Source organism: Equus przewalskii, chromosome 24 (assembly GCF_037783145.1).
Source record: "Equus przewalskii isolate Varuska chromosome 24, EquPr2, whole genome shotgun sequence".
Taxonomy (NCBI): Eukaryota; Metazoa; Chordata; class Mammalia; order Perissodactyla; family Equidae; genus Equus; species Equus przewalskii.
The window spans coordinates 24,344,058-24,416,146 of NC_091854.1; positions in this window are offsets into that span (position 1 = coordinate 24,344,058).

A 72,089-nucleotide genomic window follows, 5' to 3' on the forward strand; every position below is an offset into this window, starting at 1 on the left:
TTGGTCTTGATCTATTCTATTACTTATCTTTATCTATTGAATTCTCTTTCCTTTCAACGATCATTTTTATACTTATCCAACTGATAATATTCAACTGAAATTATCTAGCTCCATTTTTAAATGGCTGATATCCTTTATCTTCCTAAATATATTTTCCGTTTGTTTTAAAGTTGTATTTTTCTGTTCCAATGTTTCTGCTGCAGCTTGCGTAGTTAGTATCGTTTGTTGTTCTCCTTTGGAGTTGTAGTCTTCATTTGATATTACATTCCCCTAGGGTTTTCAGCCGCCCTCTCTGCAAATGTCCATTAGGGAATGGTCAAGGCCAGGTTCCAGCCTATATCAGTCCTTCAAAGAGCCCCAGTTTTGATAGCTATAGACCACATAGAGCCATATTGATGACTCTCATTTCCTGTCACTCGATGTGGCAGTTTTTCTAGTCAGATGCTGCTGCTAAGTTCTTATATCATTTTAAATCAACAACTCTTTCTATCTCCAGAGAATCTGGATTCTAAGGACCTTACTGTGGCGATAGTCCTTGCTCTTTGAATTTCACACAATGTTCTTATCACTAAACATGATTTTTTGTAATAAACTCCCTTTACTAAACAAATATGAACAGAGTGGGTTCTTTTTTTTTTTTGTCCCCAATAGAACCAGTGTAAAACTACATTGAATAAAATTCCAGGCAATAACAGAGACCTTACAAGAAAATAATTTATATTTAGGAAACATTAAATCATTGAGACTGTTTAGAGCTTTCCCTAATCTGGTCAAGATGCAAGTTCATACTAGAAGCATAACTCACTGACTAACAAAGTTTGATAGTTTCTTCTACTCCTTAAAGAGACGAAGTATTAGCAATGAGAAGATAAATGAGCCATATAGTGTCGTACATTTGCTTTAAGTAGTAAAATCAAATATCAGTGACCTATTTTCCTAAGAAGTCACATTTTTTCCTACTTGTTAATCTAGAATACTTTGGTAACTAATTTTATTTTTAAATGTGTACATTTAAAATCTAATTTTAAATAGAGATTTTCTTAGCAAAAATCAAAGAGAAAAGTGTTATTCTGTGAAATAATGTCAGGTGTCTAATCTGCCCTTTTTGATGATTCAATGTTGAATTGGTAAATATTTTTCTCCAGTTACCAAATGAGACTCTCTCCCCCACACCAATGTGGTCATCATCCATTTTCCACTCATTGCTGAGACAAGAAAAACAGTAGCTTTACGATGAACAGAGAAGGATCTATCAGGCCCCAGTCACTTTTCATGAACTAAGAACTGATGTCAGTGACTGTCAGATACAAGTGAGTTCCTCCATAAATCTCCTTTTCCTCGCAAAAGCGAATCGCTGTTCCCTTACATTGCATGCACTTGTTCGGGTTTTCTATTGCATCAAATTTAATGAGAGCAGCCACAGAAAACATTCAGAAATGAGTATGTGTCAGAGAGAAATCTTCAAGTTTGTTGAGGATACTCTCATATAATTACTTGTGCTTTCTTTTAGCTATCAACTTTTTTTTTTTTAAGATGGGGGAAAAAGACCCTTAAAGATCCAATATCAATATTATCTACCATTCAGTGTGTGTATATTTTGTATATATGAGTGTGTAATATATACACAATTACAGACTCAGTTTAATAATATCATGAGACTTAGATTTTGACTCATGTTGAAAAGATGTAGTGGTGGAACACAGTTCCCACTGTGGCCACGTCCAATTATGAGACTCTCGCTTATTTCCCTTTTTCTTCTGTAACAGCTGTCACTTAGTTGCCTGTCCCTGTTGTCTGTTGCCAGGGTCAAGCACCTTGAAGCCGGCCTCCTTGGTGGAAGATTCCCACCTCCATAATTCACCTAGACCTCTCTAATTCACTCCCACCCATCATCTGCCAGAGGTACAGCTTTACGATTGTTGGAACATATCACAAGATCTATCTGCTTGCTTTGCCCTTTGGGTACACTAATCTTTTTTTCTGGGACTATGTACTTATTGGGGCAGAGGTTATTGCTTCTAGTCAGGGGGTGTGAAGACGTAATGAGAATGTACTTAATTTATGGTTGTAGTTTCTATTAGCCTTATCTGTGTAGTGTCCTTTCCAGATATTTCCCAAAGGAACACTTAATTCATCTGAAATATTTCATATATAAATCTACACTTATGTGGTAACTTCACTGACACATGGTATAAACTCATTTCTTTCTATTTGCCAATTTGGCTTAATATGCTCTGGAAGGGAAAGTGTCCCTGATCAAATGGAGGAAACAAGGATCTCTAATAGAAGGCATATAGGTCCCTTTTCTACTACAATTTCTTCATTCTCTCCAAATGAAACCCATAAAACACTTGTAGTTTTATTTTTGCAAAATAATGGAGCTAAGCTGTTGGATAGAAGGAACTAGTTTAAAGGCTTGCTGATGTTGGAGATTTTGAGTTCTTTATTCTCCGAGTTAAAAGCATTTGGAAGAGCAAAAGATTGTATCTGCGTCGGCATTTTACTATGGTGGGATCAAATGCCACTGATTCACCCTCATTAGGGCTGCTTCTCTCTCACCTGGGAGGCTTAAAGATGTCTTTATGAGAGCTCAGTGAGGATTAACTTCACAGGCAAGAATAATAAGAAAAAATCTGTATGGTTGGTTTTAATTTGTGAGAGAATGAGATCATTTAGTTATTATGCCCTGAGAATCTTTAAAAAATTTAAATGTATCATAGCCAGAAATATACATATTAAATCCTTTAAAATCTGTGGGAGATGGGGTTACTACAATAGTGCTTTATTTTATATCCATTAAGAGAAAAGCTAATGTCGGTTATCCTAAGAGAGAGAGAGAAGAAAAATTTCCCTTGATTGACTTCAGCATATCAAAATGATTGCATGGTATACTTGGCGTGGATGTGTGTATTGGTTATAACCCACAATTTTAAATCAGAAGGTATTAAGCATCTTCATATTTCTATTATGGACATATGATACATTAGAAATATACATAGAGAGGTATTTTTGAATAATAATTTGTCTTGATCTAATTGCTTCTTACTTACAAAATGATTTTGAATGGCCTGAAAAACAAATGACCTCACTGTATTGTTGGAAGAATTGGGGCCCAGAAAATAGGAGGGCGTGTTTAGAGTTACAGTATTAATTAGCGTCTGCTCTTCTAATGTCCAGACTTTACACTCTCCAGGACACCCCATGACTTCTTTTAAAGCTAGTCATTAATATGACGTTAATGTGACCAAATGTATTTTCTAAGAACTTGATTGTGCTCTGCCAATATTTGATATTAAATCTATCTTTATAGATGAAATATTTCTGGGACAAAAAAGTAAACAAAATTTCTCCACACTATGTAGTTACTTACTGTTTTGTTTTCATGGGATTTTGTTCAGTTCAATAAATTAACAAATATTTGTTAAGATCTACTATATACTAGATATGGTGCAAATATTAGAGTAAGAAAAATTAAGACATTGACTCTGATCAAAAAAATATTTCTATGATTTCACTTATTATATTGAGTGAAGATTATGTGTTTGCACATCTGTCTCTTCTACCCTCTTCCCAACAACATTCTAATATTGAGGAATACAGGTTATGTCTTGTGAATATGACTGACTGATAAATGAAGCATTTTCAAATGATAACAGATCCTAAATAGAGGATTTTCAATTAGCGTACCTATAACTGATGCAACTCACTATCAAGTTCTTCTGACCAGAGAGTTTAATGGAAATTTTTAATTTTCTTTCCCTAATTAATACATAGAAATCTCCTCTCTCTTACAGTATAATATAAACACTGGGAATATTACTGATGTTCCAGTCCATCTTCTTCCCTCAACAATAATGTATTTTAGGAGGTTGAAAAAAATGCCTCAGCCTGAATTCCTCAGCTCTGAGGCCTTTACTCAAGCCAAACTCAGAAAAGAATGAAAAGGAGACAAGTTATGACCCAGTAAAAATTGAGACACATGGAGATCTCTCCCATCTCTTATCTCATCCTGTTATCAGCTACTGAAGAATTTTTCTCTTCCCTTCTTGTGAATTTTTCGAGAATCCAATGGTCATATCTAAAAAGGGCATGTCCATCATTCCTATTAGAAGTGCATACAGCCTGTCTTTTATACTGAAAAATAGAATTTCAGCAGAAGGACAGTTAATCTTTATAGATTTTTCTCAGTGTTACTGTTGACTACGGTTGGATTTTGTCTAAGGTCCCCATTTGTAAGCAGGACTAGACCCGCTCTATGACACAGCACATGATCAGCTCTGTAAGTGCTTCATGCACGCTTTGAAAGAATGCATATTCTGTCAAAACCAAATGTTGTGTTCTATAGATGTCAATAGGTTAATTTTATTATATTTGTTGCTCAGATCTTCTATAGGCTTGATGTATGTTGTTTGCTTTTCCGATCAGTTATTGAGAGAGGTGTATTAAAGTTCCCACTATAGGCACGTGTGTGTCTCTCTCTTCTTTTAATAATGTCAAAATTCGTTGTACATATCTGAAGCCATATTATTACATGTGTACAGATTTGATATTATTAAATGCTCCATTTTAATCATAACATAAGGTCCTCTGTATCTCTCAACCCATTTCTTTCTTAAAGTGTATTTTGTCTGATGTTAGTATAGACATACCAGACTTTGTGTGCGCGAGGAGGGAAAGAGGAGTAGGGTGACTGTTTTTAGAATAGATTTCTTCCATACCTTCAACTGGAAAATTTCCATGCACTTATTTGTAAGATTTATTTCTTGTAAAAAGCGTATTGTTTTATTTACCTTTTGTGATTTTTTTAATATAGAATTCAAATACATTTTATACAAATACAGACAAAATTTAGTTTATATCTAACAGAGAACTTTTTGTTTTCTGTTTATTATACCTGTTTTATGTACCTTTTCTCTCTTTTCTTTCAGACCACTTTAGGACTACTCAGAAATATTTAATCATTCCATTTCTCTCTTTCATTGCCTAAAAACTATTTACTCTTAAAAGAACTTTCACTGGTTATCCTAGAAATGAAAACAGGCCCCCACACTTTGTACATTCAAACACGTGTATTAGTGCTTTTATTACTCCCCAGACAAGACTAGAACTCTAGAACTACTTAAGTCCATTTGATCCAACCTAACTTTTGTGTTAGTTTCATGCATTTTAACTTTGCGAATATTTTAAGCCCTGCAATTACATATATTTAAAACTTTTTGCGGCAATCGACATTTGTCACATACAGTTTTCTCTATTCTTCCATCTGTTTTGAACTCTGGACTTCATTCTGGATACTATGTAACTACCTATTTCCAATTCACTATATATCTGTTTCACTGTGTCCAACCTGTTCTTAAACCTACCTATTGACTTCTAAATTTTGGTTATTGAGCTGTTTATTCCTATAGTTTCTTTCACATACGTTCACATACTTTCACGTACTTTCACATACTCCAAATCTCTATGAAAATTCTACATGGTAGTATCAATTTTCTTGAATATATTACTCACAGCTATTTTTAAGGACATCTCTATTAACTCCAAAATCTCTGTCTCTATTTTGTCTGCTATTTTCTTTTGATCTTTTTTTCATCTATTGGCATGTCTCATGATTTTTAAATGCATGCTGATATATATAATAAAATTTAGAGGATCTGTATTACGTTTATTCTTCCAAACATGGAAAAATTTATGGAAAGACCCAGATACCACCTCCTCTACAAGCTAAACATTTTTTTTTAATCCAATAGTAGTGCGTTGTTCATTCAACATTAATTGTTTTCCTACTATATTTGGTACTTTGCTGTTTCTTGATCATAAAAGCAGGAATATAGCAGCAGCTTTCTTTTTAGAGAACACAGAATATGGTGCGGCCAGGTAAACATTTAGGCAATTATTTATGATGAATTATGCCAAGTAATGATAAAGCAATGCAAATAGCTATTAATAAGCATAAAGTGAGGAGGTCAGTCCACTGCAAAGCAGGGAGGGAGTGTGCAGAAAATCACTGGAGACTTCCATGAGATTAAAGAATTTTAATATATCTTAAATATCTAAATATGAGTTAGCCAGGCAGATTGAGTGTGTGAAGCTGAATAGAATGGGAGACTCATTCCAAGCAGAAATGGCAGCTTGCATAATGGGGAAGAACTGTGTGGTATAGATGAGAAACCACCAAAGGATAAGCTAGGTAGTAGCAAAGATGGAGCTTGAGAGAGAACACAGACAAAATCATACAAGACCTTGTAATTGTAATCATTTCTCATTTTCTGGAGTACATAAACATGTTGATGGGAAGCCACTGATGCGATTTAGACCAGGAAGTGAAAGGATCAAATGTATGTATTAGAAAAATATCTGCAAAGTCAAGGCAGAAGATGAATTATCAGGGGACAGTCGTGGAGTCAGGGATGCCTGCTAGGAAGCTGCTGCAGTGGCATAGTAAAATAGCACGATAGATAAATTTTAGGACTTGAGTCAAGGGTAAATGGTTGTAGAAAATGAGAAAATTGGCAGTTTGTTGGAGAATTGAATGAGTGTGCATTTCCTCCCAAATATATGTTCAGTTACATCACTCTGATGGCTTGAAATCTGCCATGGTGGATGTTATCTATGCAAAGACAACGGCAAATGCCAAAATCAAGCTTTAATCTTTTTCCCAGAGAACTAATTGTTAAACAGTTACACCATACTGCTTGGATGGGTAAAATGTTCAGAAGCAAGCTGTAAGATTAGCTGATTCCACGTATTTGGAGGCTGAAGAAATGGATGAGTCAAATATATTAGGATTTTCACTTGGGTAAAAAGATGGATACTGCTTCTATCAACTGAGCTGCAACCTAAGAATAAGATTTAGAGCAGGATCCTGAATTTCAGATACATGTGGTCAAGTCAAGGTGACCAGCAGGTAATAGGATATATGAAGTTCTGAGTCACCAGCGTGTATGTGCAGTTAAAATAATTTCACTACAGGAGATTGTCCAGGGAAAGTGTACATGTAAGAATTTGAGAGGGAAATTCAGAGGAATTCTAAAAGTTGATGGGTGAGATAAAGAAGTAGAACCCATAGGAGGCAAAGATGAATGGTCACACTGGTCCGAGGAGAACCAACAAAGTATGCTGTTGCGGTAGAAAGCCAAAAACAGGAGTTTTTCCAGAGGGCGTGATCAGCAATGCTAAATCCTGCAGAGAAGCCTGCTAAGATCCTAGGCCCAAAAATTTTGTACTGAGTTTGATAAATAAGAAGTCATTGTTGACCCAAATAAATGAAATTTTAGATTTTGAAGGAGTGAATGGTTAGTGATGGAGTGAATGTGGTAATTGTGATCAAAAGTTTGAGTTTTTCTGGATGGACACAATAGAAAGATGGAATAAAAGAAAACTGAGATTCAGTCTAATAATGAAACGACTCATCCAGAGAAATGTAGAGGAGTGATTGCCTTACCAGCCTTTTGTGAAAGGGGCTTATGGAGTGCATGCTGGCTGAAAAGCAGAGAACTCGGTACCATCGATCTGAGACACTGAGCCTCAGTTGGCTCTCTGTACCCATTATGAGGCTGTTTTTTGACAGTTACCTGAGAAAATATGTGGTAAATTACCAGTACAGTCCATGGGAAAAGACTACTTACACTAGTTTCTTTTACCACCTTTGGCAGCACAATTAGTGACATTGAATCACAAAAGGATCAATGTTTGCAGGTTAAATAAGGCCGCTGAGTGAGGATGTCAAAGATATACACGCTGGCCATACAACGTTAATAATTTTCCTTATTTTTGCTCACAACTTGTACCAAGGTTTCAACAATGGGACTTCTGCTTGGCCTTAAAAGTGAGTCTCAATCTTGTTTCAGAGTTCTATTATGTGGGTTGCTACTTTTTTGCTCCGTGCAAAAGTTCTGATCATCGCAATCTGCAGGCCCCAGACTTCCTAGAATCTCTGTATTTCTTCCCAAAAGATGATATATGCTCTGTTTTATTTAGCTTTTCCAAATTTTACCTCTTCGTTAAGATCTGATTCAAGCTCCATCTCCTCCTGAAAACCTTTTTTTCTCTCACCAATTCTAAGAAATTCTTTTTCCTTGCACTCAACCCTAATCATCTTCATCACTCCTTGAATAACTCACATTTTTATGACCTCTCTTGAATCATGTATGGTTTTCATTTAATTCTCAGTTCAAATTTTAATTGTGTGATACGTCATCTCTTCAACTGGAATGTATGTTGCTTGTGGGGTTATTTTACTTTGTATCTATCCAAGGGAGCTTGCAATAATCTCATACTTATGATAAAATTTTAATAGATGCTTCTGGAAACTGATCATCTGTTGAATCCTGTATGGTTATCCTCAGCACAGAATGTATTTATGCTGCTAGTAAATCCTTTTGAGAAGGTTCAGACACCCTGGTCACATAGAGACTGCATGAAGGATTTTGAAATATTATACGTAAGAGCAACTTGTATCTCAGTCAAATTCTCACCATGGCAACAGCTGCTTATTTCACAAAGAATGAGACAGATTTCTGTTGTAGGTAATGTAAAGCTTGATACTCAGAGTGTTTTGCTTTGTTTTGTTCTGAAAATTGGAGTTACACACACACACAACAATAGTCATATTTAAATAGATTAAAAGTGTGAAGTTCTTTAGGAATCAGTTATGTTTAGGACTCATTTTAGAAACATATTTTACCCCAAAAGAAGATTACTGTCATGATCTAACTTCACCTTAAAAATAATATTCTCTATATTAAGCTAAGGACAGAAGACGTTGAGTTTCCCACTCAACAAAATTGTTTAACTAGGGATTTGCCTGATTCATGGGGTAAAATGAGAGGAGAATTTTGGCGGGAGAGCTAAAAATTTAGCACTTTTAATAGGTATCAATGCTCCCAAAACTATTAATCCACAGGAATGATGCCTTCTGTAATGTTAAACTTTTGAGAAGATCACATTTTTAGGCTTCCCATGATGATATTTCATTTTAATTATTATTGTTTTATTTTACTAGATAGTTTTGTTATGATGAGTAATTTACCCCCAACTTAGAATCTACATGTACGGCCACCTCTAAAAATGATAACATCGATCTCATATGCACAGCATACTTATTTATATTTTTATTTCTTTTCCCTGAGATACAATGTAGCCCTAACCACCATTATCATTCTGGTGACTTCTTTTCAAACTTTTATGCAGCTGAACTCAGTTGAAGTCCATTTCTAAGAATATCAAAGAGACTGGAGAGAAAGAAAAAGAGCTCTTAGTAGGAAAACTCTGAATGTATGGCAATTTTTGCAGGAAGTATAGTGTTTGAATAAGAAATACTATTATTTGTAAAATGCCACCTGAAATAGAGGTGCTTGTTCTCTTCAGTGCTGTAAAATTATATTCGAAAGTGTGAAAAAGGTTTTGGTCCCCTGATGTCTTATGTCATTCTAAATTCATATTTAATGTTACAATATTACAATACATTTTTTAACCCTAAGGTATCTTACTAATAATCTGAGTTTTGGATGCCTTTCTCCAGAAAATAAGATGTCCATTTATGGTAAAATTAATATGTAGGAAATAATTTCCTTGACTTGGGCACAGCAGAGATCTACAAGTATTTTGTGTTTTTGTTTATTGTGGTAATATTGGTTTATAACATTATATACATTTCAGGAGTACATCATTATATTTTGATTTCTCTGTAGACTACACCATGTTCACCACCCCAAGACTAATTATCCTCTATCACTGTACATGTGTGCCCAGTCACCACTTTCACCACTCTCCCTCCTCCTTCCCCGTCAACCACCAATCTAATCTCTGTCGCCATGTGTTTGAGTGTTGCTGTTGTCTTTATCTTCTATGAGTGAGAACATATGGTGTTTGACTATCTCCATCTGACTTATTTCGCTTAGGATAATACCCTCAAGGTTCATCTATATTGTTGCAAATGGCAAGATTTCATCTTTTTTACAGCTGAGTGGTATTCCCTTGTGTATATATACCACATTCTCATTCAGTGCAATGAACATAGGGGTGCATATATCTTTATGCATTCGTGTTTTCATGTTCTTTGGATAAATACCCCGTAGTGGAATAGCTGGATCATATGGTAGTTTTATTCTTAATTTTTTTCAGGAATCCCCATTCTATTTTTCATAGTGGCTGCACCAGTTTACATTCCCACTAGCAGTGTATGAGAGTTTTCTTTTCTCCACATCCTCTCCAACACTTGATATTTCTTGTCTTGTTAATTATAGCCATTCTGACAGGCTCTGCTGGTATTTTGGATACCAAAAGGTTTTGCTGTTGTTGTTTTAGTCAATTCTGCTTCTGAATTACTATTTTATTTTTGGAAAAAAAAGCCATATGTTTGAAAGTGGATAAATGTATACTAATTAGTCATTCTAAAATGGGGTTTATTTGTAACAGAGATTAGAGGATTCAATTCTTTCCAATAAACTCTTATTACTTTTTTTGATTCCATGTCTTTGCTCTAGATATTCTGGATACAAAAATGAATTAGAAATGGCCACTTCTCCATAACCTGCTTAGGAATACAGCAACATGAAGAAAGAACAATAATATAGTATGGTGATGAGTGTTATAATAGAGATACGCCTCAAGTAGTAGTAAAAGACTGATGATGGAGATTACCATCCTGGGAGGAGAAGGAGTGACAGAAAGGAAATCTGAAAAGAGAAAGCAACATCTCAGCTAAATTTAGAATGATTAAAATTGCCAGGGGAAGAAACAATGCTTCTTTCTTTTTCTATATTAGCAATTTTAAAATTTCTTGCCTATTAATTTTCGCAGGGTCATAAAACTTTTATTTATTATAACCCAAGTTCTTAGTATAAAACCCTTCCCAGTTCTTATTTATATTCCACAAAAAGCTGAAAAAGAATCCATGAAAAGTATTCTTCCAATGATTTTGAGTTTAGTTAGCATGTCTACACAAAGAAACAATTCTAAGACAGTCACTACTATTCTGGGAGTTTCTGATCTACTTTCTGCAGTATCATCAACAAATAGGTAAAACACAGAATCCATCAAAAATACTAAATTAGGGTCACTACTGAATTTTCTTTCACCTCGTATTAAATCCAGCCACTGTTGCCTTGGAAGTACATCTTCAGTTTGTCCCATCTTTTCTTTCTCCTCAAAACTCTAATACTTGCTTCTCTATCTGAATGATAAAATAGAAACAATCAGAAAATAACTTCAGTAAATTCCCATCAGCACGACAATTTACTCCTCTGCATCTGTGCTTTCTCTCTAATTATCACATATATACAACCTCTTTCCTTATTTGAGGCCCACCCATGCCAAGTACACTGGATCCCATTCACTCTTGGTTACTCATGAGTACTGTTACTGCATTTTTGGCTGTCTTCCTGCATCTTCATTACTTATTTCTTTATTGGTCATTTTCATCAGCACACAAACTTGCTGTTATTTCTCTCATCTTAAAATACAATTATAAAGAAATCCTTTGTGATTTCATATAACTCATCAATTTCTGGTTTTCTACTCTCATCAAAAAGAAACCTCCTCAAAAGTAGAGTCTATATTTGTTGACTTTTACTTTACTCCTCTTACTACTTTTACAAATTGAGGTCTAATTGATAAAAAATAAAATCTTCATTTCTTAAGTATAGGGTTTTGATGAGCTTGACAATTGGATACATCCGCGTAACAACCATTCACAAGATCTAGAACAATTCCATTACGCTGAAAAAGTCTCTCAAGTTCCAATTAAGTCAACCTCGTGCCCTCAGGCAAAAATGATGTAACACATTCTACAAAGGAGACAAGTAATAATTCTTACACTGAAAGATGCAATCAAGAATTGGTTAGATGCTAAAAAGCCAAAAGTGCCCAGGCAGAACATGAGACTCCAGCGCATACGAGAGGACTTGAAGAGTGAATGTCCAGATTTGCATTCTTGAGATAGAAAAATAAAAGCTACTCACATATAGGGAAAATGCTGATGTGAAGACGGATTTTTAAATTCAAGTCAAAACCCAATCCTGTGAGTATGGGTAAAAGCCAGGAAGCTGAAATGAATGTGAGGTTAGTCTGCAGTAAATCGTACAGGCAATGGTTCTTCGTCTTGCTGTCCTCATTAAGGACCTAGACTTTGTCTCCACAGGTGTACTTTCACATGTCTGAAAGGTGTACTTCCCTGAACTTTATTAAAGGCACTTAAATGCAGTTTCTGAGGAAAAGATATACGAATTTGTTAAAGGGGGCTCTAGTCAAAAGCAAACAACCTTGTTCTTCAATTAAAATTAGAATCTTTTCTAATTAAATTTCTATTGCTGTAGGCATGCATGGATATTCATCAGTCATATGCAAAAATGTACTTTTAGGTGACAGTATGTTCTTCTTACAAAGCAAAAAAAAAGTCGTAAATCTGTCCCACAAGTCAAAATTCAGATGTCTTCTCTTTGATTGATTCATTACTGTATATTAGAGTCCTTGGGCACATTTGAAATGACACAAGCCATGTGATATAGACAAGACAGTTGTTTTTAATCTCTGCAGATGTGCTTCTGTATTTAAAATCGATGAACTATTGCAATTCACTTGCTTTCCTGTTTTATAGGCTACTGTAGACAATTCCAGTGCCATTTGTCTGAAATGCAAATTATGGTTTTCCTTTGAACAAAATAGGTCAGGATCTGATATCTGAGAGCGGGTGAACATTAATATTCTTGTAGATCAACTTAATCTTTTATATGTGCATAACTTTTAACTAATATTTTCTGGAAATAATATAAAGTTCCATAAAGCGATATTATTGAAAATGGGTCATTCAAAACCATATGTGCCAAACAATAGTAAATTTAATTCTGCAATGTGAGATGTAACAAAATTAAAAACTCAAGATTTCAGAAGACAGCTACAAAATTATGACAATAAACATAAATCAATGACATATAGAGTGAAATAGATTGTTACTATTTGACAAATAGCTTAATAAGAAAACAGCGTATCATATTTCTTGAGAAAATAAAAAATAGACTGAGAAAATTCATAGATGTAATGATTCAATTATTTAAAATCAGCAAAAAAGAGATTAAAATTATTTGAGTTAAGAAGCCGGTAAATAACAAAAAATGTCCAAGAAAACTATAAAAGATCAAAATAATGACAGATGGAGGAGCTTTTCAATAAATTGAAAAAACACAATTTATATATCAACACAATTATATATTGTGCAAAGTGAATAAAATAGTTATAGATTTCAAGGCTTATCATAATCCTGAAGTAATCAGGACATCATGATATGGGCGTGAGGGTAGACATATAGATCAATAGACCAGAGTAAAGAACTTTGAAATAAACCCATACATATATGGCCAATTTATTTTCAATGCAGGTGCAACACAATTCATTGGGGGGGAAATACAGCCTTTACAAAGTCTGGAACCATGGCTTCTCTGTAGGCCCATTTCTTTATAGTATCAGCATCAGTGAAGAAAAGACATCTTCCTCAGGTACCTTTCAACAGAAAACTAATCAACAGAGTCTGATATAACAACACTGGGTAGCACGCCTGTCCCTAAACCAATGCCTAGAACTAAGCGTATGACTTCTCTGATCTTCCCCGTGTATGTTGTTTGCTGATTACTGTACTCAGGAGGAAGTGGGTTCTTTCATCAGTAGAAAGATAAAGCCATACATGGTGATCATTCCACTGGTCTAAACAGCTTTTATAGATAATTTTTTTAAATAAGCAGGGAAAGTTCCTTCCTCTTGGCTTCCTAGTAACTGAGCTCTTTCCATACATTACATATCTTAGAGGAAGATAGAACATACCTTTCACTCAATAAAGAAAATGTTAAAACATTTTCCCCATCCTTTCTTTCTTTTTCTTTTTCTTGAGGAAGATCTGCCAATCCTCCTCTTTTTGCTGAGGAAGACTTGTCCTGAGCTAACATCCATGCCCTTCTTCCTCTACTTTATATATGGGAGGCCTACCACAGCATGGCTTGCCAAGCGGTGGCATGTCCAAACCCAGGATCCGAACTAGTGAACCCTAGGCCACCAAGAAGCAGAACTTGTGCACTTAACCACTGTGCTACTGGGCCGGGCCCTGCCCATCCTTTCTTGATTCATATGCTCAGACATGTGAAATAGTCCACCAGTCAGATCTTCCCACCAGACTTGAACTGGGACTTGTTTCCTGGGAGTTGTTCCTGGGCGTAGGAGGAAATCCCTCGGCAGCCATTTCAGTTATAGGAAGATAGGGTCCTGGAGACTCTAGAGAAAAAGGGGCCAGTGTCAAAATCCACTGTCCATCTTTCTCATACAACTATGATATAAAACTATGCACGAGGGCTTTGGGGAGGAAATAAAAAAAGAGGAAGACCGGCAACAGATGGTAAGTCAGGGTGAATCTTTCCAAGCAAAAAGAAAAAAAAAAAGAAAAGGAAGATATAGTAGGGAAAAAAAGTTCTTAGAGAAATATGTGAAAAAAGGCATTTTTTTTTTTTTTAAAGATTTTTTTTATTTTTTCCTTTTTCTCCCCAAAGCCCCCCGGTACATAGTTGTATATTCTTCGTTGTGGGTCCTTCTAGTTGCGGCATGTGGGACGCTGCCTCAGCCAAGGCATGTCTGCGCCGAGGATTCGAACCAACGAAACACTGGGCCGCCTGCAGCGGAGCGCGCGAACTTAACCACTCGGCCACGGGGCCAGCCCCAAGGCATTTTTTAATGTAATAAAAAAGCATCTGTCTCAAACAAAGAGCCATCATTATGGATTACCGACAAAAGAATGCAATTCTAATAACCAAGGAAAAGTCAAGGATGTCTGCTGTAATCATAATTAACTTACATTCTTCTTTGAATTGAAACCAATATGATATTATAAGAAATGGGAAGCATTATTGTAATAAAGCAAATAAATTATTAGTAATAAGAGACTTTATTGACTTTTTGGAAAATTCTGGAGAAGGAATCATAACATTTCAGACAATTAGAAAATTCCATGGTCAGTTAAAAATATACTAAAATCAATAATAATTTCAAAGAAAAATATGTAAAACAGACTTCTGGCAGATAGACTGAGCTGAAAAGGATGAGCTTCTATGCCTTTCTAAGCTTTAGAAATTCTAGATAAAATATATAGGACATATTTTTAAATTCACCGGTAAAATTGTAAAGAAAAGAAAATGGACCATCGTATGCTAAAATCTCAGAAATAAATTAAAACGAGAACAAGAGTGGCAAGGGAAATCTGATGCTTTCGTTTCCTAAACTAGATTCAGATCAGCCGGAGAGGGCTATGGGCCAGGAGATATTTACACATTGCACACGGCAACCAGAGTCAGGAGTATTAGAGTTCTTTACCCTCTCAGCAGCTTAGAACAAAATAAATGCCACCCAGGAGCCTTCAGAGGCAGTAAGGAACCTTTGTAATTGATTTTGAATAGACGACAAAAAATATGTAAAACAAAAAGAAAGAAAGAAAGAAAAATGCTTGCCCACAAAAAGAAAACAAATTGCAGAAAAAGTTTGAAAATACCTTCATGACATGAAATCCATAAGCTGTTCAATTATGTAAAAAGAATCTAGAGCTATTAAAACCCTTGGGTGTCAGCTGATACAAGATGGAAGCATTTTCACAATTTAGGGCATATAGGACTCACATAGAGTAAGCCATCTCTGCTCACAACTCAAGAAAACTAAACCATGCATGAAAACAAATAACCACGAAGAAGTGTCGGTTAATAAAATAAATAAAATAATCAGTGCCTCCAAAAAATAGAGTAATAGAACATTGTGAAAGATACTCCTAAAATAATGAAGCTTAGAATAATTAAAGTGAAAAAAAGACATAGTAAATGAAGAGGATTGTTTAATATAAGAAAAAGACAAATTTAAAAAGACCCAAATAGGACTTCTCACAATGGAAAATAATAGATGCTGAAATAAAATATCTAAGGAAGGCATACAGACTATACACAATAAAGATCAAGTGAGCAATGTGGAAACCAGAGATGGGGAATGATCCAGCATGCGTCACAATGAGATAAAGATATTTATAGCATGAAGAAGTGTTCGAGAGACATAGGGGACAGGACAAGAATTTCCAAAGTCATTCTAATAGGAGATAAAGGATGAAAGAATAAATAATATTCCAAACAAGAATCACTGAGAAATGTCCAGAATTTATTAAAGATTTGTATCTTCAGATTCAGGAGGCATTACAAATCAAAAGTGGAATAAAGACAAATGAACATGGAGAAAGAAAGTGTATATTCTAGAAAAACAAAGAATGTATATATATATGTAATATATGTGCATATTTAAACATACAGTCCATGGCTTTACATATATATGTTATATAGTTACTTATATAGTTATAACTACATACATATGTTATATAGTTACATATATAGTTATAATTATATATATGTAGTTTTATATTTCTGAACTGTAAGCTTGTGTTCTCCCATAATTCATTTGCTGAAATTCTAACACCCAATGGGATGGTAGCAGGAGGTAAGACTTTGAAGAAGTACTTTGATCATGAAGGTGGAGCCCTCAAGATGGGATTAATGCCCTCACAAGAGGAGACAGTAGAGAACTCACTTCCTCTCTCTCTGCTCTCTTCTATATGAGGATGCAAGGAGAAGATGGTCATATGCAATCGAGGAGGTAGGTTCTCATAAGACACTGGATCTGCTGTCACCTAGATCTTGGACACTCCAGCCCCTAGACTGTGAGAAATAAATGTTTGCTGTTTAAATCACTCCATCTATGGTAATTTGTTATAGCTGACTGAACAAAGACATATATATATATAGTCTAAAGGAATAAATATTCAATTGACAACATACTACCAAAAGGCAACAATAAATGAGCAAAGATACGACATTGATAAGGAAAAAATGACTCTCAATCTTGATGTCTTCACTCCCATCAATTGTCATTCAAGAATAAAAATAAAATATTCTCAAATACTGATTGACTTTATAGTTCATGGATCCTCATGAAAAGAACTATCTAAAACGCTTTAGTAAGAAGGAAGACAAACTCAAAAGAGTGAGGTGCAAGATACATGTTAACAAAAGAAATCAGACTAAATATGGATAAAGTTAATTGTTACTATTTTCTAAGTCATGCCAATCCTGAATCTTTATGCAACTGATTATATAGAATACATGCATATATAAACCTGACAGAATTACAAAGATAAGTTAATGAATCTATAATTGTATTTGGCAAATGATAAAAAGTCAGCTAGATTCCAATAGATCAAGCACTCAAAATGTTTGAAAAATATATAAGATTTAAACAATTTTATAAACAATTTTAATCCAGTGGACAAATAGAGACATCTGAGCGCAACAAATTGTGGTTATGAATATGGACTCAAGAATGAGAGTTTTCAGTTTCAAACTCAAGCTCTGCCTATTGCTAGCTGGTTGACCTGGTTACCATAATTTCCTCACCTCTAAAATAGTCATAATAATATCCAACTCATAGGGTTATTGGGGAATTAAATGTATTAATACGATTAAATGTGTGAACACTTTAAACATGTTAAGAACAGAATCCAATTTGTAGTAAGTCTTCAGTAAATATTAGCTATTATTCTAGTTATGGACTCATAGATTTGCCCAATATTAGATTTCCTTTCTACTCCTCTGTGCTTATTAGCTTTCATCATGTTTCTTTACAAACTGGCTTTCTCCAGTTTCTTCCTTATGTGCATACTTGCCTCTCAACTCTTAAATTTATGTGGATTTAGTTCCAGCTACAAAAGAAGACTAACTACAACTTGGTCCAGAATCCAAATTCCTAGGAAAAATAATTTAACAGTCCAAACTTGGGTCAGGAATCTGACTCCATGCAATCCACTACCAGAGGGTACAGGTTAGAAATTATAAACAACCAATGGTAGATTCTCATAATGGGAGTCACTGTGGCGTAGGAGGAAATGGCAATACTGTCCGCTCCGATCACTACCCAGCTTACCAACCTTAGAACGTATACTATAACGTTTTACTTGACAACACCATAGAATAATTACTAAAACATTTTAGCTGGGGAGAAGCCATTCTGTTTTACAAAATTACAGCTGCAAAAACAGCTGAGTCCAAGGTCTCGCCACTATTCTTGCCAATGAAACCAGCATGATGGTGAAGCAGTCTTTTTTATTTGAATCATCATTATGTACCCTCTATATATTAAGATAACATAATCTTAAATTTAATCATTTTTATGTCCTTCCATTGCCTGTCCAAGTGAAAATGCATCATTATTTTACTTCCAGTTATCTAGATTAAAGGGAAACCAGCTGCAACATCTATAAATTCCCTGAACACCAGGCTAGGTTATGCTAACTTGGCTTTCAACAAAGGTCCTAGCTACTCATTATTGTACACGTTTCCCAATGCTTCAATCATTGACGGAGGAGAATGCGTGTTAACGTTATCCAATTTTAATTTTATTCATATGTAAAAATGTTTGTTTTGGAAAAACAAAACACCTTTTTGTGGACCTTACTGCACTTCAGGCACTGATCTAAGTGTCTTACAGACATTAACTCATTCGAATCTTATTACCATTATGTGAGGTAGGTTTTATCATCATTTCTGTTTTGAAGGTGTGAAAACTGATAGTGTCATGAAGTAATTTGCTCGAAGTCATACGTCTAGTAACAACCAGAGCTATTGTTCAAAGGCAAGCAGTGTTGCTCCAAATCTGCTTTTAATCTCTATACTGTGTGTGTTTCTGTGTGCACATGTGTGTGCAAATGCTTACACATGTGCAAATCAGAAGAGAAGGGGAGGTTCATTTACAAGGTGAAAGAAAAGAGAAGAAAAGGATGAGACAGGAAAAGGGGAAGAAGAGAGAGGGAAAAGGAGAGAAAATATTTTTTGTTGGCACACAGAAAACTAGAAAACTTGCTAGCTGATAGGTGCTATCTGATAGGTACCATGTAGATTTTTCAATGTTCCTATGAAAGGCATATACTGTGGCATATTGCTTGACTTTTAAAATTAATCCTTCCAAATGGTTCTTTAAAATATTTCATTAAGGGCAATTATATATGCATTAATATGCAAACAAATAAACAATGACATTAGCTTTTAAATACATGAAAGGAAATATTACTTACCCTAATTTTCATACTAGGTTCTTCATTCTAGGTTTTATAATAACTTTTTAAAAATGAATTTATTAAGCATTTATCTCTTTGGTTATTGTTAGAGACATGATTCTGAATTAATAAAAACAGAAAGGGTTATGGCTACAATTTGAGAGTAACATTAAAATATATTGCTTGTCAACAGCTTTTAAATTTTTCTTTCCAGTCTATTATGATGTTAATTAAATTTTAACTTAACTAGAGGAACTGGTATGTGTCAGTACTAAATTAATAATGCTGTTTAGTACTCATTAAATCAACATGGCTGGATTATAACAATTTCGCAATGAAAAGAGCAATTCATTGTAGAATATGCAATGTTAAGTAGTATATTAGACTCATTCAGTTATGGTATTTTATGATATAAATTATAATTACAATTCAGACATTTTCATTAATTGGATTGTTCTTGGTAAATTAAATCCGATATTTCTATTATCTCTGTTCACATTGGAATGCTATAGGTATACAGAATTTATTAGAATTCATATATATGAATCACAGTTCTTTTGCCAATAACAAACCAATTCAGCACCTGACCTGTGTAAATACAAAACAAATGCAATAATTTTAATGTAACTTTGCACTAGGCTATATATTATGCTTCCTGACTTTGCCCAAAGCCATGCACATTTGGCCACGCCAATATTTAGGTAGCAGTTTACAGAAGGAATTCAGAAAATACTACTGGCAGTATGGTTGTTTTCTACAAACAAAAAATGAAGTGTGAATTTATAAAGAATTGTGTCTTCCAAAGGGAAAGTAAAACTGTAAATAATGCAAATTGGCAGGATTATAGAATATAATGATTCCAAAGAATATTCTGAGTTATAATTGGAAATCATATTGAAGGAAACAGGTTACTCTATTTTATGAGCTGTTAAGTGTTGAATATGTAGCTTAGTAAGGAATTCAACTATACCAGAGAAAATGAAAAATATATTGCAATATTATACTCAGTTAAGAACCATTATTATATCACAAAATACACAATGTGGAGTTTGAGGAATAACGTTTTCTGATGTTTGCAAATTCTTAACAAAATATAAAAAGTCTCTAACATCAAGAACCATTTGACTTCCTGGTTGTACCGAATTTAAGAACATATTTGGTGTGTTTAGGTATGAAGATATCCAAACAGAACTTATAACTTTAATATTCCAGCAACCTATAGGATGAATAACAATTAAAAGAAACTAAAACAAATGGAAGTCTTCAGTTGTTTAGAAAACAACAGAAACAGTTCAGGGGTGGGAATAACTTAAGAGGCTAAAAGTATAAGGTTTCCCTAACTACACGTAGTCATTAAACAAAAAAAAATGGAGACTACTCTTCACTTCTATAAGGAAATTTGCTGCACTGGGAAACATTCTTAATTTACAAAAAGTGGTTTTCAGTGTCCCATTATGATTGGGCACAGCAAAATACCATTCCCAAAGCAAAACATAGGCATTTGTGATGGATATGCAGAAACGAGAATGAGTGGCCTTAAACCTAATCAAGTTAACAGAATAGTCTGGAAAAAAGAAAAAGAATACCATCAAGTTTTGAAAGTGAGGAAAAGGGGCTAAAAAGGCATCAGCTTTCAAATGGAAAACCTAAGGAACAGATATAGTCTCTCCAGGGAAGTCACCCTCAGAGTGTTTTCCAGGGCTGTTGAGATGGAGATTTTTCTAATGGAGAGTTCCCTACAAGATCCCCTGGGACTTTCTGCTCAGTTTCAGAATCCTTTTTCTTTATGTGGTGCTTCATTCAACAGAAATGGCTTTGCTCTGAAGGGTCTTCACCAGGTATAGATTACTCTAATGTTCTATGTCAAAAAGTCATGAAAGAAACTAAAACAAGCATGATGAAAACAACAGGAACTAAAACACAACGTGCAACGAAGCAGAGAGCGAGAGGGCTGCTCTCTCCTATGTTTGGAAACTCCAAAATAAATGAAAAGGAGCTTAAGAGTTTCCTTTGTTTAGTCTTCATCTTTTTAATCACAGCCTCACTTTATTTGCGAAAATTTATTTGTGTAAAACTTAGTTATATATAAAAGACAGGAAAGTCAAACTTTCTCACCAGCTCTTGCTGAAGTGATTTCAGAATATATTGCCTTAGAAATAGAAAAACAATAAAGCCAATTTCAATATTGACCAAACTCACAATGTTGACCAATGTCTCCACAACATGGATTATTTCATGCTATTGGTAGAATGATGAATACCATAGAATGGCTTTAAGAGTAGAGAAGGGAAATTTTTGCAAAATATTGGCGCTAGAATTAAGTAACTACAATACATCTATATTTTAGATAGACAAAAGCAGTAATTTCAGGTGAAACAGTCAAGAGCTTAACAGAGAATATGCATTTTCCATTTTCAAATGGTTTCAAATGCTGTTATATAAATACATTACTTTGAATACTTGTAATGATCAAATCACAATATTTAATTTTTGAAGTAAACTAAAAATCAAAACTGAAATGTGTCTTCATATTGATTTTATCTTTTAAAAGTTAAAACAAAGATCCATTTTACCAAACTCTAAATAATTGAGTGCATTTACAGAAATTGATCATTTAATTATTTTATATTGATTAACGAGCATTAGAGATGTGACTTTTTTATCTGATGTTTGCTGGATTTTGCATTAGTTAGAAGTTAGCATCATATATCCATCTATTTGAAAAGTAAAACAATGTGTACCTTCTATCCAGTAGATACTGCCCAACGTCCTTTGTGTGAGTTACATGATTTTGTTCTTCCAAAAATCCTTGGGGGGCCTGGAGCGGTGCTATCAATGTCCCAGACCTCAGCTTGCTTTATCTTAGTCTCCTGACTTATTGCATCCTGGAAATCACCAGTAAAACTAGATACTGTGTAAAATCTCTAATTCACTGAGTCGGATTTGAGAATTCAGTTCTTTGTGTGTGCAAACTACCATGTGCAATGCTTCTTTGAGCATTCTGCCGCATTCTTATCCATATGCAAGATATTCTCTAGTATCTACACTGTAGCAGAAGCTGCCAGTGCTCCCCCTGAATGCCTCAGCCTTCACTTTCTTTAGCCAAGGGGATCTAACTACCTCAGGAGAGCTGATGCATCCATTTGCCTGAGGACTCTCTCTAGCTTTTGAAGAATGCCCTTCCTCTCAGCAGGTCACAAGTCCTGGGCAACTAATGACAATGGGGAGCAGAACTCAATGACTGGTGGAAGTTGGTGCATAAATATATCCTGGCACTTCACCCTCATCTGACCCTACGCATGACACCCCTGGAGCATGTTGTGCCTCACAGAGATTACTGCATGATAATGCTCCAGTTGCCCACTGTGGTGACCTGCTTTATAACCTACTTTTTGCTGACTTTCTTTCCTTCTTTGTCTCAGTTTCCCACTCCTTTACAGGTGTCTCCTGAAATCCTTGACTGAGTTGGCTTCTAGGGGAAGCTAAACTAAGACCTATCCAGGACTCTAATAGCAGTGCTGTAGATGACACAGATGTGCAATTTTACAAGCAAGAGCCAAATAGCTTCTGAAAATATTTGTATTAATTTACACTCCCAATATCAGTGTGTAGAGGTCTCACTGATTCACATCTTCAAGCAAAATTTCTTAATTTCTTTCATCCCTGTTTATGAAAAATAATATCTCATTGTGGAATTAATTTGATTTCTTGTATTGTTGATGAGGATAAATATCTTTCCATGTATTTACACGTTAATCTTGTCTCCTTATCAGAACAAATGCCTGTTTGTGCCTTTGCCTGGTTTATGCTAAGATGCATGTCTTCTTCTTGTATATTGTGATAAGTTCTTTATATATTCAGCATACTAATTCTTGGTTGTTTTATATGTGCTATGAATTTCTTCTACCTTTTTTTCCTCCAACTTGTCCTTCTGCTGCAGTTTTATAACCTAAGTTCTTATTTTTAATATAGTCAGTTGTGTGAATAGTTTCTTTTATGGTTAGCACTTTTTGCTTTTGATTAAGAAATTCTTTTGTACTCTGAAGTAATAAATATATTTTCCTACATTCTCTACTAGTTTGACCTATCACATTTTAGTATTTAAACAATTAGAAATTGGCTTCTCTGTATGGTGTGAGCTATGGACCCAATATCATTACACTTTCCCTAGGTGATTTTTCAGGTACCATTCATAAATAATGAATTTGTTTATTTATTCTTCCTTTTACCAAAATGCTTTTGCTCTAGACCAAGGTCATCAAACATTTTTTTTAAAGAACCAGATAGTAAATATTTTAGGTTTCCCAGACCATGTATGGACTCTGTCATATATTCTTCTTTGTTTATTTTCTACGACTCTTAAAAAAAAGAAAAAATAATAATAATTAGCTCCCAGTCCATACAAAAGAATGTCACAGGCCCTGTTGGGCCCCTGGTGGTAGTTTGCAGAACCCCCGCTCTATGCAGTCTTGTATCTTGCTCCCTCGCTTTAACCTCTTTTCAAATCTTTGGTGAAATGTCATCATTTTTAAGGATTTTCCTGAGCTACCTGTTTATAGTTGCATTTCTTCTCTCTGTAAGTACTGTCTACTATTCCTCCTAAATCTATTTTTCACCACAGAATTTACTACATTTCAATATTATATCTATATATTTATTTGATCTATATCTATATGTATATATATATCATCTACATATTTTGTTTTGCTTATTTTTGCTCCCCTTTCCCAAACACACACACACACACACACACACACACACACAGAATGTAGTCAACAAATGAATGCTGTTTTTGTCTATTTGGTTCACAGCTGTCTTCACGACCTAGAAAAATATAAGGCATATGTTAAGATTTTTCAGAATTTGGGAATGAGTGAATGAATTATTACATTTTACATTCTTGGAAGTTGTATTTGTTATTTTTTAAATCTACTGGACCTTTTAAAAGACCATGTTTCCTTTATCTTTGCTGATGAAGATCTTCCCTGAGCTAACATCTGCTGGAGATCTTCCTCTCTTTGTATGTGAGCTGCTGCCACAGCATGGCCACTGACAGACTAGTAGTATAGGGCCATGCCTGGTAACGGAACTCAGGACGCTGAACTGGAGCACACCGAACTTAACCACTAGACCACTGGGGCTGGACCTTCTTCTTTATTTCTTGAATAAAATATTTATTTTAGTTTACTTTTGATAATTCATACATTTTAAATGTTGGGAAAAATAACTATGCTGGATAATTTTTTCTGTTGATTCTCATTCACGATGCCTTGTTTCTTTGTGGTCGTCTAAGGATTTGTGTGTGTGTTCACACATGCACACACTTTCATATGGGACATTTTGACCATGAGTGCATACTTCTTCCAGTTTTTATAAGATGGAATTTTGTAAGTCTGTATTGGAAAATTCATTTGTCTGGAGTATTTGTGTTTGCACCTGTAAAGCTACTGGGGCAAAACTAACCAATATTAAAATAAATTCTGCTATGAAATTTACCAGATAACACATGTCTTGTGATTTTGGACCACAAATCCACATAATGGAGGTTACGAATTATAGGGGAAATTTATTTTTTGTTCCATGCATAGTCATTTTGTGTTCTGCAAATGGTCTTTGAAAATGTGAAGGCTTTGGAAGTGTAAATCTGTTATTTATTGTTTTTATCTCATGGTGGCGTGTTCCTTCTTGCATTTGACAATTTATTATTATGAGCTCATATTTGGTGAAACTTAATACTGAAGAATCTTGAGAGTCCTGGAATGAGCATTCTTCACTCTAGAAAGTATTGCAGGTTAGATATTCTCTTTTTGGTAAACTTTCAGTGCTCCCTTTTCCATTTCCCTTTCTCCTCTTTAGGTTGGTGAAGTCTTGGGTGTTGGTGTAAGCATTTCTGTAGCAGCAGTGAAGAAGGAGCATCTGGTGTTCACATTGTCTTATGGATCAACACGGGCATCTTTTTGGTCTACGGACTAGTGACAGGTCAGAGTGACATGTCATAAGTGGTGTTTGGTAATGCTGTGTTGGCACCCACATCTGGAAACTGTCATCCTCAACATCTATTTCCAGTTGTAGGCCATCAAATAATATATTCTGTTTATTGTAACCACAATTCTTTGCTGGTCCCTCTGCTCTCTCATTACCTTCCTATTTCCTCACCTGGGCATAGGACCATCTCTGGATCCCTTGAATACAGCAGGCAGAAAGGAGAGAGTATACCTCAGGCTCATCCACAGATACTTGGCTCTGTGATTGTTGTGTTATTCACACCCATATTGACATGTGGCCACTCTCCATTAAAGTCTATTCTCTGGTCACCAAAACAACAGATGGACAGATGGATGGATGGATAGACAGAGAGAGGTAGATCATAGATGATAGATAAATAGATAGATAGATGATAGATAAATTCATGCTTTAAGGTTATTTTTCAATCTAAATGTCATGCTTTCCTACTCCAGGACTTTCACCTAGAGAGTGGAAGTCAGGACACATATTTGGAGCTTCTTCCTCCTTTATCTGATTCATTCTCACTCCACAATTCATAGATCAAAGGGAGGGGGTTTTCCTCCATATCCTATGGATAGTATTTCCTCTACATCATATTCTGAATTGTCTCTACAGTTGGTTTTTAGTTACTGACTGGTCAAGTTGATCCATCCTTGCTTTTGTCACAGGGAAATTAGGGGCTGAATGTTCTTGTAAATAGAAACGTTAGCTTCTCATTCCAAAATATGATTCTCACTAGATGAAGATTTATTTAAAAAAATGTTTAGTAACAGTCTACTGTATTCCAAAATTACATTATTTCCAAAAACTCTACTAAAGCGAGCAGAAGAACCAGGGTAATGATGCCATTATTTGTGTCCCTTGATAGAGTTACCAGATTTATCAAATAAAACATATAGCATCTTCTCAACTGGAGAAATAAAGACTTCTATCTTAATTTTGCCCACACTTTTAAATATATTATGTAAACCTTTAAAGTATTGTTATTTTAAAAGATAGCTGGGTCCAAGAAAAAAAGAAGTCCCTGGTTCTACTCTGGCCCAGCTATCATCCAACCGTATAATAGTTTGCTAGGTTCCTTTCTTCTCTTTGATTCAGAATCTTCACCCCTAATTAGAAGGGGTGGTAATCAGATGGTTTATAAATTCCTTTATATTTTTAAAATACTATGACTCAGCTGATCACTAGAAATTGCATAGCACGTTGAATATAAAGAAGTTTTGAGAAGTTATATAAAAAAACAGACTTTAGGCCAAGGTTAACAGAAAGCAAAGAGAATTCACCATTAACCTTTCAAACTCTCCCTTTCATTGCCATGCAAATAGCACAATTCCTTTCCAATCATCCCTTTGGACCAATCCAGACTTTTGAATAGCCTTGACCAGAATTACTTCTTATATCTTTCATTGGATGCTCTCATTTACATTTTCTAAAATGGCCCCGAAAGAATGTGTCAAAGAGTATATTTAATATCACACTAAAATGCCTTATCAGGCACATTAGGAAATTGATACTAATGGCACTTCTTCTCCAGAGAGCTGGAGCGGTGTTAATGGTCCAGCACTTGTCACCATATGGGCAAAGTCTAAAATAGTCTCTAAAGGTCTTTTTTAAAACAAAATATGTTCTTGGAATTTTTCACAAGACTTTGCATTGCTTTTTTAATGTTACATTTTTTTCTTTTTTGTAAAATATTCATCAAGCAAAAGTTGCATAAAAATAAAAAATTTATACAGTATCAAGTCTGTAAAAAAAATAATAGCTTGTCAGAAAATTAATTTGTCTTAAGTGACAACACCTGAACTGATTAAAAAAAATCTGAGTCATATCACATAATAAATGCCGAAAAGAGCTGTCGAATTATAATGTCACATGAAGTCCCTGTGCCCTAATAAAGTGTCTGCTTTATAAAATCATGCACTGGTGAATTGGGGATCTAATGTTTGGAAGTGAAAAAAGAAAAAAAGTAGTCTCTTGCAGCTTTTCCTTTGTCATCAATTATCCTTGCATGAATCTGCTGGCATTCCAGAATGTGATGCATCAGGGCCACACTTGTCAGGTGAGCAAAGTGCTCCCCCAGTGCAAATTAGACTTTTGGAAACAGGTCTTCTCTTTCAGTCCATTGGGGCACTGTTTAGCACATTGAAGTGGCAGTTTATGAAATAGTACCCCTGTGGCCTGCAAGAGAGAGCATTCCTCCCAAATTTCATAAACTCTTTCCTGGGACAAGAGAGATTACATGCTAAGACTTGCTTCATTTTAGTTACTTCTACTGACTAGATCAAGATGGTATAAAATATCAAAGTAATTATTGTCTATAAATTGTAATCAATTATGTAAATGCTTTGCATGGTAATTACCTTAAGGTCCTTTAAATTATTTATTGTACAGTTAATTAGTATAGTAAGTCAATACTGAGTAGTTAATCAACTTTTTAAAAAGATGACTCAGAAATTCATGAAAAATTTGGATTTAGATTGAATTAAGATAGCATCACTCTAATTGGAAAGTACTAAATCATTTCTCAATTTCATTTTAAATATGACAGATGTAGTCCTCATTAAGATATATACTTGGAAGAAGGCATCATAAGTTGAAAGAAATTTTCTAATTACGTTATAAATAAAAGATTGACTGCCTGACAAAGTGTCCAGTGTCTAATATTTTAGATAGAATTAACTGAGCCATATTTAATTGATTAGCATAACTTTATACTATATATTCGTAACTTACAAAGGTTTGTAAAAGTCATTTGAGCAGACCAAAATCACACAAACTATTACCAATAACAGAGCATAATGTTGAGTGGACAGAGAGTAATTCAGGAAAGGAATCCTGTGTATAGCAGAAGGAAAAGAAATCAAATTTGTTCATGGAAGCAAAGAGCAGATTCTCTTCTTCTTTCTCTGAGAGACAGAGAGAGAAAGAGAAAATCTCTCTTATACTTTCCCCTAAAAACTCTGTGGTCTTTTTTCTAAGTAAGTTTAAAAATCAACAGATACCACATGGTGCAACCACCAATCCTGAGTGCCCTGGATATAGTTTGCTTTGAAGTTTATTTGAATTTCATAGAGGAAATACAAAGTGAAGATGGACTAAATATGGAAAATAAACAAAGACGTGTCTACCACAAATGTTAATACTTCCTAAATAAAGAGTGATTCAATTTGAACCCAGATCTTGTTGAGGTTTTTTTTACTTTAATGTTTTGTATTTGCTATTTTTGTTGTTGATTTCAAATTTTATTGCATTATGATACAAAAACGTGATTTGTGTGATATAGATACTGAAATGTGTTGAGATTTTTGAGGGCTGCAAAGTAAATCGGAAAAGAACATTTAATCATTATGATAAATTAGCACGTATATGTGGAGGGGAGCAGGGGGCTAATTTTAGAGAACCATGAGTTTCTTGACGATTAGAGATGGGCACGGTTTAGGGATCATTGGGTGTAAACCCCTTGTTTTGCAGATGAGATGACTAAGCCTGAAAGTGACTCAGTTGAGGGCTCATGAGTTTTAGAGAGAAGACTGATCTACAAGCCACCTGAAGTCCAGTCTAGCGTCTTCAGTACATCCCCCTGGGTCATGAACTCTAAGTGAAGGAATGTTTGCAGACCACAAGAGCTCATAAAACATCTTTATAAAATTTTTATCATGCATACACAGTGTAACTTAATTGGCTATTGATACTTATTTAGAATGTTCTTTAGTTGTTCATCACTTACAAAAGAAGTGATTCAACCAGTTGATTGTTTAGTTGGCATAGTAAAATTGAAAAAATAATCAGAGAGAATGTATTGGTGTAATTGTTCAGTCATGGCCCATGATGTAATGAGTTCTTTTTTGTATTATTGATTTCAAAGTGTTTGTCAAATCCTTCAGGAAATTTAGGATTATTTCAAGAGGTCCTGGAACCCATATATGTGTATTCATTTACTCAAGAAGGGATATCGGATGTATAAGTACTGTAATGAGTCTCTGTATAAACAGTGCAATTATTTTCATGAGGTAACACAATGAGTTATGTTAACATATATATTCATATACATGTCCATGCATGCACATATATGTAAACACATATACATATGTGCACACACATAGATAGTCTTGAAATGGTTGAGAAATACTGATATCTATTACCGTCATTTACTTTCTCTGGGTGAGAATTAGCTCTGCTATTTTACTTTTAATAAGATTGTCTTAGTTCCACTTTTTAACACTCATTCTGCTTTGTATCTATTTTTTTTTAGTCACTGATTTCTGGCTTGTATCTTAATTACCTGTAAATACGGTTTAAAAGGCAGTGGTAGTCATGGGAAGAATTTTGGATTGTGAGGCAGAAGATCTGAATTAAAATTCTGGATCTTTGGATTTTTGACCACGAGTAATCACTTAACTGTTTTGAACTTATTTTTCACATCTGAAATTAGTTGTAGTAATACCAGTCTATTCTTCACGCACTTTGTTACATCTTTACCACCCTCCCACATCTAAACCCTTTGGAAATTCCATATCTCCAATTAGACTGTAAATTTTTCAAAGTCAAGGAGAATTTGTCAGTGTTTCCGGGCCAACCAGAGTGTTTAACCCATAATTAGAATCAACCATTTATAAACCAGATCTAAATAACTAAATATTGTTTTGAAAAGTATAAAAGACTACCTAAGTCATTTCCATTTTGTCCTAACTACTCTTTTAGAACATACATGTCTCCAAGGCAGAGACACTCCATTTTGCATTTTCTATATCTCTTTCAATTTTCCACATGGACTTGGCAGTAGGTGTTTAACAAAGCATTTTTTTTCATAAGTGAATGAGTTTTTATACCTCAAGCACTGTGTCTCTAGATGATTCCAAGTATTTAATATAAAATAAACCTATTAACTTAATCTTTTCAACAGTTCTTTTTTAAGTAATATAGCTTTTATTAATATTATTTTACTAAAGAAAATCTGCCAAGAGGTCCAAGATACACCTAAGGTAATGAGCTGAGCTGAAAATACACGTGACCTAAATTTGAAGCCAGGTTTTATGCCTCCTACTTTAGATTCATTTGAAGGCTGCAACCCTGTGTTTCCCCCCACAGAAAATATACACTGGCCATATTTGATTCTCTGAAATTCCAGCCTTAGGAGATGCAATATTTAGACTTATAGGTCAAAAATAACTTTATTGTTAAAATTTTTAATGTTCAATCTGAGGGTCAACTCATTTTGCTTCTACAAATAACTAAATGTGAGTCAAGACAATTTTTGCTTCAATTTACATTATTCCTCCCACTCCTCTCCCTTGGTTCCCGTGACACCTGTAAATTCATTTCATGCAATATAACTAGGAAATACATTTTAGTATCCGATTGCTACCCTTTGTTTCAATTCAGCATTTGTATAGTTGGGTATTCAGGCAGCAACTGTGTCCCTTGGTACTTCCAGGTACTAAACACAAAAAGAATAGACACAATTTTACATGATTGTGTATTCAAGGATTCATGTTATTTACATATGTCACAAATATTGTATTTTAAAATCCCTATGTTAGTACAAGTCTTGTGTTCTAATGCATTTGGCTTTTTGATATCTAAGTAATTTCAAATTCAGTTCTGACTCAAAAGGAGTGCAGAAACTCATCTACTTCCCCCAATACCCCTCCTAAACACATTTACTTCACTGAATATGCTAAACCGGACCTTAAATTTGCTGCCTATGTATATGAGAATGAAAACCAGATGTCCATTGATAATGATACTGCTGATGCTGACACTTTGCTAAACGAAAATTCTTGCAGTGTTGCTGAAGAAGCAGAAAATTTAATGTCTCTTATTTGAATGAGTTTTACCTTTTTGTCTGGAAATTCTGTATAGCTGAGTAGACTCCCAGAGATGTAAGTATTCTAAGGCTCAGGAAGACTATAAATAGTCACCTAACAGTATCAAAAATTATTCTTCTGACATGGAATTATATAAATTCTAATTCCCTAAGATGACCACAAGGCAAAGGCTATGTAACAAGTTAGGCCAACTTTTTAGGGAGAGCAGTAATCAGGCATGCTCTCATTTTTTTTTTTTTTTTGAACCACTGGTTTGGATTTTATTTTAAAAAAGTAAAGACACGCATTCAAAATGCTCTATAAACACTGTGAAATATATGATGTGCTGAACCATTTTGACCTTTTTAAAATTCTTCATCTCAGTTGGCCAGTCATTTTAGTCTCTGCAACAGGTTACTGTACTTTTTAATAGGAAGAAAAGGGAATGGTCAACCGTTTCAAAATCTTGCCTAGAATACTGAAAAGGTCAACAAAATACAGTGGAGGAATGTAAAAAAGAGACAATTGAAATCTGATACCTCGTTTTTGTGACGAAAGTTTTTGCAGGAATTGAAAATGTCACAACATGAAGTCAATTTTCAGGAAGAGACGGGGACACGACACAGGCAGAATCCATCCTCACCACACCATTAGCCTGTGATCTCAACTTTCTGATTAAAGAACTCCCTGCCTAAGAAGAAATACAGCTTTTGTTTTTTTTTTGGCTTTTGTTATTTTCATCAAAGATATATTCTGAGAGAACATAGAAGAGAAACAGAATTCCTCTTATTCTCAACCAGCACAGATTTCGCTCCCTCAGGGGACATTTGGCATCTGGTAATGTCTGCAGACATTTTTGATTGTCATGACTGGGGTCGGGGATGCTACTGGCATCTAGTGGGTAGAGGCCAGGTATGCTGCAAAATATCCTACAATGCACAAGACAGCCCCTATAACAGAGTATTATCTGACCCAAAATGCCAATGGTGCTGCTATTGAAAAACCTGGAGCTGGAATAATGTGCAGTTTAACAATATTTTGATCAATTACATTGCCCTTCATCATGAAGAACTCCCATATGTTAAGTTCATACCTAGCAAAGTCCTTATGTACAGTGAAGGCACAATAAATGTCTATTGCTGCTGCTGCTGATTTTATATAAAAATAGAAAATGTATATAACCAAGATTAGATATCCAGGTTTTATAAACCATGTATCATGCATTACTTTTGAAACAGCTCTTGTCAAACTACTGTTTTCCCCCTAAATCTATAAAGTAAAATATTTAGCAATTAATATAATGGGCAGGAGGTCAATGTAGCAGGTAGCATCCATGCAAATGCAGTTTAAATTGAAAAGAAAAAAGAAAAAGCAAGGGAACAGACGAAATACAACAGATATAAAGCACTTATTACGTGCCAGGCTGTACACTTTACGACACCTCCAATCTATTTTCTCACTGCTACCGAACCTAACTTCCTAAAAGGGAAAACCAATCAGGCTACCTCTTGGCTCAAATCTTTCAGCAACTCGATACTGCCCAGAGAAGAGGTCAGAAAACTTTTCCTGTATAGACTTGGACAGTAAATACTTTAAGCTTTGCAGGATACGTGATCTCTGCGGCAACTACTGAACTCTGCAGTTGTAGCGTAAAAGCAGACATAGACAATACGTAAACAAATGGTATGGCTGTGCCTCAGTAAATTTTTCTTTTCCAAAAGAGGTGAGGCTAGATTTGACATGAGGGTCATAGTTTGACGCAACCCTGAGTTAAAATTTAAAATCTTTTCTATGACATATATTTTGCCCTTCTCAGTTCTTCAGCTTCATCTCAAATGTCTTTCTTCTCCAACCTTCACTGTATCCTCTGCTCCAGGAATGCAAAATTGTTAATAGTTCTTTGAACATATCAGGTTGTTTTGTGCTTTGTCAGCTCACACGGCTCCATCGTCTGGTAATGGCTTACAAGTGTTTGGAAAAAGCTCTTCCTGTTGAACACTCAGATGAAGCATCACCTTAAAAGCCTTTCGCTTCCCTCTCTTCTTGCTCCATGCTCATTGGTTTGATCTCTCTGTGCTGTGCCTTAGTGTACCCTGTATGGACTGCCATTATCCAATTTTAAATACATAACTGAAATTTATTTACATATCTCCCCCACACTAGATGTGGATGAGAAGCATATCTAACTAGAATATTACACGTTGCTAAACATTATAGACATCTAATAACTGTTTTTTGAACAAAATACATTTAGTCCAACTTAAATGGAAAAACAATTCTCTGCCAAGATAGGTTCTATTGGACTTTGCAGTATGTAGCCATATATAAAATATGGCACTTCTTAAGCTATATCATAAAACTAATACATGTAAAGCATTAGTCACAATATAAGAATTTCAGCCTTAAGATAATCAAAATGTTATTTAAAAAATAGAAATCCCAGAGACACAGCAAACAAAGACCATGGAAACACATTTTAGAAATCTTATATAAACAATAAAAAATGGGAAAAATGAAACTCACATGGAATTAGAGTTTAAGGAAGGGGAAGAAAACTAACCATCAGTCTGTCTATTCTCAAGGCTCCAGGTATATCATTTGAAAGAAAAGTAGCAATCCTTTATTTCCCCTTATGATCACAATTCCTCTGTCCCATTATCACCTCACAAGCCAGTATTTTCATCTTGGCAGTAAACTGCCACTTTTGTAGCCACGGAAATACTCTCAGCCTCTTACCATAAAAGAATGGATCCTTTTGAATATGTCTTACCTTAATATTCTGGGACTTTGAGATTTTTATTACACAGCTTCTGCATCAGGTTCCCAAGAAATGATCTATCAGGTCTCAAATTAAAGCAGCCTAAAAGGTGGGAATCTTACTTCTTCATTTATTTTAATTTTGGGGCAATGTGCATTCTCGTTTCTTCCGTGTGTTTGTTTGAATTGAAAAGCATAAGTATTGGTAGTGTTTTAAATGATATGTTTAGAATATAGCTTTGTTGAGAACAGCCATAATCCTCCTAGGCCCCACTTCAAACCATTCAGCAAACAAATGTAGAGGCTGGTAAAGAAGAGCTTAAAACTGATGAAGGCGGTAGAGGGACTGACTGAAGAAAGAAGTTTGTTGGAGGTAAATTTCTAACTCTTGGGAAAGTGAAAAATAAAAGAAGAAAACCTTAGGCGGTCAAATGTTTAAAAGTGTAACCCTCACTGGGAGTGAGACCTCATTTAGTGATGTGCTCAGATCTAGTGTAACTATGAGAAATGGAAGGAAATTAGAGAAATGACTATTTGGGTGGAATACATGCAAACCTTCCTGACATGAAAACTGCTGGATTATGGAATTTTCCCTCAAGGGAAGTGGTAGAAGTCACATCACTTGAATGGTCGAAATGAAGACAGACAAAACACCCCGGAAAGTTATTTATTTGTTGATTCTGCATAGCAATTGTAAAGCTTCCCAAGGGAAGAGTTCTATCAAATAGATGAGATTTCTAAGGCTCTCTTCAGTTGTTCTGAGTTTCTGTTTTCCAAAGTTTATATACAAATAAAAAATCCAAGGTGTTTTATATACCATTTCCTCTGTAGTTATATTTTAAAAATAATATAAAGTTTTCCTAGACAAAATGTATTTGGGTATTCTGTAAATTTTACACTCTTTATTTTGTTCCACTTTATATGGGAAAAAATAAAAAAGGAATTTGATATAATAGTACCTGGGGTTTGTATTCTTGCTTCAATGCATGATGGTGTTGAAGCCACTAAATCTCTCTGAAACTTAGGTTCTGCATTCATAATATGGTGCTCAAAAATGACATAATTTTATAAGGGTTGGTTGAACCACAAAACAATATAAAAACATCTTTTGGTAAAGGTTAATTGCATATTGTGGTTAAGACTGTTTTTTATCTTCACTGTTGAGATTACTATCTCATTCTAAATTGATTATATGTTTAAGGTTCTCTTTTCTGGTAGTGGTAATGACTTGTACTAATATAACACACATGATCTCATAGTTATTCTTGTGCTTTAGTAAGAAAAGAAGGTATCAGCAATAAAACTTAGTGAAACTCATCCAGAATTGAACACAGCTTTAGTGCCTACAGTCTCAGAGTTCTCTGAGTTGGGTAACTGTAGATGATGTGTGTGCAGATATGTGTGTATGTGTGCAAATACATGTATACTCACAGCTTCTGTGGTCTCACAGATCACAAATAACTAGATCTCACTGAAAATTTTGGACTATGTTTGGCAAGTCTTCTCAATTTAAAGATGGGGAAACCTACTTGGAGATTGTTCTGAACATTCTCTTCTTATCATGTTCTACCTGGAACAGCAGCCAATCTTCAACAGAGATAGCACTGACTGTTTCTCAAACAAAGTGGCAGGGGGAAAAGCATGCCTAAGTTCATACATATTATTGAGTGCCTCATAATGCAACTATAAAACTCTGCAAACCTATTTGGGGTAATTCTAAAGCGAGAGCCAAGTGCAGACCAACAGGAACTGTGATAACAACATCATTTGGCTAATGTGCTGTTTATGTATACAAAATGCTTTGCAAATGGTAAGGGGAAAATCACCAGCAGAATAGTTTCTAAAAGCATCTTAGTTTTCTAAAGCCATACTTATCTAAAATTGTAACAAAGAACAGCAGGAGGTGTGCGACAATGAAGCCAATACAAAATGAACGAAGTTTCAGCCAAATGTCAAAATATAAGGAAGGAATTTCTGAGGCAAAAGAAAAAAAAATTGTATTGGGAAATGGGAATACAGTAGTTTTATAGAGATTTGGAACTTTAAATTATTCAGAACTGGTACAATCAAAACTAAAACACGTGCATGTGTACCATCTGCTTGCCTCCAAAGAGAAGTCTTTGGAGAATTAATTTCAGCTGCCAGAGTTGCAGGAAAGGAAACTGGTCTCTAGTTTATCTGAATCATTACTTGAAAACAGGAACTCAAGAACAGAGAAGAGACTGGGGCTGTCTGGCTCTGTCTCCATGGAGAGAGATTCCCTAGAGATTTCAGCAGCTGCAGAAAAATATGAACATAGGTACAGAGAAACGAGGAACAGCCTGCAAAGTCAAATTTAGGCTAAGAGAAGTGTTTTTGGTTCAAAACATGTTTTAGAGTAGTTATTAGTACTTGGAGATTTAAACTGTCTCATGAATATTTTTTCCTAGAGATAAACTAGCTAAAATTTCTGGTAATGTTAAATCACGCATTGTTACCTCGTGCTTAGGTCAGACATTTATTTTTGTTCCTCCTCTACTAATAAGAACATAGAATCTGACATTTTCTGGCCAAATTGGAAAATGAAGAATCAATACTCCTGGGAGTCATTAAGTCCCAGTTTCTAGAGAGTCGTAATTTAATAGCACTAGTGCTTCAGGTCTGACACTAATGGACAAGTTTACCTACATAGCCTTTACTTACAGATTAAATTAGTCGACAAATACTTATTGTGTTTCTACAAGTAAAAGAATATAAAGAAGCATAATTTATACCTGTGATTTTAAAGATTTTACAATTTAAATTGTAGAAATTGAACACATATTTGAAAAAATAACCATACAAGAAATTAATAGCAATTCAAAGTATATCAAGACAACACATTAATTAACTACCGGGAATATTTACGTATTATACGAATTGCATGTCAAAGAAAGATGAAATCACATCAGTTATAATAGACGAGAAAGAATTCCTAGAGATAGAATTTGAACTGAGTTTGTGAAGAAGCTAACAACAATGAAAATAAGCTATGGAGAATCCGAGGATGGGAAAGAGATTAGTTTTATTCACTAAGGAATATGGCAGAGAAATTGAAAATAAATAGATGGATGGATGAATAAACAGAAAGATAGATGTTACTTCTTCAAGTCCATCAGCTCCTTTAGGTAAGATATGTAAATATTGAATAAAATTTATCTTTGAAAGTCCAGAATATTCAAAATTTTTGAGCCATATTATTGAGAAATATCAATAACACACATACACACACACCCATACACTCATATAGAAAACCTTATTAAAGAATAATACTGAGAAGTAAATGCACTCATAAATGAACATATTTACTAAAACATCAGTACAAGTAAATTGAGATATTAAACATTAAGTTATCTGTAAAACTATACCCAGCTTAAGAAGCAGAGACTCAAAGAATATAAACTTAGGTGCACGAAATCTGGCTTCTGCACCCAGTAAATAATATAATTAGTGTATCAGATTTTTTTCCTAGTCTCTTCCAATTGAAAAATTTTTGTTTGAGGAGATAGATTAAAATGATGAGCTTGGTAGTAAAAATGATGCTCACATATTAATGTTCATTTATTGATCAACATGTGCTTTCGGCATTTTACAATATCCCTAGTAGGCATTATCTCATTTCACAACTGCACTATGAATTATATACATTTACCCCATTTTTACATGAGAAAATGAGGCTTAAAGGGATATAAGTGAAAAGGTAAAATATCAACACCAAGTCTTTATGGATCACTTGGCTAAACAGGATGAGAGTAGACGTTGATCAATGTTTTCCAGTACTTTGACAGCACTACACCATAAATCATTGACAAACTAACTTTCAACAATAGAGAATCTCCTCAGAAATTCAATAATCAATTAATTAGTCTCAAAACTGTATTCGATGAACTGATAAAAGAGGTAAATTTATTTTAGCCTCTGACACAGAAAAAAGAAATCCAATGGGATGAGGGAAACCAAAAGCATAGCAATCATGGATTTCATGCTCATGATAATAGGAAGGAGATGTGGTCTGGGATCTTTGTGTATAAAGTCACTTAAAAACCATCTCGTGCAATGCACTAATTTACAGAAGAGAAAATGAAAGCCTGGAGAATTATAGACCTATAGAATTTCCAAGTTCATAACTGTGATCTGTCTCAAAATCTATTTGAACCGTATAGTTTTTGCATAACATCTCCAAAAGGGACTTAGAGGAGCATTAGTTACAGGCAATTTTAGGCAAAAACTATTTTAGAAAAATCTTAAATACATATAGCTGAAATTGGTTCACTAACAGTTTTCATGCAAAGTTATAGAATTTGAACTAGAGAGTTTTTTGATGGATTTTTTATTTTACTTAGATACTGTATCCATGAAAACGAATGCTCTAGAAATTGAAGAGCCAACCCTCCTCCCTACAGTCATAGGTGAGTTCTATATCAACACGAACGTGAAGATTCAATGTTCATAAAAGTTACGTCTAGCTGTAACTATCCTGAAAATCATCACGGTACTGAACATGATCTTTAAGAAAAAATCAGGGTCCTTGAATGTTATTTTACCTATCCTGAAAATTCTAAATTATATGACTAATATAAAGCATTGTAGAAAGCAATTGTAGATGAAAGAAATCTGATTTTATTTCTAGCCTACAGCTACCCACCTCTTCTATATCCTAAGATTACTAAACAAAATTTTTATTTTTGGTAGTACAAATGAGGTTTTCCATTGGTGAATGTCCAATTCCTTCCACCACCTGTATGTGAAAATCGTACCATAGGGGCTTTAAGCCCAGCAAAGTCATAGGATTGTAATATAGGCTTGATGTAAAAGAAAATTAGTTGGCTACAGGCTGGAATTTAGACCAGATGGGACAATGGCCTCTTACAATATGGCAACTCCCCTCTGCCTTTGTGCTATCAAAATGATGGTTATTTCTACAGAAGCCACCACAATGGTAAAACAGAGGCAGTAAGTCTGAATCATCTTAAAGCTTTGTGGAAACCTTCAGAACAATTGTTTTCCTTCAAAGTAAAATAAAAAGTGCCTTTGATTTTCTTAAGCTCCTTCCAGTGTTACAGAAACATTAACATGTAACACTTGCCTTCATTACAGTCATTAGATAAATGCCAACTTAGTGTTAGAAGAAATGCATTTTCAGCTGAAATGGAGCCAAGTTGTCCTAGTTAGTTATGTTAAAGAGAATCAGAAATTAATCAGTCTACTATTGGGGCACAGCTGTTTTTTGAAATGTTTCTTTGATTTTCAAGAGTTTATGTTTTAAATAGTTATTATCAAACATACTGGTTAAGTCTGGAAGTTGAGAGCAAAGCACACTTTAAGCAAGCTGGCATTCACAGGAGAACAAAACCAGCTCCTTCCTTCCGGTTACGACCTTTGAGCAAGTCCTCTCCAATTCCCAGATCTACCAAATGGATATTATATTATGACAAAGTGTAAAACCAAGAGGAATCAGGATACATGGAGGGAACTCAAAAGTCCGATACGTTGCTTTTCTAAAGTCCAGAACCTGCAGGAAAGAATTCTGCACTCCCAATTATCGTTACAATAACAAAATTCATTAACTGAATGTAATGACACAGTAATAGGCTTCAAATCAACAATAAATACCTTTTTATAAGCACTGTGTTTAACTTAATAGCCCTTTTAGCTCAAAGGCAAAGGTTTGTGTCATCCTTAACTGAAGCACATTTATATTGTCTCTTACTGAGCAGCTGAGAGCAGGTTAATGCACTGCCACAATAGTATATTTTTTTAACTTTTTTTTCCCTCTCAAATGGTTGAGGATAGCATTTGCATCAGTGTCATGACACATGGTATAATTGGAGGTTTCAGGGCCATGAATGCATATCAAGCTGTTAGACCCTTGATATTTGCTTAAACAGTACGGGTACTAGAAGCAGAACAGATGCTCTAGTTTCAATGCCAATGCATCACTCCATCCCCTCAAGCTGCCTTTTGTAATTGTCAGTTCAATATCAGTATCAGGGTCAGAAACTGCAGAGTTCATTACAGATTCCCTTCCTTCTAATAACCTATGAGTGCAAAGAGGCATGTCTGAAATTTATTAATTGTTCCACTGTTTAATCTCCCATTTAAAACTAGATCATGCTCAGTTTTCAAAAGCTACACCTATGTCTTTAATATTTATGGTTCAGCATTCAAGCCTGCTTGTTATACATTCCAGGAATGGAGCATTTAAAAAGATTTTATAGCACGTGACAAAGGTACAAAAAGAATTATGTATTGCCCAAAGGAAATGTAAATTGTTCTTTTAATCTACAAGCAGGTGTATATAAAAATATAATAATGATGCTTATGTTTTATAATTAAATCAATAAATAACTATGCACTTTTATCTTCTTAAATAAACACACCTTTGTCTGCCCTTCATGTTTCTGGATATGGATACTGACAACTAGAATAAGTAAAGATAAAATATTTATTGAACAAATAAAACCCTTAAGGTTCACTAAAGTAACAAACATTCCCTGAGTGTTTACACTTGTCTGTCACTGTTTCAAGAATTTACATGCATTATCTCATCTGTGTCTCACAATCACTAGGATAGTTTTAGCACACATTTTACAGATTAATAAACTGAGGCTTAGAAGTTAGGTTTCTGATTGCCAGAGGTCCAGTAAGCGTTCAGAGCCAGAATGTGAACCTAACTCAGCTTCAGGCAATGTACATGTTGTTGACTAACCAATACTACTTCATGACAAGGACATATGCCTAGACTAGGCATCATGTCACACACACTATTAGACTAGACTCAGATGAGTTCTGGGTGTTAGTAAAATAACTTCCGTTAGTGTTTTTCAGAATTTACATCTGTAAAATAATGAGGTTGGGCTGAATGATCCCTTGGGTACCCTCAGTTCCGAAATTCCATAATACTGTTATAAACTAAACCAATCTTGAGAGGTCTAATTCACCTATTTTCCTTTCATTCTAAACTATGATTTGCATAAAGTCCTGTATTCAATTATAGAACATTGTACTCCAAAGTAAGGTATTTCCAGGGTCTACTCCGTGCGATTTGAACACTTCATAAGAAGTCATAAGCAAACATTTCTGGGTCAGCAGCAGTAGTTGCAAGACCAAATAAGGTGCTGAAGTCCAGAGAATTCAAAGTGTAAGCATCCAAATGTCACTTAACAGCTGACTGAGCAAGAATTTCTGAGATTATACTGAAGACTTTAGAAAATGAATTTTGCTATATAAAAGTGCGTTTGTGTTTTCTTCCCCATGAGAAAAAGGTGCTCGTACCCATACCCAGCTAATACTATTCACATGAAGTGAAATACATTTGTGTGTTTTTGTGTGTGTGTGCATGTATACCTTATCCAAATATATGTATTTAATATTTTGGCTCACTGTTTCCTGGAGAGAAAGGAAGAAACAAGGCAGGATATTGTGAATATTAAATTCTCTATTTCTTCCCATATTATATTAATGTTCCATAAATTTTCCACATACATAGAGCTATATGTTAAAACTTGCATTTAAAGCTCAAATTTTTATGTAGCATTTTAAAATGAAAAGTCACAAAGTCTGCAGTGTGTAAGAAGTACAAAATAAAGGAAAAGCCTACAGGTCTGAAATTTGGGGAAGCAATTTCAAATTTCTGCTGATTCTTCCTACAATTTTATGGATTATCAGTTAATGTTAATCTTCATATATCGTTATTAATTTTTAGGAAAATTTCACCCGTATATGCCCTTCATTACCCATCCTATGAATCACAATTCAAAAGAATGAAATGTTATTTTCATTCACTGAATATATTTTTATACACTTCATCCCGTTGACTTTTCCGTTTATTCACTCATCCATTAATGGACACTTGGGTTGCTTCTCCTTTTTGGATATTGTAGATAATGTTGCTATGGAACATGGTTGTGCAATTATCTCTTCAAGTCTCTTGCTTTAATTCTTTGAAATATATACAGAGCAGTAGAAATGCTGGATATTATAGTAATTCTGTTTTTAATGTTTTTGAGGAAGTGACGTATTGCTTTCCAAGTGGCTGCACCATTTCATACTTCCATTAAAAATGCATACCTAATTTCCTTCTCTGATACAGAATTTGCAAATATTTTACCCAATTTCATGAGTTACCTTTTCACTTTGTCAATGGTGTCTTTCTATGCACGAAGTTTTAAATTTTGATGTAGACCAAACTGTCTATTTTTTATTTTGTTATCTGTGTTTTGGTATCATATCCAAAACATCATTGCTAAATCCAACATCATGAAGATTTCTCCCCATGTTTTATTCTAAAAGTTTTATAATTGTATCTTATACATTTATCTCTTCCATTTTTTAGTTAATTTTTATATATAGTCTAACAAAATGGTCCAAATTCATTGTTTGCATGTGGATATCCAATTTTCCCAACACTTTTGTTGAAAAGTCCTACCATGCTCCGATAGTCTTGGTAACCTTGTCATAAATAATTGAAACATATATGTTAGGGTTTATTTCTGGTCTATCCTATTCCATTGCTCTGTATGTCTGTTTTATACCGGTATCACACTCTTTAAATTATTGTGGTTTTATTGTACATTTTGATATCACAAAGCATGAGATCTTCAAATTTGTTCTTTTTCAAGATTGTTTTGGCTATTCAGGGTCCCTTGAGATTCCATATGAATCTTAAGATGGTTCTTTTTATTTCTGGAAAAAAAAATCGTCAGGATTTTGATAAGGATTGCATTGAATTGGTAGACCACTTTTGGTAGTATTGACATCTTAGCAATATTATGTCTCCTAATCCATGCTCATGGGATGTTTTCCATTTATTGGTATCTTTTTTCTTTCTTTCAGCAATATTTTTTAAGTTATATCACACAGGTCTTTGGCTTCCTTGGTCAAATTTATTCCTAAGTAATTTATTTTTTTTTGATGGTTTAGTGAATAAAATTGTTAATTTTCTTTTCAGATTATTTGTTGCCAGCATATGGAAATGCTACTAATTTTTGAGCATTGATTTTGTATCCTGAAGCGTCACTGGAATTCCTTTTTCAGTTCTGTTTTTCTGTGTGTATGGAATCTTTAGGGTTTCGTACATATAAAATATATCTGTGAACAGAGGTTATTTGGCTTCCTCTTCTCCAATTTGGATGCTTTTACTTCTTTTCCTGCCCTAATAGTTCTGGCTAGGATTTCCAGTACTATAATGAATAGAAGTGGGGAAAATTGACATTTTTGTCTTGTTCCTAATTTCAGTGGAAAGTTTTTCAGTCTTTTACCATTGAGTGTAATGTTAACTGTGGGTTTTATATATATGGCTTTTATTATGCTGAGGTGGTTTTCCTCTATTCCTAGTTCTTTGCCCAAATTTTCCTTTAGCTCTCTGAGCATATTCAAGACAGATGTTTTAAAGTCTTTGTCTAGTATTTTCAATTCCTCTGTGTTTCAGGAATGGTTCTGGAAATCCATTTGTTCTTTTGATCATACACGTTTTCCTGTTTCCTTGTATGCCTTGTGAGCTTTTGTTTAAAGTTGAGAATTTAAAAAATCAGCTACCTCTCTCAGTCTTTGAAGACCAGATCTGTGCAGGAGATTCTCACTAATTAGCAGAACATCTCTGAGCCTTGGAATCAGCTTGGCATCAAGGCTTATGGTCCCCTTAGCACTTTTCTGGGCATGTGTCTTCTCTAGGCCTGTGGATGCCCTTGTTTCCCATTGGCTGGTATAGATGGCTGCTTTTCAAAGTGTTACTTTCCCTAAGAGTCTCGTCCTTGCTTCTTCTTGTGGCCTTAGCGGTTATACTGTATTCCTTATTCAGCAAGTGCTCACCCCAGGCACCTGCTGGTCTGGAGACCCCTTGTGGGTTTCATGAAAGTTTTCCTAGCCTGTGATCTGAGCTGTGCTGTTTTTGGCTGTCTCAGGTCCCCCCTAGGTCACACAGAAGCCAATCCCTCAGGCAGCCACCAGGTAAGTTATAATGTTGCAAATTAGGTCTGTTCTGCTTTCTCTGGTTCACAGAAACTAACTGGGGACAGAGTTGCCACTTCCTCCAGACCACACCAAGGCCACACTGCACGAAGGAGGCCATGGAGTCTGGTGAGCAAAAACACCCCCAAGTTTCCTTTTGAATGTGTTTTTTTCTTGATGGGGCATTCACCTGGTTGCTGGAGATATTCAACTGATTTCCAGAGCTCCTAGAAAGTTATTTGAGTCAGTCTCTAGTTGTTTATTTCCTGTTTCCATGAAGGAACAAGGTCCTGGAGCGTCCTAGTCTTCCGTCTTGCTGATGTCACTCTCCCAGTAAATAAATATCTGTTGCACCCATTTCTTTTACGTTGGGAGTTGTCTTAATTTCTTTACAGTCTGTCTTATTTTTCATCCAGTCATTCGATGATTTTATATATATATTTTACATGAATATATACCACTTAGTATTTCAGCATTTATCAGGTACCATTACAGCTTACAGCTACTGGGGGACAACATTGAATACGATAGACAAAATTCCCTGATTTCATAAAACTTGTCTTTTACTTAAGTTAAAATTATCTACAGTAGTACAGTAGGTCAGAAAGTGGTAACTATTAAGAAGAAAAATAAAGCAAGAAAGTGGGTAGAGGATATCAGGAAATCGTGCAATTTTAAATAGGGCTTTAGAGACAGGTTCACAACAAAGCTGCTCTTTGAATTAAACCTGGAGGAAGTGAGGGACAACTGTGAAGATGTATGAAAAGAATACATCTCAGGCAGAGAGAGGACCTTGTGTAAAATCCCGCAGGTAAGTGTGCATCTGGCGTATTTCAAGAAAAGCAAGGTAGCCAGTGATGTAGAGGCCAAGTGAGCAAGGGGCACAAAGCAAGAGATAAGAGAGGGCTAGAAATTGTAGAGCCTTTTAAACACTATCTAAGGGCTGTGGCTTCACTTCAGCTGGAAAGCCATTGTAGAGCTTTGAAGCAGGGGCATGGAATGATCTGAGTTGTGCTTTAAAAGAATCAAAGAGGCTGCTCTGATAAGATTAGCTTCCAAGGTGGTAAATGCATTAGCAGGGGGATCAATTGGAAGGTCAGGTAAATAATACTGCATAGATAGAAGAGAAATATGGATCACCATGGTTGCAGTGCGGGAAATCAGAAGTGGACAGATTTCTTGATCAATATTGAAGAAATAACTAACCCAATTTGCTGAAGAACTGGTTATGGGAGCAAGGAAAAGGAAGAATTCAAGAGTAACTCTATGGTTTTGCCCCAAGCAATTTGAAGAATGGAATTGACGTTAACTGCAATGGGAAAAGCTCCATGATAGACAGGTTTGAAAGGGGGAAAAGGAAAGATCAGAAGTTCAGTTTTGGACTTGCTAAGATAAAAATGCTTATTGAAAATTCAAGAGAAGATAGAGAGGAGGGAGTTGGATTGGCAAATTTAGAGTTCAAAAAAGAGGTCAAGTCTTGAAAGATAAGTACGGGAGGCATTAGAATTGAGATGATGTTTAATCCATAAGACTATTTGAAACTACCAAAGGTCATTTAGACAGAGAAAAGACAAAAGGTTAATTTGATGAGTAGAAAACAGGAGAGAAGCTTAGAGATGGAGTGATAAAGAGATGGGAGGAAAACAGCAGAATGTGGTGTGCTGGAATCTAGCTGTAGAAAGTGTTTCCAGGAGGAAAATTGACTGTGTCAAATGTTGATAGAAGTTAAGTACCCTAAAGTTTGAACATTGACCATTGTATAGAGAAATATGGAGGGCACTGGTGATTTTTCAAAAGCAGAATAGTGGAGCAGTGGGGGCAAATTCTTCCTAGAGAAGAGTTGGAAACAGCAAGGATAGACAAATTTCCTAAGGAGCTTCATTATAAAGAAAGGAGAGACTCTATACAGTATCTGGTTGAAGTGGTAGGTTAATTTTTCTTTTTCAAAATGGGAGAATTATGTGTTTTGTGAATACTGATGAAAACTATCTTCTAGAGACTGAAAAACTGATTTTGCTGGAGATGGTAGGTGCTGCCAGTTTGATGTTCTTGAAGAAGCCAGGAAAGATGATATCCACTACATAGTTGGAAGTGTTCACCTTCAATTTGAGTGTAGAGAGTTTATCCACATAACAGAAGAAATGGCATAGGTTTGCATGGAGGGCAAAAATACAGGAGTGTTGGTGTTTAAAATTGTGGGGGCTTGTGGCAGTTCTCTTCTTAGAGCTTCTATTTTTTTTAACGGAATTTGAAAGTAAGAAATTGCAGTGAGAGTGAAAAGAAAAAATAAGAGTTGGGGTATTTCAAGAAAGCAAAAGCCAAAAAAAGGAAAATGACAAGAAGAAAGAAGAGTGAATGGAATAGAGAAATGTGGTATGACTGCCAGACAGAATCAAGGGGCTGAGAAAGGACGGTGGTCCTAAATTTGAAGTGAAACAACTCAACATGTTTGTTTGTTTCATTCCATCAACATTTAGCTACTATGTACAGTCACTGAGCAGTTAGAGTGTAAGACTTAACCATAGTTAGGATTTTGCTAAAGCGTGAAGAGAGGAACTAGAGACTTAAAGGCATATGAGTAGAGAGGTATCTATACAAAGACCTTTTTCAATCTTTAAATATTCAATAGACGATTATGGAACATCAACTATGTTCTAGGCAGTATTTCAGGAACTTGGGAAACATGGGTGGAAAATAAATCCCAGTCTTAATAAAGCTTACATTCTAATGTGAGAAGATAGCATATGAATAAAAATAAGAAATAAATACATAAGTAATAAAATGTGCTAATAGATGATTAAGTGCCGTTAGAAAAAAGTAGAACAAAGCAGACAGGATCAAATGTGCTGAGTGGGAGGGTGCAGTATCTAATTTAGAGTGGTCCAGGTTTGCCTCATTGGGAAAGTAAGATTTGAACAAAGATTTGAAGGAGATGAGGGAGTAAGCAAGGCGGATCCCTGGAAGAAGAGCATTCTAAAAATGTGACTGCTAGAGAAAAGGTCCAACATCTGAAGTGGGCCTAGCATATTGAAGAAACACCAAGAAGGATAGTATGCCTATGGTATGGTATAAATGTGATAGCATAGCAAGAGACGAGGCCAACGAAGTAAGACTGGTGGAAAAAGAAAATTATGCTTGCCATTGCAAGGACATTGGCTTTTCGTTTGAGTAAAATGAGCAGTCGTTGCATAGTTTTGGAGAGAGCAATGATATGCTTTAACCTCATTGTTAAAACAATCAGTTTCACTGCTGTGTTGAGAATACACTGTAGGGACACAAAGGGATGAAGCAGGGAAAACTGTGCATTAGTCAGCTTTCATGAGCTTACCTGAAGATAGCAAAACTCCCAAATCTCAGTGCCCATACAAGAAATATGTATTGCTCATTCAGGTTAGATGTTGGCTAGGATCAGCTATGGTTCTGTTCCCTGAGTCTTGTTCATTTTAGGATCCAGGATAAAAGAGCAGCCCATATCCAAGGCATTTCATTCTCATTGCAGAGGGAAAAACAGAAATGGTGGCACCACAAGACAGTTCTTTAAGCTTCTCCTAGGAGCGCCACCTGACAACGCATGCATTTCATTAGCCAATGCTTCCCTACAAAGAGGGGCGCTGCAAACAGTATTGGCTACATAATTTGAAGACCCCAATGAGAAATTAAAATGTGGGATCTCTTGTTGAAAAATCATTACACATTTCAAGATGGCAATAATAGAGCATTAAACCAAATGAAGGTCACACACCCATGAAGCTGGCTCTGACTGCAAGTTACGTGGAAGTGGGCAGCTCTGAATAATACTCTCAAAGGAAACGGCAAGCAATATGTGGATAATTAGGAATAATAATACCGTCTCCCACAATGTAATAGATGGCTACTGAAACAATTTAAGTGAGTGATTATGCTGGCTCAAGGCAGGTGTTAGTAGTATTGGAGGTTGAAAGATTGGTTTCTAGAAAGATTTTGAGAGTAGCGCTTGATATATTAGAAAGAGGAATGTTAAGGGTGATTCCAGGTCTATCCAGAATAACTGCAAGAACAGAGATGCCAATAACTGAAATGGGGAATACTGTCAATGCTGTGGTAAAAAGTCGAGAGTTTGGTTTTGGACATGATAACTTCAAGAAATGTATTATATGTTCAAACCGAGATGCTAAGAAAGAAATTGCATACACACATCTGGAATTTTTAAGAGAGCTCTGTGGTAGAGGAATGCATTTGGGACTTACAGGCCAACAGCTGAAATTAAAATTCGCATTTGAGATCACCAAGATAGTGAGTATAGATAGAAAAGAGAAAAAAACAGTAAGTGGTAAGCCCTGGTATACTTTAATATTTAAGTTTCAAGAAAATGAGAAATAGTCTTCAAAGGAGGCTGACAGAGAGCAACCAATGATGTAGGAGAAAAATATCTAGTGAATTTGATATAATGGAAACCATGTGAAGAAAATGTATCACAAGGATCGACTGTGCCCCATACTGCTAATTTGTTGTGATAAGAAGAGGACTGACAGATGAATTTAGCAAAGTGGATGTCACCAGTGACCATAACAAAAGCAGCTAAAGGGGATTGGTGGGAGCAAAAGCCAGATTATACTGAGTCTAAGAAAGAAGACAAATTATACACAGTGAGTATAGACAAGGCTTCAGAAGTTTTGTTTTTTAAGAAAGGAAATCTGACATCTTTTCTTTAGCCTCAGACACTTTGATTAAGTTGGCATACCATGTATCATGGAAAGGTTTAGCATCCTGAAAAGTTCAGCATTCCAAGATGGCCCTGAACAATGGGGACAGCTGAAATTCTTTCAGACTGAGACAAGGCATGTAAAATAAAAACAATTTGTTTTTTTCTTATTAAACACAGGAAAACCTATTTTTTACATCAAAATTGACCCAAATATTCTCCAAACAGAATTATGATATAAATTTTGAACAGTCAGCTTTGCACTTTTGTTTTTTTGTGATGCAATTCTCCTGTAAAGTTGAACTGTTTTACACATTCTTTACTATGAGTTTGCCTAAGAGTTTCTTCTTTTTCTTTGATAGCTATAAAGTGAAGCAAAACTAATAAAAATAGAGAAATAGATGGAGAGGAAATTTGGATTATGAGAATATTTTCTTTTCTTCCTTATTTTTCCTTTCAAATGGGAAAAATAAGCACACGTTTGTATGTTTACAAAAATGAGAATGAAAAATAGCTGATATAGGAGAAAGAAGAGAAAATTAAACTTTAGGAGTCATGGCCTTAACTAAATGAAAAGTGATGAGAGTAAAAGGGAAGAAATAGGAGCAGGATCTACCTGGTCCTGCCAGAGAACGCTTGGCCATGCCTGGAGACGTTTTTGATGGTCATGACTCAGAGGGGCATTCCTACTGGCATTTAATGCACAGGATAGCTCCCACAACAAAGTATTAGCCAGTCCAAAATGTCAGGAGTGCCAAGAATGAGAAGCCTTGACCAATAGAAAGAGAAGGGAGGCAGAGTGTGTAAGTGCAGAGGCAGGGGTAGGTCATATGTGGGAGTGAGACTCTCGTGAATTCAGTGTCTCAATGCAGTAGAGACCAAGGTCATCAGCTAAAAAAGGAGGCAGAGAATTGAATTGAACTACATCCATGATTCTTTGTTATCAAACAAGTTCAGAAAATGAGAGAAAGGTATGAGAAAACTGAGAGACAATGAATGCAAGTGATTATAATGCTTATCTACAGAATTTAATCTGGGCAAGGAAGAGAGCAGAGACATTAAGGGAGTGAGGAACAAGGAAAACATGGTATGGCCAACGGATTGGAGGTTGAGCAGGTTGGATCAGGTATGAGGTGAAAGGAGGCTGGTATGAAGGAAGTGGTCATCAGGGGGCTAGCCTCGTGGCATAGTGGTTAAGTTCACGCACCCCACTTCAGCAGCCCAGTGGTTCACATGTTCAGATTCCAGGCAGAGACCTAACATGGCTTGTCAGGCCAAGCTGTGGCAGCATCGCACATAAAATAGAGGAAGACTGGTACAGATTTTAGCTCAGCAACAATCTTCCTCAATCAAAAAGAGGAAAACTGGCAGCAGATGTCAGCTCATCCTCACAAAAAAAAAAAAAAGAAGTGGTCATCAGAAAGGGAATGTATTAAATTAAGCTACCCGAGATAGGGTAGATAGTAAGGATAGTAAGATTGCTAATAGAAGAAGGAGTGAAAGGCTAAGGTGTTGAAGGATCATTTGTGTGTATGTTGAAATTGCTAAGAATTCAGATGGGGTAGTATTAGAAAAAGTGACTGTTAATAAGTAGGTAACATTATTGAGAAGAGAGGGGCAATGGACCTGGGGTCAATGTATGACAGCTAATGTGAGTGGGTGATATAATATGATGACATGAGATATAAGCCTAGAGGGTGTTGAGAAGAATAGTCTGAAAGTCAAAATGGGGACCAAAGACACAACCTGCTTGCAGCCTAGAAGTCAAAGGCTGAGGGAGAGGGAGAAGCTGCCCCCTGAGAGGGTGCAGGGAGCATGTTGTTCCCGTTGCAGAGTTACTTTTCCTCAAGAGCAAAGCAGAGATGGGAATTTTCAGACAAAATTTGAGGACAGGGCAGATTTTACTCTGGACCATGAATTGTGGCATTCCTAGTGGAAGGATTTCATGCTCTTTGGAAGGATGAGATAAAATAGAATATTGGGGATGAGTGGTAGGTGACCTGGGAAGCTGGGGCTTCTTGCTGCGCCAATACAAGCAACAGTAAAGCACATATGTGGTTAGTCCCAAAGGATCCAAAGGGGATAGTCATGACCAGACTACAAATATTGGTGGCCAGGGAACGGTGGTTCCTAGGGGCCCTCCTTTTCCTCCTGAAGAGTGGGAAGAGGTTTCGGAGAAGTGTGTTCATGGGTCCCATGCTTAGGTTTCTTATTGACCCATGTAGAGAAAGATGCTTTTATTCTCAATGTACATAGCCCTTGTTGATCTCAGTTGATGGATTTACTGACTGCTGGGGAAACTCTTCCTAACTAAAATTCCCTTCCCCAACTCTCCCTTATTGAATAAACAAACAAACTCCTTATGTACTGATAAGTAAAGGACAAATGGTCCCACAAGAAAATGGGTAATAAATATCAAGACATATGGTTAGAGCTTTGGAAGTGGAGTTATTTATGTAGCTGGGATATAAATACGGGTTTGAGTCTGGCTTCAACCCTTGCTGGTTGTGTGGCTTGGAGGATGCTATGCAAGCTTTTTATAGATCATTAGTAAAGTAAGAATAAAAATCCTACATACCATACAGGATTTTTTTGAGGACTAACTAAGATAATCCATAAAATATTCTTTGCACAGAGCCAGGCACATGACAAGCATGCAGACATGTAGCTCATACTTGTTAATTATATACATTAACTTAGAAAATAGAAAATGTCCAGTAAACTTAAGCTGCTTAAACTCATTGCAAACTACAAATAATAAGATACAAATTTTCAACCTATCCAGTTGAAAAAGAAATTTTAAAACATCGATAGCATCCAATTCTTTTGTTATTATATGGTGAAATAGGCACTCTCAAATATTACTAGTGGTTGTAGGATTTGGCATTGCCTTTTTGGAAAATAACCTGTCAGCATTCCTTCGTATTCAAAATGTGTATATTCTGGAATCCATCAACCCAAAATTGAGGAATCTGACCAATGGAAATAAAGGCAAGAGGATGTCAGGATTTATACATGGTGCTTATCTTTGCTAACACCCATGAGATGAAAATTTACTTTGCTTCAAGGTGAAATAAGCTGGCTTTCTTCAGAGCAGCTGGAGGCTGGAAGCAGCAGGGAAGAGGACCACAGGTTTATCAGCCACAGTGTCGGTGAAAGGGAGCAGATGCCAGGGCGACAGCAGGTCAGGTGCTGGCAACACCATCAGCAGCTCTGGAGGGAAGTGGGGCCAGCAGCAGCCTCTTTAAAATCCAGTGCTCTAGAGCCATGTAACGGAGAAGCAGATTGCGTAGTTTTTAAAACCAGGGACTGCCTGGATTAAAATCCCCACTCTGCCACCTTCTGCTACTAACTGACCGCAGGCACGTTGTATAACTTCACTGGGCCGCAGGTGTTCATCTGTACCAGGAGGTGAGCAGAGGGCCCAACTCGTAGGGTCTCTATGAGCACTAGATGATGTAATGTTTGAAGTGCCTATTATGATACCTGGTACCTATTAGCCACTGTATACATGTTTGTTAAATAAAAATAAAATAAGTTCCAGAAATTTAACGGAAGATAGTGTTTCTCCTGTTTTTGGCTGTAAGCAACTTCTCAGAATGAAAAAGTGGGACTTGAGAATTTACCAATTGGCAGAAAAAGCACGGCAGAAATTATAGCAAGCAAACTGCAGTCTAAGAGATTACAGTGGGTGTCCTCAAATGGTTTGCTGTTATTCTCCCTATCATTAACAATAAAATACATTACCAATTAAAATAATCATAATACCTACCAGCTATGGAGTACTTGGTCAAATATTTTACCAATATCATCCAATCTACACAACAACCATATGAGGTAGGTATTATTATCCACATTTGATAAATGAGAAAACTGTGACTAAGCAAGATAAGTCAATGAAGTGTTGCAAGTCAATCACTTGATAGATTGGTAGCCAAGATTCGGAAGGCATTCAGCCTGATTCCGAAGTTTTAACCATTCACTACTCTGTACTTCCTCTATCACACGGTTCAGTCTGGGACAACTGGAAGTTTTATAAGGCCATTTTGTTATTGTGCAATATGGCCAGTGTTCCATTAGGGTTTTGCAGACAGAAAACACAAGGATGGGTATACCGTGAAGATTTTTAGCTATAGGAGAATCAGTCCTGATTTTAAAAGTTAAATACACAAAATTAGCCAAACTGGAAAAAAAAAAAAGCAGTAGAAAGATGTGGTCTTTTGGAAAACAGCATCATTAACAAGATACTGGGGACCTATTAAATGGTCAAGATTCATAATATCAGAAGGACTAAACTTGTCCCTATTTCATGGATCACTAATCCTTATCAGATTTAATTAAAGGAAAGAGTCAAAAGATTTCCAGTTGCCTTTCTACATCATTTTAAATACTTTTAAATGTCCAGATTTTAGTAAAATCAGTTTTGAACCAATGCTGTATCCATTCTTATGTGCTCTCTGCTTATTTCCCAGGAAAGTATGAGTGATCTCATTAACTTTTCCTAAGGTGACAGATCAATATCAGACAAACATTTAAACTTTACACTTCTAAATTCTCAGCCCCGTTAGTTGCAGAGATAATACATTATTAAACTTCATTTTCACTAATTGTCTTTTTAACATTAAAGTATTAAATATATTTAAGTATACTAGTTTAATACTACTTGGTGGCTAATATTTCAAAAGCTATTTAACATCTTTATATTTACCTAAGAAACAAGTAAATAAGTCATCAAGATTAATCTCTAGATGCAGGAAAAAACCCTGTGTTACCAATTGGATCCCCAAAATAATTGTGGTTACAATACACACTTAAAATCCTAGTATTACTCCACTAAAAAATCTGTAGACTTTAAAACCTGTGTTCACTATCCTTACCTTACTCTTTTACTCCAAGTTTCTTAAATGTCTAGTATGCCATTTTCTTAAAACTTTTATGAAGATTTTTTTAACTCTTTATTGGGAAAATGTGAGTATTTGTTTTTGTTTTTGTTTTTTTTGAAGGATTGGCACCTGGGCTAACAACTGTTGCCAATCTCTCTCTCTTTTTTTTTTTTGCTTTATCTCCCCAACCTCCCCATACACAGTTGTATATCTTAGTTGCCGGTCCTTCTACTTGTGATGTATTTGTTTTTAATACAGTTTATAATTCAGTATTTACACTCAGCTACCAAGTTAAGGCAATTGAAAAACATGTTTTTTACTTGGCTTCTTTTTCTTTACTAATTCCTTATAACTCTCAACTACTTCTTTTGGTGTCACTTTATACCATGGACCATGCCTAGAACTTTTCGTTGAAAGTTATGTTCTACTCTTCATATTTGTTTATGTGTATAGTTTGACCGATATTTACTAGATTGTTATGTCTTTCTTTTACTTAAGGGGTATCAAATGTTAGCTTGTTGGTTGTGATCTGAAGACAAAATTATATGAATTATTTTCCATATTTCATTCTGCTTAAATGAGAGAATGGAGGGCAGGGCAGGGAGAGAAAAAGAGAGAAAGAGAACAAAATACTCCTTTCTGAATATAATTTAAAAGAGAATAAGCCCTTCTTTTGTGTTACTATGTGCCATACATCATAATATATTAAACACTGGAGAATCCAAGAAGTAAAATATGTGCTTCCTTTTTCTGAAGGAGTTCTAATCCAGAAGGAATAGGACAACGTAACCTATATGAATAAAAGTTTTAAGAAGCTTACATTTGAAAGAGCAAGTATTTCCTATCTGGGTTGTTGTGGTTGTTGGTTTTTAGTTCTCTTAATTTTAACAAGACAATAAAAGTACTTTTAAAATGTAGCTGTGTGTGTTTTAGCAATGGAAGTTGAGAAAACAAATATTTTCTGGGGAAGGAAGAGGAAATAAAAATGAATATAGAATATTTGTTGACATAGTTCTACAAAGAGGCATGCAGGCTGATAATGTGTTGCTAAAATTCATATTAAATTAGATCTCCATTGCCACTTTATTTAGAATAAACTAGAAAGTGTGTTTCTTTTTATTTTAAATAAGATTTCTGAGAAAAAATATTTACTTCCTCTTTTATTACACTACTAGATTGGTTTTGCAGTCTGAAATATCTTTTTTTTTTTTTAAAGATTGGCACCTGAGCTAACAACTGTTGCCAATCTTTTTTTTTTTCCCCCTGCTTTTTCTCCCCGAATCCCTCAAGTACATACTTGTATATTCTAGCTCTGGGTCCTTCTGGTAGTGTTATCTGGGACACTGTCTCAACGTGGCCTAATGAGCAGTGCCATGTCCACACCCAGGATCCGAACTGGCAGAACCCTGGGTGGCAGAAGCGGAGTGCACGAGCTTAACCACTCAGCCACGGGGCCGGCCCCCAAATATCTTGACATGTATGTGGTAGTCTCCTCTTAGAAAAAGAAAATTAACATTTATTTCTCCACTAGCATGGCAAAAATTGGATTACAGCTTTATTAATGTTTTTGCTTGTTTTCGAAAAGAAACTTATTTCCATCCAAATTTCATGTGAGATAAGAGATAGATAAAAGCAACTTCTCACCCCACCCATATTGTGTTTGGAATCTGTGATATCAGAAATACAGTGGGATGCCTTAAACAATCAAGCTGAATATTCCAGGGGACTTTTTAATATGCTACACTGATGAAGCAACAGTATTAAATTTTTTCAACCGTGAACAATTCTTTGATTATCATACGCCTCAACTGCTCTGTTACATGTTGACCACAAGAAGAATAAAAAATAGAAAATGAAATGTGATTAGCTCCTGATGAAGTGAAATTCCTTTAATAGGCATTGAATGGAGAAAATTTATTTTAATACTTATAATCAAGCTTTTAGTTTTTTCTCGTTAAGAGTAGTATTCAATAAATATGCCTGAGGTATGATATTCTTAGAGATATATGAATAGCAACATATGGAAAGTGGAATTATTGCCTCCGTATTGCTTGTTCCATTAAGGGAAGTGTGAATTATGTAGCAGGAAAATTCATAAATAACCATGCCAATTATGCTTTTTTTGAAAACGTGTCTACAGTTGCATACCTAGTATTTGTCAATAAATTGAGTGTAAAGGTGTAGAAAGTGATAAATTATAAGATTTTAAAATTATTTTGCAGGTGAAGCTTAACAAAGGATTGCTAAAAAAGCTTAGTTAAAGGGGAAAAACCCATAATTCAACTAGATAAGACATGATTATATTATGCTTAAGCCATTGTCAGCACATGGAAAAATATAGGGAAGTTTAAAAAGGCCTGATTATTACAGAGTCACCTCATTTTGGCAGCCCTATAATATTCATTTCCTGTTTCTTAGACAGATGCAGAATTCTATAGTGTTGGAATTGAATGTCAAATAAAAAAAGTCCTGTCAGTGCTCATACCCTATACAGATTTTTTTTACAGATGAATTATTACAACTTCCTGTTTTGCCTCTCTGCCTTCACAGTTATTTCACACATACTTTTTGTCAGTAGCTGTAAATGATGAAGCATGGCAAATTCACAGAACTCGCTCAGAAGTGTGAAATCAAGTTTGAGATGTTGAACATTGTTAATTTATTTGTATCATTGGTAAAGGTAGGACAACACAATTAGGATAAAGCCACATGTCAAGCAAGGGGAGGAGGAACAGATATCCATCAAGCCTTACTGAGACTCACCCATCTCCTCCACTCAAATCTATCTCACTTTTCCGGAATAAATCAAATGCATAAACAAAACCCAGCAATACAATTAACAACATATGTTTTCAGGAAGCTTACAGCGTAATTAAAAGGTAATATTCTTAAATACATCCATGGAAGCTCCAATGTAAACTAAAGGGGAAGGAATTATCTGAGTACAGAGTAAAATTTCGACTCTTCCATCTTCTAGCTCAAACTTCTCCTTGAAGATCTGTTGATACGTCTGAGAAATGACTCTTGATCTCTCTCTCTGAATCTATCTATCTATCTATGGTAGGTAGATAATACTACATTAATACTAATTATATTACATCATATTATATATTTTATACACAATTTATATATATTTCTCTGAAGATTCAAACAGAGATACTTCCCCATTAGTTTCCCAATATTTTTTACAAGTTTGAAGCACCACTATAAAACAATTCTCTTCAGGGCACAAACTATATTTATATTTTGTCATCATAGGCTATTTCCTATAAAAAATTAATAACTTTTGGAACACAGTGGCTTGATAAGTGGTGTGTAGGTTGCTGAAGTGGAGGTTGCAAACTTAACCTCTGTGCTACCAGGCAGGTCCCTACTTTGGCTTATTCTTTAACAGGCATAAAAGCAGGGGCCTTATGAATTTTATTCTTAATTTTTATTACATATTGAAAACGTACTAAAATATTTATACCGTATATGTAAGGTACAGATAAGATCAATAAAATGAATACCCACTTACCCATCACCAGAGGACTTTCTGAAGTTCATTTTTCACACTATCCGTTCCTCACATTCTTTCTATTCATTTGAAGAGTTATTACCTAAAAAACGTGGTCCAAAAATTGTAAACATATCAGAATATATATGCTGGAGATATCTTTTTCCCAAAAACTGTATAATTCACTTTTGAATTATCAGAAAGTTATTATTTTGTTTAATTTTCCACAAATCACTTTTAATTGATCCAAAGATAAAATAAATCTGATCTTTATTTGTTCTGAAAATTCCAGGGATTTTTTTTTTTTTTTGTCGTCAAAGATGAGAAACTACAGAGTTACGTGTGAAGTCTTATATAAGATAAATAGAACAAAGAACTCTGGTATAAACAAAAGGCATAGTGAATCACTACCATAATCTATAAACAATTGTTATTTTATTTAAGTATGAAATACTCTCCCATGTTTCAGGAAATGGTTTAAAATACATTTATACATTTTAATTGCTATCTATTGGAAGACAATTTGCTATCCTCTTAAGTAAATATAAAGGAGAAAATTATGAGCAATCATGAGCCGCCAAGTCTATGTATCTAGAAAAGAAAACCTCAGCAAGAGAATCTGGCTACAGAATATTGTCCAGGTCAGCAGAGTTTTTCACATAAAGATGAGTGATTATACAATAAGTATCACAGCATGGCCAGTAATATTTCAATACTAGGTGAGATGGTATTTATTTTCAGTCCCTTTCATCACCATAACAATTTGAACAGTTCCTTCCTCCTTTCTTGTTCTCAGTTGAACTGAATTTAAGCTAGTCTATAATTTTACCCACTGCTGTAGAAAAAAAAAATCCTTTTATGACAGCGTCTTTGAAAATATATAAAGTGTGGTCCATGAACCAGCAGCAGCAGCATCACTTGGGAGCTTGTTAGAGAAGCAAATTCTCAGACAGCACCCCAGACTTTCAGAATAATAAACCCTGTGGGTAGGTGCCACGAATCTGTGTCTTACCAAGTCCTCCCTGTGTTCTGCTGCACAGAACCACATTGAGAGAGATTAAGGATAACAAATGCCATAGTAACTCAGAGGTTGTCTATGAAATGTGATCTGAAAACTGACAGTTGTCAAAGTCTATCAGTCTACCATACTTTTGGCAGATGTTTGAAATTGCACCTTCAAAAATGCAGATATCCTGGGAAGTGGTAGTGGTCTAAAGTGTCATTATCCGCCTCTTTTTTATTAGTCAGGTGACATACAACTCTTGTCTATTTTTACTCAAGGTCCACTCGTACATTATTCCCCTTCACATTAGGCTCTGGAAGATGGCCAATGATTAGTTAGTCACAGGATCCAGCGGTTTACTTCAGTCTCACACTCCTTTCTCTGGCTACGCAATCTCTTTAGTACCAAAGGCCATGCTATGAAATGCTGCCATTCGCTTTTAATTGCCATTTGGAACTGTTGACCATAATTACTTTAAAACATTCTTTCTACTCAACTCTGTGATGTTACTCTGTACTGGTGTCTTGCTCTCTATTTATGCTCTGATGATTTCTTCTAACTTATAAAAATGGATTTTTCTAACTGTTATTCTTTAGCTCTCTCCTTTTTTTATTATGTATAAACCATATATATATACGATTAAGGTTGTATCTAATGCCCTCTTGCAAACCCCTTTTCCTAGGTTCCTAGGTTCCTGGAAGACCAAGAAGCTGCATTAGAAATAGAGGAAAGTTTTTTAAACTGTGACATGCACAGGCTAGGAAATATTTAGCATGATTTTGTATGGTGTATGAATAATTCCATAGTCATGAGTTGCTGAATTTTGTTTGCCATGAATATAAAGAAAATAGTCAATTATGAATTGGAGTAAAGCACTAGTAGGGGGAGAGTGAAATTCTTTCAGGAGGATATTAGTAAACAAATTACATGTAGTTGACTTGAATAATTAGCTTAACTTTTTTTTTCCACTTAATTCTTCGAATATTTATGTCTTTCTCCCCACTGAGTATACTATAATTTCTATCATTATCTTTAGTAACTAAAACATAATAAGTCATATGTAAACATGTTTTGATATTTAATTTTATTATGAGCAGTTAACAATTTTTTTATGAATTGTTTGATTAAAGTCTTTCCACTGGGAATCTAGCTAAGATAGGTTTGATAGCACCAGGGTGAACAGGAAATAGAAGTTTAGAACAAAAGTCTCCTGATCAAAAAGTGACAGGGCCTCGTAGAGGAAGACATTCTTAGTAACCAGAAGGAAGTGGAAAGTTCTGGATCTCTGTAATGAGGCAACACAATAGCAAAGAAAGATGATAAGGGGGCCAGCCTGGTGGCAATGGCAGCCCGGGTTTGCCAGTTCAGATCCCAAGTGTGGACCCATGCACTGCTTGTCAAGCCATGCTGTGGTGGGTGTCCCATATATAAAAAGTAGAGGAAGGTGGGCATGGATATTAGCTCAGGGCCAGTCTTCTTCAGCAAAAAAAGAGAAGGATTGGTGGCAGATATTAGTTCAGGGCTAATCTTCCTAAGAATGAATAAATAAAGAAATAAACAGAAAGACGATAAGAGGGAGAGAGTTCAGTGAAATCAGGTGACTTATTTTTATGTATCCTACATATAATAGGCTTACATTAATTAAAGAAGGTGTGCCACATATACCCACATGCACATAAAACTTATAATGGCAAAAGATTCTAGGATTATCCTAGACGAATGTCTTTTTGTGCTCAAGGCTCCTTCTTGAAGGCTGAACCCTTTAATATAGCCCCATGCTCTCTAACTTCTATCCATGGCTGAGCATAGTAGGCCCTCAGGACTGGCCAAACAACCAGTCAAAATGCAAAACGCTACCCTAAACATGAAGACAGGAGAGATCAGAAGCGTCTACCATTTCCAGTTCAGGTAGAAAAGGACAGTTAAGCATGTCCTGGACCAGAGCTCTCAGCACTGGCAGAGGGCACCTTGGCAGCAGAGAGAATATATGAAATGAGTTATCGAAGCTGCTGAAGCGAACTGCAGGGTCAGAGACAGAGTCGGGGAGGGAGATGGGACCAAAGGGACCCAGTGAGGACCTTTCTCACTTACCTAGTGTGTATATAAAGGTCTTAAAAGAGCCCCTGATAAATCCGTTTGCTTCTTTTCTGACTCAGTACCACAGTTACTACTCCCTCTGAATTGGTAAGACAGAATCTGTTAGAGTTTCAAGTATTTCAGTGAAAGAAAGAAAGAAAAAGAATAATTAAGTTGTTACTTGATAAATGAAGGGAAAGATTTCAAGTGGCATCAGATTGCAGAATGTCTTTCAAGGGAAGTGCAAGAGCTATTTGCTTTTTGTGGCAAGTTCAGACATACACGTATGCGGTGAGGAGGCCTGCTGTAGTAGACGCCGAAGAATAATGATAAGTGCACCAGATAGTCAAACAAAACTGAAGTAAATTACACTGGACAGAAAATTGTGGATCTTTCACAGCTCAATCCTGGTATAAACCTGACATTATCTTCTCAAAGTACAACTGCCTAAAATAAGCAACTATTTATTTTCTGTTAAATACAATACAGTGCTATATTTTTCTATTTCCAAATCACTTATAACATGTTTACATAGGTCTGGTAGAATATTTAGCAAGTGTTAATTAAAGAAGGATATGATATTTTATAGGCTTCTTATACAGCATATACAAGTCATATGACTTGAATATATGGGGTGTGGCGTGATGCCCTAGGTCTCAGAGTATGACTTATTTTGTGATATTGTAAACCTTAGAATATCAAAGGATAAGATAGTGTCTGGACAAGACTACAGCAAGAATGACTCCTCCTAACCTGTATGTTATACAGTGATAGCAGTAAGAGGAATTGGGAGATGACTAGAGAACATATCATAATATCACTGAAGTTCTCTGTCTGTATTTTTGAGGCCAGGTCATTGCCTGACTCTCATGGCCTGGAGAATGTCAAGTGGTCAAGAAAACCTTCTAAGTTTCCAAGAGTCATATTATTCTCCGTCTTCTAAGCAAATTACTCCAGAAGCTTAAGGGGCCAGGGAAAATGAGATGATGCATCTTCTCAATGACAACAGATATCTTTACACAAACATGCAAAATATCAGAGATGAAATCAGAGACTATTCTTCTATCCAGTGAGGGCCCTCCTGTGCCATCCAGCATCTCTTTCCTGTTACATATCTGTTAATAGGCAGGTTGATGCCTCAAAATATGTTGGCAATCATGGTCCTTTAGGTTTCCTAGATGTAAGACCCAGCCAGGGCTCCTGTGACACTGCTAAAACGTAATGCATTTTAGCAAACACTTGCACATAATACAGAAGTGAAACTGATTTCTATTAACATTTCACTTGATTCAAAATGCATTTCATATATTCTCATCAGCTAGTGAAGCCATTGCTTTTGTGAAATGCAATATAATTCAGAACATTTTAATCTTTTGTATGCTTCAAGTGCACTTTATGCTAGTAGGAGCCTACTCTTCCCACTCAAGTAGGGAACTTAATTTGTGGAGGTATTCCCATGTATCTTAATGGGATTTTTCTTTTTTTTTGGATCTTTTCTACCGCAAAAAAAATTAAAGTTTGAGAAAGCACTATTTGTTCTTACATATACATACGCATACATACACACACAAACACACCCCCCCACACAATAAGGTAACTTATGTATTAGGGGAAGGCTTAAGCTGTGGATATAATATATTCATGAAAACATAGGTTCTATTACAGAATTATATTTTTAACTGGACAATAAAAGAAAAGGCAACTGAAAACTAAAGAAATTCATTTGTTTTAGCTCAGGACTCAAAAAGAGCTACACTTGCAGCTGACTTAAAGGAAAAATCAGTATAAGCATTTTCAGCCCATTACAAACAGAAACAGCTGCATTACGAATCCCTCAGAGAGAGAGCTGATAATGAAAATGTTACAGACCTTTAAGTGGAGCATCTCAGCCAGACAAGGTTATGATAGCGAACTTACATTAGGGAAGAAAGCATTCAGTATTTATGATTTGCAATTTTAACTTGTGTTTAAAGTGGTACAGGAGGATACATGGGGGATTTAATGTTCTAGGAAATCTATTTGGTCAGTACTGTAAGATTTTATGACCTTCCATGAAGGCTTGAAAGTTTAGCTGTACAGATTCTGCATTGAATGCAAATCATGCCATTTTGTGCTGCCTGTCCTCTGAACACCCCTAATGCTACAGATGAAAGAGGCAGTTAGAACAGCCTTGTATTTTTAAAGGCACTGGCATCAGAGGCTATAAATACAATATTCATCAAAAGACTTCAGAGGACAAAGTTTAAATGAAAAACCCAGAGAACTGTTTATTCTTTTAAAATTTATACTCTGTGGAAACTAAGAGAGCAATATTTAAAATGTCTGGTATATAGTTTAACATGGAATACCTTTCCCTAGGGAAGAATATTTAAAATTTTAGCAAAATGGTTAAATTCAACCAAACTGCTGCATGAAGTCATAACTTAGTCTACAACCATTCTCTCCATATGCATCATGAAGTTTATGGGCGTCATCAGCATCATTCATACACCGTTTAGGTTCAAATAAACTACCCTGAAGAAATCAAATAATCAAGAAGATTTCACATGAGTTTTCTTGTTTAATTCTCACAATAATCCTGTGTTTTTTTGTGATTATATCTGTTTTATAGATTGGAAACTGAAGTTCGGAGATGAAGTAATTTGACCACCTCATAGTCTCTATGTGGACTTCATAGGTAGTGTTTTCTTCCATTACACCACACTTTTTTTTGAGGAACATCAGCCCTGAGCTAACATCAGCTGCCAATCCTCCTCTTTTTCGCTGAGGAAGATTGGTCCTGAACTAACATCTGTGCCCATCTTCCTCTATTTTATATGTGGGATGCCTATCACAACATGGCTTATTAAGCAGTGTGTAAGTCTGCTTCTGGCATCTGAACCGGCGAACCCCAGGCCACAGAAGCAGAGCACGGGAACTTAACCACCATACAACCAGGCCGGCCGCAACACCATGCTATCTTATTAAAACAGATATGCCCCTAGTTACATTTCTATGCTTGAAGACACCTTTTTAACATTATTCTTGTATTTTTCCTTGCTTTTCTAGTGAACCTGAGCAAACTTTGCAAACCAAAACCCCAAGGTAATCAACATACATCCATTGAAGAGAGTCAGTTTAATCAAAGAAGACTGGGAAACATTCATATAATTGTTACTTTTGAGGGAGCATCTTTAAGATGCCAAAGAAAAAGGCAAGTGAAAGCCAGAATGAAACAAAACAAAACACAAACAACAAAAAACCTACTTTGTGGCTCAAGCAAGAAATGCAAGATTGAGACAATTGTTTGAACTAAATTTGTATAGTTTTTTATCCAATGTTGACAATTTGATAACTCACTCATTCTTCTGTAGGGGAAAATTGTAGAGGAGAAAGCAGAAATTCACTGAATAAAGTAAAATATGCATCCCTCAATAGAAACATAAGGAATGAAGGAATAATTGTCCCCTTCTTCCTAAAATCTTGTTTGAAATTTCCCCACCGTTACACTACAACTGAAGCTTTCACATCATCCGGCATGGAATTCTACATTCTCTATTTTGTTGCTAGGAAACCCTAGCTACAATGTCTTTACAAAATCATGTATAGTTACTAGTGTTCCTATTGTATTGCTAAATATCTATTAAGTTATGGGTAAATCATCAATGAGCATTCCACAAGTAGCTCAATGCTCCTTATTGAGAGAATAGACCAACCCACTGTACAACCCTATTCTTAATTTTAGACAGTAGAGCTCTTAGTATATTGCTTTTCCCCAAAGTACACTTAAGCACTTCATCTTATTCAGAAATCATCTCCAGACCAAAATTAGCATTTAGAAACTATGGAGATATCCTTCTGTCAACTGAGTACAAGACTAGCCTTTATTGGAATGTTGAACCCTTATTTCAGAGCAAAAATAATATATAGCCACCAGAGCCTATTGGGAAGAAATTATTTAAATTCTTTTAGGAGTAAACCCTGTATGAAATGAGTTTCAGACGTGCTTCTCTAATAAATCTTAAAATATTTTTGATCTCATTGGTTCATCACATATATCCATCAGTATTGTTCGTGTGCCATGAAGATGGAAAAAAACATATTCTCCTTGGAAGAACATGTAAGCTGGGGTGAAAAAGATATGATAACACAAAACCACAACACACGCTGACACTGAGGCAATGGAGATTCGTACAAGGAACCATAGACGCCTAACAGGGTAAGCGCTTAAAACTTCCTGGAGAAATCAATAAAGCTTCAGAAGAGGTAATTTTACTACAAAGAATGAAGCAATATTTTATCCTGCAAATGCTGGAAGAAGTTGAGACGGGTGGGGAGAACATTACCAGCAGAGTGGATAGTACTGGCCAAGTTACATGCTTATATCCAATTCCGTTTCATACACATGCATCCATTCAATCCATATGTATTTATTGCCTATAATGTGCCAGAATGTCTAGGTTCTGAGAACACATTTAGAAATATAGATACTGTTCCTGCCCTCATGCTGTTTATAGTCTAGTAATGGAGACAGAAAATAAATAAGTAACCTGTTAAAACACATATGGTGTGTCTTAATGATAAATCAAAATGAGTCAGTAGATAAGGATTGTTCATGGCAACTCTCATGAGATCTGGATGAGAAAAGAGAAATCTAGAATGACTGCTAGGTCCTAGGTGGAGAGCTGAGTGAAGATGGTATTACTTACTCTGATACAGAACCCTTTATTAAAAAGGATCAGGGGTGTGTGGTGCATGTATGTTTTTGTGTGTGTGGATGTGGATACACATGTGCACGTGTTTAGATTTGTGGTGTGCATGAGGTAATGAAAGTTTTTGTCTTGAACATGCCAAGTTTTAGATGCCAGTTTAGGAGGAGATGTCTAGCAGACCGTTCCGTGTATCAGTCCATTTATTAGTGGAAATATTACAGCTGGGGATGGAAATTTGTGAGTAATCGGAGTAGAGATGATATTAAATTGATGGGACTTGAGGAGATCACTAAAAATTTTTGTGTAGACAGAATGTGGGATAGGAATGGGGCTGAGCACTGAGTCATCCAACACTGTGATTTTGATGAGCAGCCATCCAGCAAAGGGCATAGAAGGTGGACAACAAGGTAGGAAACACATTGGAAGACTGCACGTCCTACAGGGAAATTGAAGAAAGTGTCTCAAGCAATAGGAATGATAAACTGTGAAAATGCTGCAAAGGGGTTAACTAATATCAGACGTTCTTAAGTGCTGGGTTTGCCAAGATGGAATTGGCAAATGTGACCAAAGTGACTAAGTGACGTCTGATTGGAATGGCTGAGGAAATGAGGGAAAATGAGGACGTTGAGCCAGAGTCTCGACAAGTCTTTCAAAAAAGTTTTAATGATGAGGGGAGCAGAAACAGATTATTGTCAGGAGGGCAGTGTAAGCTTGGACTAGTTAAAGCACCTTAGAAAATGGGAGAGTTATAAGATTTTGTGTGCCTAGGGCACAGAAAAATTCTTAATCACAGGCAGGAAGAAAAGCTGAAGTGACAGGGTTGAGGTAAAAAAACAAAAATAGAAACAATAATGCAAGAAAAATGAGGTACAGTGTCATAGCCAGGTATGGCTGGAGGCAGAGAACATGGTTTTAGTGTGAAAACAAATGTTTGAAATCAGGGAGAAAGTTAAAAGACGGAGAGGGCGTCTTTTCCCCGTACTAATGTATCATCTGTTCCTGCCACATAGGAATAAACAGCTTTCTGTTGATGAATGAGGGATGAAATGTATATGTTCTGGGAGTGGGAGCCTATTGATAGATATTTCAGTAACATTAGGAAGGTAAAGCAGGATTCCAAGTACTAGAATTCACATGGAACTTGCAGGTGAAACAGACAAACACATTGAGTACAAGGTGTCCATTTTCTTCTTAACTAAGAAATTCATTACATCACCTTTAAGTGGGAAGTTAAGAGCGTTCTGTGGCTTTCTTTTCTGTTCCTTATTTTTTGGACTGGAAACCTTTGTGTCTCTTTTTTTTTGGATTTGGGAACCTTTAAATCTTGTAAAGACTACTGAATATGTAAAAACAGTGAAACTTGAGTAGGTCTGTTTTGTGAACAGCCAGGAGCCCTGCAGACATAAGACTTCCCTCTAACCTACTGAACATGGACCTGAGGGGGTATCAAAGGATTCTAAAACACTGAGAACACTTTCAAACATTTAACTACAATGTAATAAAACTATATTTTATATATAAGCTTTCTGAAGCAAGTACATTGTCTCTAATGGAGCATACTTGTATTTATCTGAGAGAAAATAAATTATTCGAGCAGAGCAAGGAGAAGACGTATTATGAATTTACATGAATAGTTAATTAAGACCATCTCTTTCCTACTTCCGTTGAGCAGGATAAAAATCGTAAATGACATATTAAATAGATACTAAATATGGCATCCTTAACAAACCCTGACTCATCTCTTTGTCAGAGGAAATCTCTGATTTTTATGAACATCCTTCCTTCTTTCTCTGTTCCCTTCTCATAGGACTTCTCATTTTCTGTTATCTACTTTTGTATTTTCACATTTCCTACTAAGACTGGAGTCTTTTCAACAGAAGGAACCATAATCCACAGATACACTCAGTTAGTATTTGATGATTGAATAAGCACAACTGCTAGGCCCAAGCAAGAAGTATGGGTACAGAGAAACTCCTCATTAGATTATGAATGGAAATTTTCCATAAGCCAGGTGACAAGAAGATGGACTTTTTAGTCAATTAAATATCCTTTATGCTGAATAATTTTATGCAAAACTAGGAGAATAATTGAACTCCTTTGATAATTCCAAATATTTTATTAGAAAATTTAACAGTGCATTTAATACTTATTCTATAATAAAGTTCAGCTTGACAACATAAGAAATTAATCAATGACTCATTAATATTAGAACACTTGGACGCTTCTTCTTATCAATTTTCCTTAATCTAAATGCAAACAGTGTTGTTTTAACAAAGTTAATTGTGTACCATCTCTTCTCCTATCAGTTGTTCATACTCCATACTAAATGGTGCATTGAAATATCACAAATGTAATCTAGTAGGATGGCTTGTACAATATTCCTTATAAAACTAGACTCTTGGTTAGATAATAGCAGACATTGATTGTCCAGTTTGTGTTCTCAAAAGCTTTTTCTATTTTAAAATAAATATGAATTTGCTATAATTTTTGATACTTTTGCTATAATTTTGAAGAAAAGAAAGTTCCCTTAGAACTTCTGTTGAAGGAAGATTGCTAACAATATTTTATTATAAGTGGGTGTTGAATTTTATTTTATAATTTTTCTGAATCAATTGTTTTTTCAATAATCAAGTATTTTTCTCCTGTATTATATTAATATGGGTTGCATCGATTGATGTTTGATCATTGTACCTATCTCAAGTTACTGGAATAGATTCAGCTTGTCTGTGACATGCTGTCATTTTTATGTATTCCAGAATAATTTTGTTGACTTTTCAAAGGGTTTTACCCATGTTTATAAGTGTGAAGAATCCATAATTTTCCATTCTCTTAACATTCTTATTAGGTTCTTGATATCGTGGTTACTTGGCTCACAAAATAAGTTTGGGAATACATTCTTTTTTTCTTTATTCCCAAGGAGTTTGTGTAAATTTCTTTCTCTACTGTTGGTGGAAGTCACTGGTGTGGCCAGTCACCCGGGCCTGGAGTTTTCCTAATGAAAAGATTTTGAGTACGGATTCAGTTTTTCCATTCAGTTTTTCTCCCTTGAGAAAATTTAGGTTTTCTTGTGTTTATTTTGGTATGGTTCATTCTTCTAAGAATTTGTCCATTTTATTTAATAATTAAATCAGACTAGAGGTATTTGCAATACTTTTACAATTTTCATCATCCTCATAAACCTCTGAAAGATGATGTCCCAATTTTACTTATTATTTTTGTCATCTCTCCTTTTCAGGGATTTTTCTTCCAAGCAATTAATCAATTTTGTTGAGCTTTCCAAAGAACCAAATCTGTTACGTTGTTCCCTTCAATATTACATTAATTTTCTATTTCATTAATTTCTTCTTTTTACTGTTTCCTTTCTTTTAATTTCTTTGTGTTTAATTTACTATGTTTTCTAAAGTCTGTGATTGGATGCTTGTAAGTTATTTACACTTGTAAGTTATTTAGTTATTTCTTGATTTTTAAACATATGAGAATTATCTACTTCTTTTAAAATCAATTTGTGTCTCCAATGCGTTGTGATCAGAGAAAGTCATTTCTATGATTCTATCCTTTGCTATTTGTTGAGACTTTCTCGATAGACTAGCACATGGTCATTTTGTAGATGATAACTATATTTATCCTACCTCTCAAATTATATAGCATTTTTGTTGTGTATATCAATCCTATAAAAATAAACAAAAATTATTAATTCCTACATTTAATATTTACTTAGATTTATTTATCTGAGATCATTTTCCTCTTGCCAAGAGAACCTCCATTTTAATTGTATTTTGTGCCAATCTAAAAGTAATGAATTCTCTTAGCTGTGTTTTTCTGAGGTTGCCTTTACTTCCTGATGGATATATTGGTTGGATATAGGATTCCAGTTTGGTAGCTATATATATATATTCATGCAGCATGTTAAAGATACACGTTTCTCACTTCCATTGTTTCTGTAGACATTTCAGCTGTTATTCTGGCAACTTTGATGAAAATCTGTTTTAATTTTCCCTTGCTACTTTTAAGATTTCACTTTTATTTGACTTTTGGCATTTTTACGAAGGTATATTTAGGCAGAGTTCCTCTTTTATCTTACTTAGAATTTCTAAGACTTTCGAATGTACAGTTTACTGTACTTATCATTTGTAAAGTTCCAAGTTTTATCAATGTGAATATTGCTTTTGCTCTATCTCTCCTCTCCTTCTGGAACTTCAATTATACTTTTGTTATGTCATCTTGATGCCTGCCCTGATATTGGTTTCCCTACACTAAACCTGGCATATATGGAGTTAAAACCAAAACTCTCATTCCCTCCTACTCCCTGGCTTCCTGACTCCAGAGTCCACTATCCTCCATGGAGACAGACACAGCCAAGGACAAGAAGCTGGATTCATTATCTCCTCCCCGCAGAGAGATACAGGCTGGTGGGAAAGCTACTGACCAGCAAGGTCATATGCTCCCACTCCCCTGCCTAAAACCCCAAATAAAAACCCTTCCTTTTAGCTTTTCAGGGAGTTTGGGATTTCAGCATTAGCTGCCCTTTCTCCTTGCTCAGCACTGTGCAATAATAAAATTCCTACTTTCTTCCACTACACTGGGTGTCAGAGATTGGCTTGCTGCACAATGGATGAGCGAATTCACTCCAGGTTCGCTATCAATCTTTTTGTATACTTTGTGTCTCTCACCCTCTTTTCCTAAATTTGTGTCCTTTTATTTTTGTCTACTTTCCAGTTCAATAATTCTCTCTTCAGTTTTTTTCTAACTACTGAATCTTAATTTGAGAGATTTTAATTTTTAGCTCTAAGATCCATTTGCTTCTTTTTTAGAATTTTTAGTTCTGTACTAAACTTCTCTCTTCTCTTTTCTCGTTGAATACTTATTCATGGTTATTTTAAAGTCTGTGCCTGATATCTCCTATAGTCCTGTGGACCATAGTATTTAGAACATAGTAAATTAAACACAAAAATTTAGAAGACAAGAAATAATAAAAAAAGCAGAAATTAATGAAATAAAAAAACATAATATTGAAAGGAATAACACAATCTAAAGTTGATTCTTTTGAAAAGGCCAATAAAATTGATTAATTACTGGCAAGACCTCTGTGTACCTGTTTCTCTTGATCTTAGTTCTTTATTATTCACTCATATTGTCTTGACTCATCATGTGACTGACTGAGTTTTTGTTCTTTGTTTGTTTGCCAGACATTATAAATGCAAAATTGTGACTTAAAAAAAAAAAAAGTTGCTGACTCGAATAATGTCTTCCTCCAAAGAGGATACATATTTGCTGGTTATAGATACCTGGAATCAGGCATAACCTTAATCCAATATCAGGGACTAAGATGATTGAAAGCTACATTTCTGTCTTTCTTTAGGGCTATCTTCAAGACACCATTAACAATTTCTTGTTTGTTCTCCAAGATTATAATTCAGAATTAAAAGGAGAGTATCATCTTCTGAGATCAAAATTATATTAACCAGTTTATAGTAGAAGCTTCCAATGTCTTCTTTATAAAACAGGGCATCCATCATCATTTGATCATGGCTGGTTCCCCTCAAGAAAGATTTTGGCCTCTTTGAGCCACCTGAGAGATCATCTTAAGTTCTTGCTTTCTACTATATATTTTTTTTATCAACAATGTGTACAGCTTCTGGGAAATTCCAAGATCCAAACAATTTATAGAATTTTTAGTACTGAACCAACTTTTTTCCTGTAGAGCTGGAATCCAATTATTATATCATCTTCAAAAATACTACTTAAATAAGATTTTCTTGGCAAGATACAGAATAAAATCCTTATTACTAAAAAAGGACAACTTGTGCTTTTATATAAAAAAGGATGCATTTATCCTAATTTCTTTAAAGTTCTTCAATTGATTTGCAACTAATTTTAACCTAAATGGAGAACATTTGACAAGCTGTATATCATTGAGGTAGTGAATGGTGGGAAAATAATAATGGTAATTTTCGATAATGACAGTTTTAGAATTGTTCACACTTTATTAAAAACCATCATGGTTCTGATACCTTGCCGTGAAACTAACCAAACAAAATGCCCTAAGGATATTGTGCATTGCTTTATTAGACAGTTTTTACATAGCTCCCCTAAAATTGTTTGAATTTTGGGACATGTGCAAATACATTAGTAATCCTTACTTGAAAAATTTGTGCCACACTTGTCAGAAAATATTGCTTATAATAAAATAAAATAGACCCTATGTAAGATTAAAAAAAATTGACTGTATCTCAGAAAATCACAATCCAGGGACTTAGTATCTATACCTTTATGTGTTTCCTAAAGCATCACATACATATTGGACAGTGAAAGGAAGAAAGGCGCTATAGTAAAAACCTACCAGATGAAAAAATACAGTCCTGGAATATTCCTTCTTAACTATAGCTAAGATTGTATGCTCTGAGAAATTTGAATTATCGTATTTTAAAAATGGGGTATTTTTTCCTCTCAGAAATATGATCTTCCTTACAGTGAATTTCCAAGTGACTGAGATGTTTTACAATATAACTTCACTATAAGGTGGCAATGCAAAATAGATAGCAGGGGCAAGGGGACAATATAGGTCTGCAGCCAGACATTTCTGCCAAACTACCAGAGTATTAATATCCTAAATCACCATGGCAGCTTTTACCAGTGCACAAAAGAACCAAAGTCTCTGACAAGTCCGTTGACTTCAGACTGCGAATGTTCTTTTTTTTGTATGGTGAGGAAGATTAGCCCTGAGCCAACATCTGTTGCTAATCTTCCTCTTCTTTTGCTTGAGGAAGATTAACCCTGAGCTAACATCTGTGCCAATCTTCCTCTACTTTAGTGGGGGTAGCTGCCACAGTGTGGCTGACAAGTGATGTAGTTCCATGCCCAGGATCCGAATCAGTGAACCCAGGCCAAAGAAGTGGAAGACACCAGACTTAACCACTACCACATAGGGCCAGCCCTGTGCTTTTCTTTTTTAATGAGTTTAAGACTTTTCTTGATTATGTAAATGAATCATTACTCTAAGATCAATACTCTGCACACAAATAGGTCAAAACTTAAGCACAGTGTTTCCCAAACTATTTCATGGAATTATGTGCAATTAACATGTGCTAAAAATATGGTCAATTAAAAGCTATTACTATCAAACATAACAGGGAATGTTTGGGTCAAAAAATTTTTGCAAATAATAGAATTGATTAAGGGGATTCTTTACAATAGAATTCCTAAGGCTTGTAAAGTACTAATCCGTATTCTGAATACCCAAGAAATGTAGTATTTCACTTTCCCCAAGTGTTTATCCTCCTTTCTCCCCTGGAATTTCAGTTAATGGGACCTGTTCAAAAAAGACTGGAACCCATGATGCCAGCCGATCACAGGCCTTCTTCTTCAGAGTAAGAGGTCGTGACACGTGTATGTGAAAGGAGGTTCAGATTAGGTCTCCTTGTATTTCCCTTGCAGATTTACTGAAAGTGATACTTGGAAGGTGATTAAAATATCTGGCCAGCATTGACTCAGCCTTCTATTTTCCAAAAGTAGCTAAATTCATTCTGAGACATTAACTCTGTTGGGGATCTTTTCCAGAAGACTTGACAAGTAAGGCAGCACACAGGGAATGTTTTCCTTCTTCAAAGTTTCG